We start from the raw sequence: 69211 nt of genomic DNA, 5'->3' as shown, positions 1-69211 counted from the left end.
TTTCTGCCTCAACAAAAACCAGCTTAACCAGACAGATTTTGCCTACTCCCTCCCTCCCTCCTCTCTCTCTCTCTCTCTCTCTCTCTCTCTCTCTCTCTCTCTCTCTCTATAGAACTCCTCTGAATTCATTCAGTTCTCTAACAAAGTCTGAAATTTTGAGGTCCAAAATTTGTTGAAAAAAACTTGATGTCTAGGCCACTGGAGCTTGATTACATAGGCCTAACAGAGACTTCATCTTCTCCAATGGAAAGAGGCTCTGAGAAGATTTCATCTTCCACTTCCTCTACCCTCTCCTCCACAACAGCTGAGGAAGAGAGGACCTCCTCCTCTGCCATCAACCTCAGGGAGACTGAGCTCAGGCTTGGCCTTCCTGGGTCCCACTCCCCTGACAGAAAAAAACTGTCAGGGCTCTCAATTTTTGGGAAAGATTTGGAGGACAACAAGAAGCCAAATGGGTTTTCTCCAAATCCTCCAAAGAACCCTGTGTCAGGGGCAAAAAGGGGATTCTCCGACGCCATTGATGGGTGTGAGAAATGGGTTTTCTCCATGGGTAATGGATCTGAGGTTGATGTGGGTAAAGCAGCAGTCTTGGGTTCTCCATTAGCCAAGAAAGAGGTTTCTTCTGTTCCTCTGCCACCAAAGCCATCAGCTCAGTTGGAGAAGAAGAAGCCTCAGGCCTCTGAGCATGCTGCTGCTCCTGCTGCCAAGTAAGCATTTTTTTTTTATTTTACCTTTTTACTCATTAATTGTTTCCGTTTTATTGGTTAATTTTGATTTCTGAGAAATTTGATTCAACAATTATAAGAAGAAAAAGAAAAATTAATAAATGTTTAATAGCTATTTCGTTTTTAATTTTTTTGTTTTCATTTTTTTGCGCTTGAGATACGAGGAAACAATGAATAATTAATGGTGATCGAGGGAGGGGAAGAAATAAAGAATTGTCTTCCAACTATATGAACTCATTTGGTCATTCCCTTGAATTTTTTTTTTTTTTTGGTTTTTTCCCCTGAACTAGTTGTGGTTTTTTTTTTTTTTTTTTGGGTGAGATTCCAGGAATTCATCTTAGCCGTTTATCTTAGTTTTTTTTAAGTACTGGTTTTGTTCAATTTTAAATAAAAATTTCAAAATGATTTCTGACCGCATGATAATTGATGAACGGATATAATGAACTGATCCTAGGATCCTTACAAAGAGGATCCGGATAGGATCCTATTCCTAATCTTTCATTTGAAAAATTTGTCTTCAAATATATGGAAATTGTCTCCCTTAATTTCTAGAAAATGTTAATTTATCTGCTAATCTTCTACCTCTGCAATAACTTGTAAGCTTAGCAGTGAATTCTTACATTTGTGGTATTTTTGCAACAGGGCACAGGTGGTAGGATGGCCCCCAATTCGATCGTTTCGGAAGAACTCCATGGCCTCTAATTTGGCGAAGAACAACGACGATGCTGAGGGCAAACAAGGGTCCGGGTGCCTGTATGTGAAGGTTGGCATGGATGGTGCTCCGTACCTACGAAAGGTTGACCTTAAAACGTACAACAACTACACTGAACTTTCCATGGCTCTGGAGAAGATGTTTAGCTGCTTCACCATTGGTACTCCTCTCTCTCTCTCTCTCTCTCTCTCTCTCTCTCATGTGCAGACTGAGTTATACGGCAACTTAGTTTGGTGTAAAACGCCCGTTCGGTAGGGTATGATCCAGAGAATAACTTAAGGTTGGTGTTGTAATAGGCTGGTACCAGAACGAAACTAGCTGCCGGAGTAGTGAGACTGCATTAGGGTGTATTAAGTGTTTTTAGGTGTTTTTAAGGGTGTTTAAAGCAATTCTGCTAAACATTGCGATTATCTGTGATTCAGGGCAGTGCAGTTGTAATGGACTTCCGGAGCGAGATGGTCTGAGTGCGAGTCGTCTGATGGATCTTCTCAACGGTTCTGAATTTGTTCTGACTTATGAGGACAGGGATGATGACTGGATGCTTGTTGGTGATGTTCCTTGGCAGTAAGTTTTTAACTGTTCTGTTCTCTATGAACACTCTGTTATGGCTATTTAAACTTAATCGCGGCATGATTAGTGATTAGAAATTGAAATTATCTATAGCTGATTGAATTGCAATTACCTTCCATTCAATATGCAACGCGATTTTACCTTCTAATTGATCGGATCTCAATTTTGACAGTCGGTCTTTATGTTTTCATCTGATCATCAAGTGTGTGTACATGACAGGATGTTCACCGAGACCTGTAGGAGGCTGAGGATCATGAAAGGTTCCGAAGCAATTGGGCTAGGTATGTTCACTTCTACGTTCTGTCTATAACGAATTTGATGGTATTTTCTCTTCTGTCGATGTTCTAATCCCGGGATTGTTACAAGTCCGATTGTAAAGTAATTAACCCGATCACTGTTCTTGTTTGCAGCTCCAAGGGCCGTGGAGAAATGCAAGAACCGGAACTAACACGAACCGCACCAGCTGGGAAAAGCATTCTCCAGGCATTGAAACGGACTCGAGTCGGGTGCTTGTTGCAGAGTCCTAAATATGTTTGATAGTATCCTAGTTTTCGTATCTTCTAAGTTAGAAAGTTTTCGCTGGAGACGTATGTGTTTGATGCTGCTGTTTTTGCCTCTTATGTGTACCACATATTCTAGTTACTGTGTAAAATGTCTTTGCTGCTTGCAAATCTCTCCTTCCTTCTCTTAAATACAGCTGTATAAGTTCCTCCAATGAATTTTGAAACTGAGTTTCCTGTAACCGAAAGTCAAGAACCGATCTGGGTTTGTTTGCAAACGATAAGACAGCAGTTCAACATCATCTTCTTATAGTTTAGATTACATTAGAATATCGCTCGAATAAAAATAAATAACAAACTAAAAAAAAGTTAATTGAAATTTGAAATAAGGATTAAGGAAAACGCTACTGAAACAGAGAACTTTTAATTAATTGAATTTATAAGTATTACAACAGACAAGTTAACTGAATCAGTTAAACCGATAAACTGGACAGCTGAAAACGAGCCGAGTCGGTTCAGCTATGGCATGATACTGGTACAGAACAATCGTCGCTCAGATAAAACTTCAAAGGAAACTTCAAAGGAAATACACGAGCCGGAAAGCTACGAGAAAACTGCATGCATGTTGCATAATATGAACAAACTACTGGAAGCTAAACAATGTATCTGAATCTAGACAGCTCAAAAATTACTGGTTTGATATCTGAACGTAAACCATCTGGGTATATCCATTAAATACGGAAGGGTCGAGTCTGGTTAAACCAAGCCGATTGAATAAGCCATACCGGCCATCTTCAACAATAGGAGTTACGGCACGAGCAGGATCATATCTAGTTTGATGAGTGAGGGATGGACCTGCCACTGGTGGCACCTCCCAGTAAACATCAAGAATCGATTCCACAAACCGACTATTCTGAAAATGTTCTGAATAGGAAATCTTCTTACTACTTTTAGTAAAGTTATCATGCATGTATCCTCTAACACCCCACCATGCTTCACCAGGCCCACAAAGTTCTTCAATATCCACCGCTTTCTCCCAGAACTTCTTCCTTTTTGACCTAATCCTAGCTTCATCGCTGTCTTTATAGCAGCTGTGACCACCTCCTAAAGCACCCCAAAAGAAACTACCAGGATTACTTGTTGAAGCAATAAACCATGACAACAGATCATAAATGAATTCTATGAGGAAACAAACCAGAGACTCCTAAAAGGATTAACCGAAGAACAACACACATTTTGATCAAATGAGTTAAAGATTTGGCCGCATGCTGGGTCTTTCAGCAATTACTCACTTACTCCATGGTTTTACTACAATGGTTTTTTATTTGACAAAACTATCCACCAGTAATTCAATCCATACTACGTTAACTAAAGTTACTTTGGGCATCAGTAAGAAAAGAAAGAGAGCAAAGGTAAGAATGCATGTCAACAACATAAAGCATATGGCGAACAAATAGACTTGAAAAATGAAGGATAACAGGAGAGAGCATGCACCTCTTATATAGGATTGATCACATATCTGCCGTAAGGAATAATGATCTCCTGTTCCAGTATCATAATTATCCTCGAAAATTATGTGCTGAAAACCAGCTTTCAGGGCCTGTGTTACTCTGCTTACCAGAACATAAAAAACGATAAGTCAGCATTGAGCAAGCGATAATTCCAGTGGCCGTGCATAATGAGAGGAAGGAGCAAGATTATATTGAGATATTGCTAAGTACCTTTTCAGTTCATTCTGATGATCATCGAAAAAAATAAGAACACGGCTGAGATCAGTAATCCCATGTTTCTTCATCACTTTTCCCCAATTAACATTTCCAAAATCCAAAAAATCTTTTCCGGTAAAGTAAGTGCAGTTTCCATCAACATATGCAGGGCCCTTCTTTAGAAACTTCCCAGGATGCTTGGGTGTGAGGGTAATAATTGGAGTGTCTGGCATCGCTTGTCGCAAAACCCAAGTGGAATGACCCTTGAAAGCGCCACTCTCAATCATTAGATCCGGCTTCAGCCACTGGGCAATGAACCAGAGCCCAAAACTGTGGTCAAAACCCATCCCATACATGTTGTTTTTTATCGGTCGGGTTTCGTATATAGGTATAAACACTTCCAAGCCCTTGATTAAATCCTTTGTTGTCCACTCAACTGTTTTTCCATGTTTCGATCTGCCTTTTGCCAAGGATAACATAATAAGAATCAAACAAGGGCAAGAACCCAGGGATCTCACAGGCACAATAAGGTATTTAAACCAAATAAAAGAACTCAAAAATCCCAACATTGACTTCGTAACGAATCAATCATGGTCCACATGCTACCGAATTCCAAACATTGAGCAATTGGGACTAACATAGGCATTGGCCACCAAATTTAATGCATAGAACTCGAAATTTAATCAGATTTCTGTTCTGTAGTCTAGCAGAAAAACCATAACATCAATTCGATCATGAACAAATGCTACACATGACTAAAACATATAGAAATGGTCGTAGTATCCGTGTATCTGATACTGGCAAGAATCGAAAGGCGAAATATAAACATTTCAATTCCTTTGAATCATAAACTTACTGAAACTACTATGAATTTTACTGTGCACAAGTAAACTTAAATAAACTAAATTTTCCAACTTTTTCTTAGAAACCCAAAGGTCAAAGATTTGAAATTCATTCCAAGCTCCCTAATTTACTCAGCTATCAGAATTCTACATTTTTCATTTAATTTTAATTGAACAGGGCAAAAATTATAGCAAAAACCCTCGATCTGATATTTAAATCAAACAGCTATATTAACTCAGATCCTTCAATTCATCACAAAGAATGGTAGTTTTAGAGAAAGGAGATCCGACCCTGGTATACTTACACCAAGGCACGCCGAGTGATCCGATATCCGATTCGAGGCCATCGAACCCGAAGAAGCCGGTGCGAGAGACCGGGTCGTAAGACGAGACGCAGACGAATCTCCGGGAGTTGAAGATGAGGAGGAGGACGAGTGCAAGGACGAGGAGGCAGGGCCAGACGGGTCCGGTTCGGGTCAAGTAGTTGGTGATTCTGGTGGTGAAGAAGGAGAAGGGGAGGTGCTTCTTGGTCTTGGACTCATCGGCGACGACGTCGTTTTCCACGGCGGAGTCGTCTGCGTACGGCGCGTATCGGCGCGAGGAGAGGACGCGATCGAGCATTTTGGTGGGGGATCTTTGGGTGGAGCTCGACGGAGAGAGTAGCATTGCTGTGGAGCGTTGAGCTGAGCTTTTCCAGGCCTTGAGGAAGAGTGAGCGAGGTGGGACCTACTTTTCTTGATTGTGATTTACAAAGTGTGGCAAGGGTAATATTGGGAAGAAAGTCGGATAATGGATTTGGTCGCTAGGAAAGAAATCGGGAAATACCTCAAAATGAAATAATTTCTTTATCTTGGGACAATAGTAGTACAAATCAGTCCTACATAAGTTATCCACATCATGGACAAAACCGAAATTACTAAAATACTCACATATAAATGGGTTATGTCCTTCCATTTTCTAATTTCTCTCTCTACTCTCTCTGTCCCTTCCTCTCTTGTTTCTCTCACTGACTCGCTCATGCACTCTCTCTCCCCTTCTCACTGTGAACACACGGTGCACTATCATCTCAATCAACACCGTCCAAATCGAAGGCACCATCAATTTTATCTCGTCCTCACGATTCCAAAACACCTAGCCTTATCACAAATCTTATCCCCGATTGTTGGGATCGAAAGCAACCGCGAGTTTTGCGGCCATTTTCTAGCAACACGGCAAACAATCGAGTCTCTAGACCACCACCATTGAACTCACATCGACAATAGGAACAAAGCCCAATCATTAAATGTTGATGTTTTGTTGGAAGAATTTTTCAGGATTTGCTCACTGTATGTATACGACATGCACATAATATGCTCATAAATTTGAGCCAACCCAAAATCTTAGAAGTTAAATTAGGGTTTGTGTTTCATGTTGGGGCCTAGAGAGGTTTTGGAATAAATTTCAAGTTTTGACGTGCTACAAAACTGAGATGGAACAATTTTTGGTTCAAGTGTCCAATTGCAAAAATTTGTGAATTTTTTTCCGTAATGTGCATACAGTGTGCGTATAGTATGCATGGCTACATCTTAATATAAGAAGCGGGGTTGCGGTTTGGTATGCTGACGAATAAGATATTAATTTGATATGTACTTCTGATAATTAACCATGAAAAACTATGTTATCGCCAATATTATAGTTTAGCAGTAAAAATAGACTTCCTATAATGTATTTGTTGAGCTATCAAGTTATCAGATTCTTATAAACGTATTGTCAAACCAAAATTGCGAATACGTATATCAAATTCCGATTCATTGACAGGTCTATCACTCCACATTTACAAGGAAGTTTTTACTGTATTGGAACAGGTACACCTGTGTTAATATATAAGTGGTAGAAAGTTTTATTTTTTAAGTTGTTAATTTGTTAACACAAGTATCTCATCACTTGTATAGTAACACGTAGTGTATCATCCGGTGTTTCGAACACACTAAAAAATCTCTCCACATTTACCCGACCCATAGTAAAATTTGTGCCAAATAAACCCTTTGCAGTAAAGTTACCATGGCAAAAAAATGAAAAAGAAAAAAGAGGAGCATTCTCTCCCCTCTTAACCTCTCTTCATTTTTCTCCTCTTCTATTTAAACGGTTACGATTGAGTCACGTCAACATCATATTGATTTTTTTTTTTATAGACAAAAAAGACAAAAAACTATGTGTGAGAGAAGGGTAAGGAACATGAAAGTTGTGCCACCGCATAGGGCCCTCAAATTGGAAGAGTCTCAATTTTTCAATTTTACATGCCTATACATATGTGTGTGTGTCTGTGTGTGTCTGTGTGTGTCTGTGTGTGTGTTAGGATTTGGGTCCCATCTGGATTCAAATTGTGGGAATCCTAGGAATCCTCATATCCTAGTTGTTCATCGTACATCGTGAGGTCATAAATTATATTGAATTTTTTATTTAAAATTAAACAAAATAGTACCTTATGAAAAATGATTGCACGATATATGATGAATGGTTAAGATGTGAAGATCCATAGATCCCCACAAACAGAATTCGTAGGATCCTCACAAAAAGGATCCGGAGATGATCCTCATCCTACATATCAAGATGTGTAGAAATTAAAAAAATCAACTGTTAGCACATGAGGTTTTTTTGCTTCTCTATATCCGCCTAGGAATGGGTTCGAAGCTCACAATCATAATTTGTACTTTATTAAAAGCATAAAATTCCACAAAAATAATATAAAAATTCCTAAAAAATAACATAAATATTCGAACTTTGGACCTCTAAAACCTACTCAAACTCAAATTTTAGGTTTTAATCTTATCCTAACTTACTTCAACCCTTAGACTAAACCCAACCCTGGGCTAAATGCTATTTTTTAGATTTTATTCCCCTCCTCCCCAAACTCAACCCAACCTATGTTAAATGTATGGGCTAAAAAGTTAAAAATCAAACAAAAACCAAATTCCCCCTAAGATTTAGCCCAGAAAATGGTGTGGGCACCACTAGACCCCACTCACATGGACATGTTTTCCAGGATTTATTGAATTCAACGGCTGAGATTGAATATAATCAAATCTAATGGTAAAAAAAAGATCTAATAGCCCAAATTTAAATCCAATGGCTAAAATAATTACAAAAAATATTTAACTCAAAATTCATCCAAATTTAGTGAATTTTCAATAGTTATTGGAATTTAAATATTTTCAGGTTAAAATGTTCATAAAATTAAATTATGATAGTGTACATAATTTTTTTTAAAACATTACTTTAAAAAAAAAGCCTAAATTTATTCTTTAATAGCTAAAAAATTTAGGCTAGAAGGGTTGAAGCAGAAAAACTGTTTCTAGGTTAAAACCTAAATTTTATGGGTTAAAATTTTAGGTAAAACCCAAGAATTGGAGATGGTCTTAGGAAAAATATGAGTTTTAATCTAAAACTCATTTCTAAGGCAAATTTAGCCCAGGATTCTCCCTGGGTTAGTGGAGTTGGCGCATCATATATATGTACTTTTTTTAGTTTTATATTTATAAATTCATTGAATCCAACGACTAAGATCTAATACGATTAAATCCAACTGTAAAAAAAAAAAAAAAAAAAAAATATCTAATGTCACATCCCAGCCTTCCCTCGCAGTGATATTGTCCGCTTTGGCATTCCTCCTTTGGACTAGGTCGCAGCAGAGGGCTACCGCACGGTTTTGTTTTTGCAAGCCGCAGCTCCAAAAGGCCTCACTAAAAGGTACATGCTGGCAATGGATATATAAGGCCCAAAGTCCACGCTCTCACGGGCGATGTGGGATACTACAATCCACCCCCCTTAGGGAGCCCGACGTCCTCGTCGGCACACCACGACCGTGAGTCTGGCTCTGATACCAAATTGTCACATCCCAGCCTTCCCTCGCAGTGATATTGTTCGCTTTGGCATTCCCCCTCTGGACTAGGTCGCAGCAGAGGGCTACCGCACGGTTTTGTTTTTGCAAGCTGCAGCTCCAAAAGGCCTCACTAAAAGGTACATGCTGGCAATGGATATATAAGGCCCAAAGACCACGCCCTCATGGGCGATGTGGGATACTACAATCCACCTCCCTTAGGGAGCCCGACGTCCTCGTCGGCACACCACGACCGTGAGTCTGGCTCTGATACCAAATTGTCACATCCCAACCTTCCCTCGCAGTGATATTGTCCGCTTTGGCATTCCCCCTCTGGACTAGGTCGCAGCAGAGGGCTACCGCACGGTTTTGTTTTTGCAAGCCGCAGCTCCAAAAGGCCTCACTGAAAGGTACATGCTGGCAATGGATATATAAGGCCCAAAGACCACGCCCTCACGGGCGATGTGGGATACTACAATCCACCCCCCTTAGGGAGCCCGACGTCCTCGTCGGCACACCACGACCGTGAGTCTGGCTCTGATACCAAATTGTCACATCCCAGCCTTCCCTCGCAGTGATATTGTCCGCTTTGGCATTCCCCCTCTGGACTAGGTCGCAGCAGAGGGCTACCGCACAATTTTGTTTTTGCAAGCCGCAGCTCCAAAAGGCCTCACTAAAAGGTACATGCTGGCAATGGATATATAAGGCCCAAAGACCACGCCCTCACGGGCGATGTGGGATACTACAATCCACCGCCCTCTGCTGCGACCTAGTCCAGAGGGGGAATGCCAAAGCGGACAATATCACTGCGAGGGAAGGCTGGGATGTGACAATTTGGTATCAGAGCCAGACTCACGGTCGTGGTGTGCCGACGAGGACGTCGGGCTCCCTAAGGGGGGTGGATTGTAGTATCCCACATCGCCCGTGAGGGCGTGGTCTTTGGGCCTTATATATCCATTGCCAGCATGTACCTTTTAGTGAGGCCTTTTGGAGCTGCGGCTTGCAAAAACAAAACCGTGCGGTAGCCCTCTGCTGCGACCTAGTCCAGAGGGGGAATGCCAAAGCGGACAATATCACTGCGAGGGAAGGCTGGGATGTGACATCTAACGGTCCAAATTTAAGTCCAACGGCTAAAGTAATTAAAAAAAAATTACTGTATGTGTTTTATATTATTTCATAGTGTTTCACGAGTTTCATAGTGTCGGTTTAGAGATTTTTCAATATTTATAGGAATTTAAATATTTTTAGGTTAAAATGTTCATAAAATTTAATTAGGATAGTCTAAATTTTTATTTTTATTTTTAAAGTTACTTTAAGAATTATCCTAAATTCATTATTTAATACTCTCGGGCTAAAAATTTAACCCAAAATGGTTAGAGGAGAAAAAATGTTTTTGGGTTAAAAATTTTAGGCTTTAACCCAAAGATTGAAGATGGTCTAAACAATTAAATGCATAAACTTTCACAAAAATAATATAAAAATTCCACAAAAATAACATATATATTCGAACCCTAGACCTCTAAATAATTAAGTTTATTAAATGCATAAACTTCCACAAAAATAATCTAAAATTTCCACAAAAATAACATAAATATTCGAACCCTAGACAAAAAACAATAATCCACCATTCCATCAGTTGATTTGTTAAAGGTTTTTGTGCTATTACAATTTAATCTAAAATTCCAGGCCCGGTTCTGATGGGAAGGTGATGAGAATAAGAAAGTAGAGAATCTTATTTAAAAAAAAAAAAGAAAAAGAAAAAAAAAAAAAAAAAACCCCTGCCTAACGCACAAAGGATACGTGTCATCAGATTAAGAGCTGAAACTTGCAATCCACCTCCGTCTGGACCGTCTCGGCCCATCACCTCCTGTCTCCTCCTTCCTTCATCTTTTGAAGACATAACCGCTAATGTTAGCTTCTTCCAGGTCCCTCTTCAGGTAACTTCTAACACTCTGTTTGCCTCCTGCCCTTAATTCATTCACCTATCTACAAAAACCGCTCAACTTTTCAGTTGCTGAGTTCTCCGGCGCCAAACTGCGCCTGATTAATTTATCAAAATAAACAACTTTTATTTTTTTTAGCAGAATAATTCATATTTATTAAACTATTCGTTCTGAGGAGAGTTAAAGAGATGACATTTTGATGTTATTTTTGCAGAGTGGATCGGTTTCTGAAATTTACAACTGCATATGATGCACTGAAGCCAGTGAATTGCTTCCTAGTTAGTTTTCCTTTCTTAATTGTCAATTAATTAGGTTTAACATTTATTCTGCATATAAAATTGTGTATTTTGGTATTTAATTATGCCCTAATGTTGCATTATGGCCATGGTAATATATATATATATAGACACACACACACACACACTCATTTTTTGCATACTGCATAGTGATCCTTACTGTACTTGTGGATTTTCACAAAAGGATTTCCTTCGGCTGCTCGACGGATAAGCGATTATTTCATTGAAAAGAGAAACTAATGGAGTAATTTTGGATTTTTTTTTCCTCCCAAAAATTGTAGCCTCTGAAAATTGATTAATGGAAAACTATGCTATGTTAGTATGCGTTTTTCGCCCACCTCACCGAGGAGGGAAAAAACGAATTGATTTCGTGTGAAACTGAGTTTGCAATTGAGTTCAGAGTGTAGGTGACGGTGGTTGTTAATTCAGTTGTGATGCTTTCTGGATTTCCCATTAGATTGAATTTTGTGACTCAAACTTGTTGACAGGGACACTGTGATTATCGCAGTTTGAGTTACAATATCGAAATGAGTGGTAGAAAAGACAAGCAAACTGTTGGGGACCGTAACAAAAAGCTCAGAACAACTAATGCTGTGTGGAGACCAGTCAGTACTCAAGCTAGTTCCAATGAAGGTGGGTTACGTTTTATTAATTATCATCCAGCGGCCCAGACTATAAGAAACCAATTACTTTTCGCATTGATTTTAATTCTTTCAACTTTAGATACTGATTGCAGTATAATTTTCATTAGTCTTTTTATTAATATTGAGACATACAGAAACATGCAGTTATATTTACCGTTTTGTATAATGATCTAGAAATTGTTGGTAGGCCATTCTGAACTTTGATTGGGTTGGAAAAGAAAAAACTATTTCTGTGAAAAGAGGTTATCGGCATGGTGATTGGTTGCCATCCAGATTTCTTACAGATTGTTGATGTGGATTTGCAGAATGCTCTGTAAAGGAGGTCACAGAAAAGCTGGAATCTGGAACTCAAGTGCAAGAAGTGCACGAATGCACTTCTATGAGAATTTCAAGTTTGGAGAATGTCATAGAGGTGGCTGCAACTAACCTCGCTGCTTGTTCCAGTGCATCACAAGATAATGGAGAAGATAAAGTCTTTGGAGGAGAGCAAGTGGTTTCTACTGAAAAGCATTCAATTTCAGTTGAGGCATGATTTTTTTAAAATCCTTTATTTTTGGTTTGGGCTTAATTCTACCATATAAAAGATTTAAGATCTTTCTTGCTTGCACCTTTCATGCTACTATGATATATATTTCCTTTCCCTTTTTCCCTTGTTCTTGGGATACGAGGGGTTATGGGAAGAGTTTTGGGACCAAAGAAGTTGAGTGACTGCGGAATAGAAACAAAATAACATGGACTATCATCTTATGGTTGGAATTTTGTAGGATTGTTGCAGACCTAGTGGCAGTATTGTTAACTGCATATTGTACTTCAAAGGCATTTCTCATAATGCTTTACATGCCCTTCTGTTCCTTTTAAGTTCCTACATTTCACCTTTTTATTGCTTTGGTGACACTTATTCTGTTTATTTTGCACTCACACTCTTCTTTGATATGCAGGTTGGTGCTTCTTTGTTTCGCTTTGTTAGAGGAAAAGGGTACACAATTCAACATAAATATTTTTAAAAGTATGCAGGATTACTTTCTTGTGTGTTGTAACTATTATTATGTTTTTGGTGCGTCAGGGGATTGACACAGAAACAGATTGAGGACGAGATGGGAGTTAAGATTAGAATCCCTTTGTCAAAGGAGGAGGATTCACTAAGTAAGTTACTAAGTTTTCACCCTTTAAGGTTAATAAAATTGAGTTTATGTTAAAATAAAAATAAAAAATTGCTCAGGTCTCTAGGTCAAGTTTTACATAATTGTGGCAGGAGGAAATTTCAACCAAGTTTATATAATATAATGTTCCTATATGAGAATTTCAGGCAGTCTGGGAACTGTGAAGTTGGTTTAACTGTTGTTACCTGGTTATCTGTCACAGCAATTGAAGGCGACTCAGTTGAAAGTATATCTAGAGCTTCTGAGAAGATAAAATCTATAGTTGACCAGGTCAGTTTGCCTATCAATATGGTTTTGCAGAAGATAGGGTGGCTGTTATCTTATATTGTTACTTTATCAGTAATTTTGTTTGGGTCCATTATTTAAGGGCTTAACCAGACACTCTACTTGAAACTTATTCCCGTTCATCTATATGCACTATTTATTTCTCATCATTACTCTTCCTTTTGCTGCTGAGAGCATACTGTTAAGCATATAACTAACTTTTTTCTTTCCTGCTGAAACACACAGGCAGTTAAAAGCTCAAATCTCGATTACTCTCACTTCATTTCACTTCCATTGGCAATACATCCTGAATTAGTTGATAAGCTCGTCAACTTTCAGAACTCAATCCTGGGAATTAGTGATTCTGGTGTAGATGATAATCTGGATGGTAATTCAAATGAAGAGAACTCTGAGAGTGAAGGTGAAGACCAAAATTTAGAGAAAAGACCCGATGTCGCAGTTGAACTTAAAGTTGAAGGTGACCATCAACATGTTAAAGTGAATCTAACCAACATACCTCTTGTCAGTTATGCGCTTAAATCATCAAAGGCGGCTACCCTACCTGGTATGAAAGTCATTATGAATGGAAAATTTCAAAATAATCATGATTTACAAGACTTTAGGAGTTAAAACGGTTTTGAATAAAATGATAGTGAAATTAACCGGTTTCCATTTTCTTTTAATGAAGCTGATGATTGGGTCATTGTTAATTGTTAGTGGATTGCTCTATTTTCTTTCATGTGTGTTTTCCTTTTTTTGTTCTCGTTTAAACTTACTGAAAATGATGTCCTTGTAGTTCGTAAACAAGTTATCTATTTTCCTCTTTTTAGTCTGTCAAAAATCTTATTGAGTTATGTCCACTTGACAGACTTGGGGATTGAAAAGTCAATATTCATTAAACCAAAAACTTTTCACTTAACTGTGCTTATGCTGAAGTTGTGGAACAAGGACCGAGTTCATGCTGCTGCTGAGGTTTTGCAGGTAAGTGTATCCGAATCAAATAATAATAGGCTGATTGAAGGCTACTTGACATGAGTTGTTTTATTTTTTTTCATCCAGAGAATCTCTTCAAAAGTGATTGAAGCCTTAGATAATCGCCCTGTCTCCATAAGACTGAAGGGACTGGTATAATTTTTTCTTCAGAATCTTTACTAAACCCAATAGCGTGTTAGCTAATGGTGTGGAACAAGGACCCCATGTGGTTAAGTTGTTAAATCAGACATGTTTTGGTGAGGTTTAAATTATATTCTTGTTAGTTTATACCTCTGTCTACTATTAAAAGAATGTAAGCAAGCAATCTTTGCGCTGTCTCAGATGTTTTCATTTTCTATGTTACTGACTAAAACTAGATTCATCTTGAGTAGTACCTTTACCAAAAGTAGCAGTTTCCGCAGAATGAATATTATTGATCTTTGCAAGAAAATACAAACATGTCGGGGATAAAATTCCTGGTTTGAGGCGTGTTTTTTTTTTTTTTTTTTTTTGTTAAAGAAAAAGTCTCTTTGATCCCTTTTATTTTATTGTCTGAAAGTGTAATGGGATCCATCATGCACCAGTTTTTTTTTTGGGTTTTATCTTTTTTCGTTCTTTTTGCTTGTGTGACCTTTGGATCTTATATTTTATTGTTAAAAATTGTCTCAATTCTGATTTCTGTGCTATTTAAGACTCGAGGTGCATGAATGAGACTGAATACTTCTTGTCCTTTCAGAATTGTATGAGAGGTTCTTTGGCCAAAGCTGGTGTTGTCTATGCTCCAGTTGAAGAAATTGGCACTGAGGGACGACTTCTGCGTGCCTGTCGTATCCTAGTTTTCTGAGCATTCATTATATTTTATTTTAGTGCTTGGTATACCTGGAATCAATAAAGAAAAAGAAAAAAAAAAATTCTGGTCTACGTTTTAGTTGTTTATATGAATTTGATGCCCATTTTAAGTTTCTTTAGCTTTTCATAGAAGTCATCATCGATGCATATATTGAAGCCGGGCTTGTTTTGGAGAAAGATGCTAATCAGAAATTGAAGGTATTGTTTACGATCTTTAACTATATTTGCACTCTTTTGATGTTTTACTTATATCTCACTCTAAGAGTCACTTTGGGATTCTTGTTTTTATGATTGCAGTTGCATGCAACCGTGATGAATACAAGGCACAGGAAAAGGTTAAAAGTTTCTTTGACTATGGTGCTTATTAGGTCTTCCCGGTGTTGGGGATTCTGAAGTGTTTGTTCGTTAAAGTTTCTTTTACCTGTGGCTGATATATGAGATTGTAATATGCAGGAAGAAAGGAACGAGAAAGGTTAATTCCTTTGATGCGCGTGGTATTTTCAAGCAATATGGATCGGAGGAATGGGGAGAGTATCTTATCCGCGAAGCTCATCTTTCACAGAGGTTTGTGTTTGATGACAAAGGATATTACCGTTGTTGTGCTTCTATACCTTTTCCTGAAATATGCAAGTAGACCGCTTCACTGACACTCAAAATGTTTGTTATCTTCTCTCTCGAGTAGGAAACAATCTGTAACATAGGAATTACGTTTCAGAATAAATTCGATCTTGATTTACTAGGTTTTCGACTGCAGCTGCATCATACTTCACCAACACAAGTAGGTTAGTTCTTTTGGAAGCAGAAATTTGGTCTTTAAATGTCGATGGGGACCTCTAGGAGGAATGTAAGCTCAACATTAACACATGCCACCTGATGGAATGATTACTTCAAACCTGAACCATTCATTCCGATTCAACCAGACAGCTGTATATGTTTAAACCTACTCCTCGTACGTACCGGATTTTGCAGTCATAGTTCGACCCTCGTCTTTCCCCTCTGAACCGAAAAACAAAAGAGAAGAAAAACAGCACCGGACATCACGTTGTAGCGCCTGAACAGAAAACCCCTAGTATCCTTAAATATTGACAACCAAGGCTGCAACCTGGACTAATTTTCCACACATCATACGGTTTACTTTGCATATGCTCACAATTACGCTCGCAAGGCGTACCCCCCTGTCTTTTTCTTTGAATAAAAATCCATGTAAATCAGTCAAAATTCATATAGAGTTGCAAAGTTTATTAAATTTTTTTGAAATCTTTCACTTGAAGAAAATCTATTAAAATCTTGTGAAATCCAACTGATTACACCAACCAATAGCGATGGTTCCAGATTGGTTTTTGTTGGGGGGCTAACGTGTTTAAACGTGATTATGAGCTGGTAGCCATAATTCAACAAATATGCAGGTGTGGTGTGGTTCAAGAAACAGCTGACTGGAAAGGTGATTTCAGTACTATATTTTTGACTAGAAAGGGGACCTATGACAAGAATATTTCTTTTAGTGGGACGATAGATCTGAAAAGACGGATTTCTTTTTTTATCTTTTTTATTAATTTCGGGCCAAATACGATTGTGAGGGCTAATCAAATCCCTAAGTTGAGTTGCATTTGTCACAAAAATGGGGTTTCTTTAGAAGAAAAATAACTTGTAATCTATGATGCACAGATACTTCACTTAGGTCGCACATCTCATACTTTTCTGATATGATACTTGTAAGATATTCTCGGATGCTTGTTAGATACGTATCATGATCAACGGATAAACTTTGACTCAATAGACACACATATCATGCTTTTAGGATACTTTTGCACTTTCAAATAAGAAAATAAAAGAAAACAATTACTAAGAGACGGAACTTAAATTGATATCTGATAAATATGAAGAGCTAACCACTTCTACATATATTATAGAGAATTAGATTTCCAACTTTTCTTCTCCAACAAATCAAATGAACTTGAATTTGGATGATGAAATCGAATTCTTGTGTTATCAAAATATGTTCTAAATGTTGCAGTCATATTTAGAATAGGAATGTGATTGTGTATATCCTAGTGTATCTAGGGATATCTTTGAATATTCCTTTTAGTAGTTAATATCCTATTAGAGTTGTAATCCTAGAGGGGTAAGGATTTAACCTATCCTACTACTATAAATAAAGGCACAATGGAGTGATATAACACACACCTCACAATTAAATCTCTTTCTTCTCTCTCTCACGACTGCCGGCCTCCCTCTCTCTATTCCCTTAAAATAGCTCAGTTAAATAGTCCTACAACACATTATCAACATACTCTTGCCAGAAGCTAAGGAATTAAAGGATCGTAAAAGGATGCTCTCTTCCACAAAATTCAAAGGCTTCTATTTGTTTTCTACCAATCAAGTACGCTTAAAATAAAGGAAGATATTTGAAACGTCCACAAAGCATGAAAACATTCCCCATGATGCATGAACCCCCTATGTTTATATTTTCCTTCCGATATATATATATATATATATATATATTGTATATGTTTCATATATTTGTCAATATATATATATGTTTCATGCATTACGCAATTATATTGCTATGTGGAATTTATGAGTCAAAACATATAAATAAATTAGAAGCATGTTACGGTTTTTCAAACCCTAGAAAAGTCGAAAAAAAACTCTGGAAACCGTGTGGCACTGCCGTTGCACCACCATCGTGGCTCCGTCGAACCATTGTCGCTGGCCTGAAGCTCAGCCGGGAGCATATCATGGAACGGTGTTGTTTTGACACCTTCGACCTCACGGCAGTAGTCCTTTGGGCTTTACTGCATTGACTTGGACACCCCAGGCCTTCTACATAATAAGCTTCATAAGCCTGAAGTCCCTTAGCCCAACCAAGAAAGCCTGTAGCCTTCTTGGGCCGGTTATCCTGCGAGTCCCTAGCCCAACTCCAGCAATCCAGTATTGCTGGGATTACTTTTGCCCTATGACTTGGTCTGCCCGTAGTAACCCATAGTTAACTGGGTTTTGCCCCAGCATTCAGCCCGTTTGCCTCCAGCTTTTGCTACTGGGCTTAAATTGCCTCGACCCAAAAACATGAAACCACCCAGCTTCGGCTGGGCTTCCTCGGACCAACACAGGGCCAACTTTCGCTAGGCCTGCACCCGTATCTAATTTTTTGCCCAAAACTTGCAGCCGAACTGCAGGGCCCACTTTTTTTTTTTTTTTTTTTGACCTGGATGTCATTATTTTGCTTCAACGATTGATCTCATTTGGTCCTAATCTATTGAATTAATTAAAAGTGACCTATAGTCCATTAATCTAATAATTAATCCAAAATTATTGACATGAAGATCACTTTTGGATATTAACGATTTAATAATTTATTTTTATACTTTGAACCGTTGACATCCTTTCGTAGTCCTGAAGCTCTCACACTTGAGTTCCCACTTAAATCAGCATATTACATTCTGTGTTCTTGCAAAAACCTCTCCTTTATGAACTAATCGTTCATAAAACTAAATTGAATTTGTAGTTTCATATTTAGTGCCCTTGAAACCCGAAGTTTTCATTCAAAACTTACCATATGAAACCCATGGTTTTCATGCATAAATTAAACCAATACATGTCTATAGAACTCGAATGTTCTACTATATATGTATATGGATCACTATATGATAACCACGTTTTTGTTGTACCCTTCGTTTGTCTTTCTCTTCCTCCTCACTCTCGCTCGGCATATTTTCTGAATCCTCAATTCTCAACAAAATCTCATAAAACTCCTGATAGGTGTCACAAGGGGTAGTGGTCGCCATTGAACGCCACTACTTCTTAGTGCCTAAATTGAAATGACGAAGCATCTCCACCAAATTGCAAGCAACATCGGGATGATAGTGAGACAAATCAGTAAACCTCCGATAGTACTCATTTGTTGTCAGCTTCCCCTGTCTCAACTCAATGAATTCCTGCCTTTTGTGGTCAATATACTCAGGAGACACAAACCTTCTCCTGAACAACTCTTTGAATACATCCCAATCAGTCTTCTCTGCTGGAGATAAACGACGAAGTTCCTGCTCCCACCAGGACGCAGAATCCTTACCCAAAAACCACGATGTCATCTCTACCCACTTCTCGACAGGGAGATTCCCCTGGTTATGCAAAACACGAAAGGTCTTCTCAATATGTTCTAGCCACCGCTCCGCACCCTCAAAACCCTCGTTGCCTTCGAACTTATCCAACTTCAGATTATACATAGTCTCCAGAGGAGTCCTCTGGGGAGGGCGGAGCGCTGAATGAATAACTATAGTGATAGCTTCCCCCAACTGAGCTACATAGGTGAAACTAGGCTCAGCAAAGCGACGTGGTTCCCGACGAGGCGGCATAATTCTGACAAAAGACACCAAAACCATTAGAATACTCACAAAAGTACAGGACTGCGAAACCTAGGCTCTAATACCAAACTGACACACCCTGATCGAGATCAGGGCATGCTGGCCGTCACGTGGAAGTGACGTAACCATGTGCACAGTGCGGAAGCTAATAAAATAATAATAAAAGTACGAATAAATAAAAACCAGCTTTACACAAAGTAAGAACATACATGTGCAAGCGTAAGTGTGAAAAACAAAGTTCAGAGCTCGAAGACCTAATGCAGTCCGGGAGAAATAACACTACAAAAACACACCCAAAGGTGATCCTATACTGGTGATAATCTGTCAGATATGCCGGGGAAATCCTCTGGGGAGCCACCAAAAGTGCTAGCCAACTAGGACCTGGAGGGGCACAAAACAAAAAATGTGAGTGGGCAAAAACAAAGCTTTTCAAAAACCATTTCCTAAACAAAAGTCTAACCCCTTGCCGTAAAACCTGTATACTTCCCAGAAAAATAGAATATACATATATATAAGTCATGCTCAGAAATATGCCATGCCAAAAGCCTCGAAATACAATGCAAGTGCTCAGGTAATGTCAAATCAATGCCAAGTAATCTGTCAGCCGGAGTCACCTAACGTGACCTGTACGGCTGAATCTAGAGCTCAGATCTCCATCTCACTAATTGTACCTGCACACGAGTCGGAACCACCTAGAGTGGTCTGTACGACAGGACTGGGTGTATAATAAGTGCGCTCAAGTGCTACGATCACGTGAAGGCTGAGCGACTAATCGCGGGTCACCTACGAGTCGAAACCACCTAAAGTGGTCTGTACAACAGGATTGTGCACCTAACTTGGATCCAAGATGAGCGTGTGGTGCGGGAGGTGAACATCACGTGAAGGACTGTACCCAACTTTGGGCGGGAACACTAACACCGGGAGTGCAGGTTATGAGCTCTCTATGCATCTCAAATCATTACTGAACATAAACGTAAATCATAACTTACCTGGCACTTACCTGTGCGTCCGCAGCACTAAACATATATATACATATGTGACTAATAATGCGTAAATAAATGTCAAACAATAAGCATGGCATATAAATATATAAATGTTTCATTTCACTTTCTGGGAAAAGCATAAGTATATACGTATATACGGAAAACCAAAAGCCCACTCACTGGTATGTAGAAGGGTCGTAACCCCTTTGCCTCGAGTGATCGCGCTCGTCCTCGGGATAGGTCTGACCTATATGCGAAACAAGTATAAAAACATTAATTTTAAAGCACATAACCAACATCATGAAATAACTTCTCATACAATGCTCAAATGGGGTGTATGAATACACCAACGTGATCTACTCAACCTTAGGAACATCCCCATATTTTTAGAAAAATTTTCTGACGTCGCACACGCCCCCACGCGCCGACCAAGGCACGGCCACACGCACTACCCACGTGCAGGCACGTGCCTGGCACACTGACGACGTCAGTTAACGCCGTCAGGAATATTCTGTTAAATCTAACGGATTCCGTTAACGCCGTTAGGAATATTCCGTCCAACTGACGGAATATTCCGTCGTCTTCTCCTGCCAAACTTCAGTGCCGGCGACGACGCCGGAAAACCGAGAAAACTTCAAAACCTTGTATCTTCTTCGTTTTTTAACCAAATTTGACAAAATTGGTACCAAAATGAAGCTTACAACAAGATGAACAAATCCATACCACTTTCAAGCACTAAAACCCACGGAATCTTGCCGGGAAAACACCACCAACTCCGGCCAAGCTTGAAACTTACGATCCCAATGTCCAAAACCTTCAAACGAACCACCCCGAGCCTCCTAAGGACCTCACCAAGCTTCCTACAAGCTTGAAATTCCCAAAAACACAAGAATTAACGTGTGCATAAACAGTGACCAAATCAGGGTATCCCAAGTTCGACGTGAAAACGAAGGTATCCTTACCTGAAATGGGTATGGTTGAACTCCCAAGGACCTCAGGAGCACGAATATGTAATTTGTTTCCTCGATCTGTGAAGGTTTCAATGGTTTTGGTTGTCGTCCGTACAAAGAGAATAGGAAAGGGAGAAAGAGAGGGCTTGGGACAGGGCAGGGAGAGAGTGAGTGAGTGTGGTCCAAAACCAACCAAGCAGCACCCAAAAACAACCACACAACGAAACAACCATAATAGGGGCAAAATTGTCATTTCACCCCTACGATTCGAAAATCCGGAACGGGCTCTCACAGTAAAGCCAACAAGTCTCTTTTACACTTGAATGGCAGAGGCAAATAGAACTTTTGCACATTTTCGTTAATCCATGAACAAGATCTATATAGACACATAGACCCATGGATCCATACATCTCGATCGGAAAAGAATCAATAGAAAAGAAAGAATCGGAATTGATCGATTTGATGATTTGATGATTTGATGATTTTAATTTTTTAAACTACTAGAAGAAGAAAAAAAAATTGCTATAAAATACAATAGCCATAGTGTATATGTATATATTGTATATTAAATATGTATTATTGTATTCTTATTCTATGTAAATCTATAAATTTAAGTTTTATTTATTTATTTATTTTTATACAAATAGTGCAGGCAAAGACTGAGATTAAATAAATTATAAAACACATTAAAAATAAAAATATCAAGTAATTTCAAAATACCAAACACATTTGAATAGTTTACAATGTTTGATTTTTTATTTTTAGTTTATGCAGAAGAGAGTGCTAATGCAGAAAGCTTTAACTGAAAACATCTTCAATATAACTCTTGAAAACAATATATCAATAGTCAATATAACTCTTGAAGACAAAATATCAAGCCAAAGTTCCAATACTATTTCCCTTAGTGATTGGTAAAAATTGAAGATTTTTGTTGTCAAAACAAGGTTCCTAACCCTAAAACACAACTTCCTTTGTTTTGCATATCCATGAACATTTGATATTTTGTAGTAATGTACTAAGATTTTTTTTTATTAGACATTTATTTTGAGGTATGTAATACTTGAAAGACAAATGTTGTTTCTTATGTTTTAGAGTAATATTTATGTGACAACGTGGTATGCATATAATAATTTAATATTATCTTTTCCTTTTTGAATTTTTTGGTCAAATTATGTTTTTCATTTTCGTTATTTATTCATTTAAAATATATTTTCTTTACTGAATAACGGGCTAGATCATATTTTCTGATAATATTAATGAGTCAATTTTGGATCAGGATCATATTATCCGTTTACTTTAACAGGTATTACACAACACGACATATTAAGATATTAAATATGTCACAAAAACGATGCAAACATGAAAAATACGACATGAATGTTAAATCTAATCACAAGGCACAAAATCTTTAGCTTTTTGTTTGAATCTTCTTATTTGACCGTTCACTGCAATTATGATAAAAGAACAAATGAGATTCGTTTTCGTATATAAGCATCTTTATGCGTCACTGTACAGTAACCTGGTACAAAAGAGAACTATTGCAGATATTTTTCGCGCCTGGATGTTATTCTATGCCATCAGGTTATCCGTGTATGTAATAGATTCAAAATTTTGGAGCATAAAAATGTAATTTACTCGAAAATTTTGGTATAAATCCTCAGACTTAAGTTCAAATATTCATTGACTACCAACTAGCACTCTTCGATCTCATATATATATATATATATATATATATATATATATATATTATTCATGACTTAAAGTCAATGGCTACCTTTTTTATTTGAAAGAAACTAGATTTTTGACAATGACGATGGAAAAACCAAAGCAACGTCTACGATTGCATTATTGTATCTTACTTCTGTTGTGCAAACGTAGTTACCCATGTAATATCACCATACTAAATTGAGATTAAAAATATTAAAAACATATACAACCGTTGATATCAAATCAAACAGTGAGTGATCAAGAATTCGTTGTTCGCCAAAAGTAACCAAGAGAACATTTCTGTATAAAACTCAAATATATATATATATATATATCAAAAGATATTTAAGTTCGAATGTTCATCGATTAGCACTGGTGGAGGCAGTAAAAAAAACAGGTAGCCCTTTACCACAATAGTGTAAAGGAATTGAGTTCTTACATGAGGATGTAGATTCACATTTCGATGTTGACTAAGTTAACATCTAATCTAACAAATCTATCGTTTGACCAAAAAAAAAAGAAAAAAAAAAAAGACATGCAATGAAATAATTTTTTTGAAAAGAAAAAAAACTTTTTATCTCCAAAACTAAAGCAGTGAATAGTAGTAGGTAGGACAGACACATTGAGATTCCTCTCTATCCTCCAATCAGGAGGCCAATTATTCACAATAATTAAAACCTAGAATACAAGTTATAGATGATCCCAATACCTCCGTAGCATATTCCTCTCCTCTCATTTTCAAACGTGAGAAACCCTGATTGCCTAGTTTTGGAGCATGGTCGGTGCTGTTGGTGGCCCAAAGTTTGTCCTGCCGTCCATCACTTCCTCTTTTATCATTATTTTCTTGACCCACCAAACTCACCAACTATGTATTTTATATGAGTTTCACACCCTTTTTAATTAAATCCCTTTCATTTTTCTTATCTTTTCTTCTATTCCTTTCACAATTTTACTGTACTTTCCTCTTTCTAAAAAAATAAATATAAATTATTAACATGACTTAATTTTAATCGTTCAAAAAAGAAAAAAAAATATAAGTTAAAAAAAATACTATTAAAGTTTTTAATACATAAGTTAATAAATAAAATAAAATAATTAGATTAAAATGTAGAAGGGCCAAACGAAATATGTCTTTATCACTTTTTATTCTCCATTAAGCAAAAGAATTGTTGGTCACATGGTAGAATCATTGATGAGCTTCCAGACACATCTATTAAGGCATGTTAGTGACAGCTAAGACTGCACAAAAGTGACATGTTTGGCTCCACTCTTTCATATATATTCTTTTTGGATGATGTTACAAAGATTATCTATTTGAATTATAGATTATATCAGTTGATTGTTAACATTGAATTTTTTGTTTTGATAAAAAAAAAAGTATCCAACATCAAACGACATATCATATAATTTACAAAATATGATCTAAAAATACAATCACCCATCATTTTCCGTTTGAAAGTTTTAACAAAACATTTCTGGTATTGTTTACCTTAACGAAAAATAACATTTTTACTCTAATAAGTCACTCTTGATACTATTCACTGATAACATTCATCCAGATATGTAGAGATGAATGTATGTATGCAAAACATTCAACAGCAAAGCCTAAAGAAATAGAGAGATGAGAGCGAGAGAAAGTGTAAGAAGAATGAAAGCTTTGGTTATTTCTCAACTGATTCAATACAATTCTCACACACACAAAGTACATGTTTATATAGCTTGCAGATATGCCTTATCAGCTACACTATTACTCTAACTACCTGATAACAGACTAACTCCAATAGCTGATGTGGTAATCTGTGATGATGTGTCAAATGATGTGGTAGTCAACTGATGATGTGGCAATAGCCATATACCTTCAACATTCACTTACAACACATTTTTGTCATTTTAATTAAAACTCAAAATTTTCAAAACATTTTCATTAGTTTTCCTTTTATTGTATCTAAACACATAAATATTTGCTGTGCAGCTCATGAACTCATATAATTTAATAAACCTTAAATATTTAGGTTTTACTCGTTGTCGCTATATATATGTGACCTAGGCCACCCTTCTTTCTACAACCTTATCTTCTTCTCCTCCGTATTCTTCAATAGTAGTAAGTGTTCCAATTTCCAAAAGATGGCCGGAATAGCATTTGGGAGATTTGATGATTCTTTCAGTTTGGGGTCCTTGAAGGCCTACCTTGCTGAGTTCATCTCCACTTTGCTCTTTGTTTTTGCAGGAGTTGGTTCAGCCATAGCTTACAGTACTAATTTGTTTCCCCTAATAGCTCTTTTTTTTATCTTATTTATTCTTTTTATCAACTGCATCATCAGCTAGTTAGCTTACAATAACATTTATTATTTCCTTTAAACTATCAAAATGATACGATAAATTCACGACTGAGTTGAGTTAAGATCAAAATAGGTCATGAGTTGATTCGTTAAGCATGGCTGAAAAATAGATCCGTTCTATAAAATCAGGGAAGTGATTTATGCAAACAACTCTTCTCCACTTGCATACCATCCCTACTTATTTTTAGCTTTTGAATTGAACAAACTTAAAAAATAAATTAAAAGACTGAAATAAACAAAATCTGTAAAAACAGAAAAAAGTATGCGAAAATCATTTCCGTATACCCTAGCAGTTGATTTGTTGATTTTTCTATTTTAAGAATTTGGGATTTTATTTTTGTGTGTACAGACAAGTTGACATCCGATGCTGCACTTGATCCTGCTGGGCTAGTGGCCGTTGCCATTGCCCATGGCTTTGCTCTCTTTGTTGCAGTCTCAATTGGGGCCAACATCTCTGGAGGCCATGTAAACCCAGCCGTCACTTTCGGATTGGCTCTTGGTGGCCAAATCACCATCCTCACTGGCATCTTCTACTGGATTGCCCAGCTTGTTGGCGCCATTGCTGCAGCCTTTATCCTCAAGTTCGTCACTGGAGGCTTGGTGAGATATTTTTCAACGTACCCAATGCAATGACAGTTTTGTGTATCTTAAACTAAGACTTCATGCACAAAACAAGGGCCAATTATGATATTTTGGTGTGATTATTTTAGAATAGTGATATTCATATACTCATTTTTACCTTTCACACATCCTTATTAATTTTTTACCATTGATCTTTTTCAATTTATTCGATCCAATGGGATATATGAGAAGTAAAAGTAGGTACGTGTGAATATTACTACTCTTATTTTAAGATTGCAAGTATTATGTGACGCCAAGGCTTAATTTGGTTGTGTTGACATTTGTGCTAGATGACTTACTTAGTACCGCAATCAGAGTTTAACTCTCACCTTATTCATCTCTAGATGTAAAAAAACAGATTTATTACGATTTATTAGAATTTTCTCCTACAAAATAGAGATTCGTCGATAACTTTTTAGTTCACGTAATGAATACTGATAGGAACACTAAAGTTAAACAAACTAATTAATGTTGTTTGGTTCAAATTTGAGTGCACAATAATTTATAACAAGTACAAGATATTGACACATCATTTGGTGAATAAATTTGATGAATCTAGCATCATCATTACTGTTGATGTTTAACTAGAATTACAAAATATTTTGACAGTTTACATATTAAAGTTGCATTGAATTTTGTAAATTTTGTGAAATTTTTGCAACTAACTATGAAATTTATTTTTTATTTCAGACAATCCCCATCCACAGTCTAGCTGCTGGAGTTGGAGCCATTGAAGGAGTAGTCTTTGAGATCATCATCACCTTTGCTTTGGTTTACACTGTCTATGCAACAGCAGCTGACCCCAAGAAGGGCTCGTTGGGCACCATTGCCCCCATCGCCATCGGTTTCATTGTCGGGGCTAACATCTTGGCTGCCGGACCATTCTCCGGTGGGTCAATGAACCCGGCCCGGTCTTTCGGTCCTGCCGTTGCTAGCGGCGACTTCCACGACAACTGGATCTACTGGGTTGGACCCCTCATTGGTGGTGGACTTGCTGGCCTTATCTATGGAAACGTATTTATACACTCAGAACATGCACCCTTAGTCAGCGAGTACTGATAACTTGGTTGAGACTTAATTTGTTTCAAATGTGTTCCAGTGTATCATTTGTAATAAAAGGAGGAAGAGCAATTTTCTTTTGTTCTTTACTTCTTTTTGTCTTCAAGTTTTCAGTTATTTATTCTCACTTTCCCAGCTTGGAACCTCCATTTTCTTGTGCTGTTTGTAAAGCCCTTTTTGTAGGTCACTTTTTCCTTGTGAATAATGAATGAAGTCGGTGATTTCCAACAATGCAACTGATGAGCTTTTGTGGACATATGCATATTGAGTTTATAGAAATGTATTGTTCGACAAACGTGAGGAACAAACGTTCTCTCAATATGGCTCGAGAATATTAACAGATGCATGTTCATTCTTTGCAATAGGCTCTTGAATTGTACAATGCTGTCATACCATATAAAATTTAGAGAATTGGATATCAGAGCTGGCTACGATATTTATATGTATTTAAAACAATAACTATTCAACAGTTAGATATTATTCACGTGAATATGTATTTAATACAATCACTATGCTCTCATACCATATAAAATTTAGAGAATTGGATATTAGGGATGGCTACAATATTTATATGTATTTAATACAATCACTATTCGACGGTCAGATATTATTCACTTTAATATGTATTTAATACAATTACCATCTAATTGTCGAAATGGTGATTGTATTAAACAGATTTAAGTATTGTAGTCAAATTCCTGTTTTATATACATGTTATGCAAGGGGTAATGCTAGGGGAGACCATCTATTTAAACTATAGTTTGTAAACTATATGACACGATTGTTGATGTTTGGATTATTACTGAAGTATTAATTAATGTGCTTATTTCGTATTGGTGATACAGTATACAACTTTTGTCTAAAAAAATGGTTTACCTAGCATTATCCTTACACAAGTGGTGACTTAGAGTACAACTAAAGAACATGATTTACAAGAATACAAAGACAATGGAAAGATGTAATGTTAACCTAATCAATGCATAATATAAATTGAGATACATATCTAATACATATATATATATATATATATATATATATTATACATGATCCAAGTTATTAAATATCTCAAATAACATTATCTTTCTTTTGTAAATTGTGTATATATTTTTCAAATGAACAGATATAATTAAGTAGTGAACATGTTCCCGTAGCAAATTAAAGCATTATTTATTGGGGACTAGTGGACAGCAACTATACTAAAGGAATAATTTTATTTTGTAATAGCTAATTACACTGATGATGCATTTCCATTTAAATTAATTCTCTATAAATTTAAACTGGATTAATTATATATTTTTTTGTTTTTCAAATTGACAATGGTAGGCAAAAACGTCTTATGAAGACTGGGAAGGGTCTACCAGGACTTCTTCATATTTCCATTCATGGGCTTTCCATTCTGGTAGCTGTTGGACAACAACCTGAAATTAATCCAATGAGAAAACAATCACTAAAACATTTTGTCTTGTAATTTATTAAAACATGTTTTATACACGAGCGACAATCTAAACTACTTTAAGATATAGAAAGGAGGATCAGATTCCGAACTCAGTCCAAGGGGACGGACAAATTGTCTTGGCCTAACTCATATTTGCAACTTTTTCAAAACATACCAGCCCTCTAGAGTCAGGTTTCCCAACTGTGGTTTGGCAAGCAAGTCTCCAATTTTTTGGTTTCTGCAAGAGTCCATTAATTAACGGGAATGTCAGCCTTCATTACAATTTTTTGTTAAATCACCACCTCTCAAGATCACATCGTCTTAACTTTAATTAATTAGTGATTTAATTGATCCACTTAAGTAAAATCAGTTTTCGTACGCAGATGATACCTTTTTAAGGTGTTCCTTCTCTTTGTCTGTGCGAGGGGTTAACAGCTCTTTTCCTTGAACAATCTAGCAGCAAAATACAACAAAATTGAAAAATTAAAATTAAAATTCTGTATTAAATAATAATAAGAAATTAAAGAAATTGTAAAATCATTACCTCCACCATGCATGTCCCGCAGGTTCCTCCTCCAGCACAATTCAGCAGAACTCTACTCTGAACATTTACATATAACATATATATAAACCTCTTTTTTTTTGAAAAAAAAATTATAAGAATATTAAGAGCTAAGTGGGAGGCATACTTACGTATGGTCCATACAAATCGATATTTGAATCCAACATTATATTCCTAAGTTTCTGCCCTCCACAGGCTTGACGAAGATGCACATCTGGTGTTTGGTCAGGAAGTAAAACTGACTGAAAACAGTGAATCAATATACAACACACAATTAAACCAATATACCCCAAAAACAAAGTTTAAGTGACGGGGACGGGTACGGGGACGTCATGCACAGAGAATTTCCATTAACATTTGTATGCAACGTACACTAACAAATGCGAAATCCACGGAAGGGAGTTGCTCGGGTTGAATGGCTTCAGATTGGCTCTCTTGGGATGCGCTAACTGCTCTAATTTTTGCTCTGGAGAAACTGATGAGGGGCTTGGAAGGTCTGAGAGTTGAATGGGAGTTGGTAATGTTGGAGTTGATCAAGTTAAATGGGAGGGAGCAAAAAGATGAACAACAAGAGCTCAGGTTGGAGAGCAACCATTTTTTAGATATTTGAACTGAAATGAACTGGATGGATGATTTGCATGGGGTTTTGGTTTGTTTGCAGCATCGTGTGTGGTGGATCTTGCTACTTACCTTATCTCATCGATCTGAAGTTTTTTTTTTTTTTTTATAGATAGATTTTAAATTGTTAAAAAGCGCTAGAAGGAGGGTTTGAACCTCCGACCTTGTGGTTAACAGCCACACGCTCTAACCAGCTGAGCTATTCCAGCTTGTTGACATCAAGTATAAAAAAGCCATTTGAAATTTAGATTCCTTCCTCTCCACAACGATCTCACCGTCTCTTCTCGACAGTGCTCACCTGCTCTCAGTTCAAAGGTAGATTAATAGGGATCAAAGCTCGACATCGCTTCTCCGTTCTTAGGATTTGCAACTCCATCTGATTCTATGCAATTCCAGCAGATATTGTCATCGTTTTTAATTAAGATTTCTGGAATTTTATGTTTGGTATTTGGCACTCGGGATTCAATGATTTCCGGAATGTTTTTGTTAATTTACCATTGTATTTTGCACTCAGGATGCAATTTCTATGTGCCAATCGGGTTCTCATTAGCATGACTGCTTTTTCTGTATATTATTGCAAGTTCTACAATCACTTTATTGATGTACAAATGTTAATAGTAGTGATTTTCCTGTGTGTTGAACAGTTCACTTTGCGTCCATATACTCGTCTTGGATTAGATAGGTCCGTTATTCCAAGTCAGTTGTGGCACCAGTCCACATGATCAAACCAAGAGATAATGCAGTTTTGGTTGAAGAGCCATGGTATAATGAGAATACGCTTCCTAGCTTTTTGGAAAATGTAAGGAGAGATGACTTGGAGAGGATTCTTTGAGGGACTGGATCATTTCAGACATCTAAATATCGCAATGTCACTTCTATCCGTATCAATCTTTTATCCAAAGGAGGTTTACTTTTAGATTGCGGTGAAGGAACCCTGGGACATCTAAAAAGAAGGTATCGTCGTCTGAATTTTTTCAAATACATTTACTAGTACTGAAATCCATTCCCCAGTTTAAGATGTAACCTTTTTATGTACATCAACAACGGATATGGTGTAGAGGGTGCTAATAGTGCTGTGAGAGATTCTAGCTGTGTTTGGATTACTCATATTCATGCTGATCACCATATCGGGTTGGCAAGAATACTTACTCCACAACGTGATTTGTTGAAGGGAGTGCCACACGAGCCATTACTTGTTGTTGGACCGATAAAGCTTAAGTTCTTTTTTGATGCATACTTGAGACTCGAATATTTAGATATGCAGTTCCTTGATTGTAAGCACACCATAGAAGCGTCTTTACTTGCTTTTGGGTGTTACTGAAGCCAATAGGGATTACTCTTCTCCCATAAGTCCAACTCGTTTCAAGGACATGAGCATTAAAAATACAGGTAGGTAATTAGCGGAGAGAGTTGATTCCAATTTATTTGCTAAAAGATCCCGTATGCAGAGCTATTGGAAAAGGCCGGGTAGTCCTATTGACAACAATGCAGTTCCAACTGTAAAGAGCTTGCAAAAAGTGCTTAATGAAGCTGGTTTGGAAGCCTTGATTAGTTTTCTTGTCATCCACTGTCCGCAGGCATTTGGCATTGTCTTGAAGGATTTAGAGAGATTGAATAGTGTTGGAAAAAGTGATTCCGGTTTGGAAGGCTGTGTTCTCAGGTGATACTAGGCCCTGCCCGGAACTTATAGAAGCATCTCACGGTGCAACAGTTCTAATACATGAGGCAAGTTACGATATTTATTGTGTGTTTTTGTTTTATTTGTCAGATAATAAAATTGTGCAATTTAGCAAGAAACTATAGAACTGTGAAAAAAAGGAAGATTGTAGTTGATCAATTTCACTATTTTGAGTCTTGCAGACAACTTTTGAGGATGGCATGGCGGACGAGGCGGTAGCAAGAAACCATAGCACAACGCAGGAAGCCATAGAAGTTGGAAACTCTACGGGAGTTTATCGTATCATCCTCACCCACTTCAGCCAGCGATATCCGAAAATCCCAGTGTTTGATGATACGCGCATGCATAAGACATGCAATAGATTTGACATGATGAATATTAACATTGCTAATTTGCCTGTGGCCGCAAAGGTACTTCCATATTTGAAGCTGCTTTTTAGAGACGAGATGATTGTTGACGAGGAAGATGAGTTGATAAAGACTGCAAGTGTGGCTTCTTGATACGAAATTACGTTGTCGTCTGTTGTAATTTCCATATTCTTTCAGTACTTGTGAAGGGAATCATTAACAATGTTGGTGAAATAGATCATTTGTCACAAGCTTCTGAATATTGTGCATTATTGTTATGTAAATGTGAATCTTAGTTCAATAATTTTTAAGATTCATAGAAATTTCAAGGGATAAGTAGCCTAACAAATTTTGATAGAAAATGGAATTGACTCAATGCAAGGGGAAAAATCATTTAACCTGTAGAAGCATTCATGACATGTCATTTACTTTTGATTCTTTTCTGATTTCTTCGATGATTCTAGACATCCCAAAGATGGGGAATGATACTAGTAATTATAAACAGAGTAACCACTAACAATTGAGGTAGACATCGGTTTGGGCCTAAAATAACAGGTTGAGCCGAGAATAGGCTAACACAAGTTGGAAAGCCATACTCTTTGGCCTAGTAATGATCTCTCATACTAGTGGGTTTTCAGCCTAGGAAATGATTGATTCAACCGAGTCCTCATGAAAGTGGGATTGTGAAAGGATTAAGTTCAAATGTGGCTTGGTCAAGTCCTTAGTGAACTAAAGTTGTCAAGGATCAGAATGAAATGTGTTTAGATGCGAATTATTCTAAATATCAGGATTCATTCTTGATCATATATGAATGTAGGGGTCACATAAAGGGACTAGGTTCAAATTTAAGGTGAGTTTCAACTAAGGAAAGGATTAAAATGGATAAAGATGAATATTTAGGTAAATGTTAAGTGACATTGGCCCATCAAGACTCTACCTTGGCAGATTGATTTATCACAATGTCAATCCCTATAAATATAAGAGGTTCTGCAACATGGGAAACCCATCAACTCAACAAACAACTCAAAACGCTCTACGCGAGTCGTAGAATCAAGCGATAGAGGAGCCACTTCAGTTTGGATTAACATCACTATGTATGTTTTGGCTGGATATATATCCAAGCCTTGCCAGCGAAGAATTCTTAATTATTTTGCCCAAAGAGTGCACTTCATTAGCTCCCAGTGAAGAGAAGTGTTCTATGATTGGTTACTTTAAGGTGCATTTTGCAGTTTGGCATTCAGATAACCAAACCACATTCACTATAAAAATGCCTATCTCCTTTGAGTACATGTACCCTTACATATGGATACCGATTTGGCACACCTATATACTAAAGAATATAGTTGAGGCGGTCGAACTTAGTACAAGAGATCTTGAACTTTACATTGAATTAGGCAAACTTGTCTTCAGGTTCCAGAACCCAAGGCCGAGACATGTCCCTTCCTCAATGTTAGTCGTTTAAGGTCAGAAGTCAGCAACGCATTTGACACCACTATCGCGTCTATTTTATTCGCGTGACCGAGCTTGGTTGTGAGTTGGCACACTTGCATTCACAAGAAAGATGTAGTTAACTCATAGTGATTCAGCCTACATGCCATGTGGTCTTTGTAATTTTTAAGATCAATAACATCATTACCTTTATATTTACTTGCTTGCAATAGCTCACACACTACTATTTTATACTTCATGTTTAGTTCTTTTAATATCTCATATTTCCGTTTTTGTTTTTTTTTTTTTGTTGAAATGCGTCGATATATATTTCATTAGGGGCCGAAGGGGAAGCCTCCAAAAACCAGACAAAACAAAAGTATTGAGGATTACGACATTTAGACCCCGAAAAAGTACAACCAATTACATATGATCCTAAAAAATAAGGTCAGTGATGAATGACGGAGGGTATACAAGCCATTCACATTGATCCACATTGTTCAAGCTATAACGAGCCATACGGTGTTAGCTTGGCGGCATAAATGGGTACATAAATCTTCAATGATTGACAGAAGCCAGAATTTGGAATGTTCTATAATGTTGCCAATAGTAGGCAAATTACAAGAAGGATCGAGATGGCCCATACAATCTGAAGAGAATCACTTTTAATAATCAAGCTTTGGAAACCCCTTGACACTGCTCAAGCCACACCATCTCTAAAAGCCAAAGCTTCCACTTGGAGATGAGAGAAAACATTACTAAAGTTCTTGCAAAAACCAGCAACAAAAGTATCGCTATCATTTCTGATCACAACACCCACCCTTCTGCTCACCCCCCACGTCTTTCATTCTCATCCTAAGCACCATCAAAATTCATCTTCAGACGATTGCTAGGAGATAGTGACCATTTGATGATGTTAAGAGCAGAAGTATGGGGAAAATGAGGGTCAGAGTTTACCCTAATGAATTCCTACCACCACGAAATAACCCAAGTCACAGCCAAGTCAAGTGGATCACATTTATCATTCCAAAGTCTAGCATTTTGACAATTCCAAATTGTCCACACAACCATCATCGCAATATCGAAACTATGTCATGGAAAATTGGAAGCTAACTCAGAAAACTAGTCCATCATAGAATGAGAATCAAGCTGCCCAGTAAATGAACTGAGTGGGGAATAGGTCCAAGCACAGCGGGCAAAATGACATCTTTTGAAAAGATGAACTGAAGACTTCGCATTTGAGTTACAGAAAACACATAATACATCTGCGTTTCTTCACCAAATTCACCCTAGTGAAGATAAGATCTCTACAAAGCCGCCAAGTGAAAATGAGCACTTTGGGGGAACCTTTGCATTCCATATCTTTGACCATGTCCTAGAGGTGGAAGGTAATCCAACAAAGGACGAGGCACTATTTCGGTGGAGGAGAATCCAAGCCCAAGCGACGTGGTAAGCGAATTTGACGGAGAAGACACCCATGTGCTTATGATGCTAGATCAAAACGTCTTCCTTACCTGTGACACTCAGAGGAATGGATAGAATTAGCTCTGTTTCAGTGTTTGAGAAAATCGATTCAATCAAATTCACCCTCCATCTTATGGAAGCATGGTCAACAAGATTATGGACATTCTCCAAAGTACATCCATTAAGTTTAGAGGATAAGATACGAAAGTTGGAGGGAAGTGGGATCCAAGGATCTCTCCAAATGTTAATAGAGGCATCGTTTCCAATCATCCAGCTGAGCCCACGCTTAATAACTTCTCAAGCAGCGCATAGGCTCCTCCAGTTAAATGAGCAGTTAAGTCTCACCACTGCATCGAGGAAGGAAGTAGTTGGAAAATATTTAACCTTTAGTACACGGGTCAACAATGAATCCGGGTTTTTTATGATCCTCCAAGCATGTTTAGCTAGCATAGCAAGATTAAAGGCATAGATATTCCGGAAACCCAATCCCCCTTCAGACTTAGGTGAGAAGAGTTGTCCCAAGCCAACCACTGTATTTTTTTTCCCCTCTTAACTCTATTGCACCATAAATTAGATTGGGATTGATTAAGCCATAACCTTCACAATGAGTTTTTTTCAGGCTGCACTAAGAAGCTTACCTTTCCAACACTGGAGATGTTTTCAAAGTCACTCCTTTATAAAGCTAAAGCACTGACTGTGGTTGAGTCCAACAATGGTAGGGAGGCCCAAATACCTTTCTTGTATGTTGACCCAATTAACCCTCAAGACAGAAGCAAGTCTCACCCTCTCTGGCCTCTTAATATTTTTTGCCAAAGTAGACTTCACTTTTATGGAGGTTGACATTTTGACCCGAGGCCTTTTTATAGACATAAAGAATATCCGCAATTTGGGTGTAATCCGATAATTTTGCATGGATGAAAAGAAAAATGTCATCAACAAATAGTGAATGTGAGATCGATGAGGCTCTAGAACAAATAGTCAAGCCTTGAAACAGACCGAGCTCCCTCCTTCTAGCTATGAGTATCGAAAGACCTTCCGTACACAACATAAACATGTATGGCGAAAGCGGATCGCCTTGGCGAAGACCTCTTGAATGATGAATATACCCCTATGGGCTCCCATTAAGATAAAAGAGTAAGTGACAAAAGAAACCGATGTTATGACCAGGTTGATCCACCGAGAAGGGAACCCCAACTTCGTAAATACATGGCGAAGATAGGACTACTCAATTCGATCATATGCCTTGCTCATGTCAAGCTTTAAAGAAATAAAACCATTTTTACCCATCCTCATGTTATATAGCGCAGTAGCAACCTCAAATGCCATAATTGAATGGTCATAAATTTGGCGCACCGGGACAAAAGCTGTCTAATGAGGAAAGATAACCGACGTCAAAGACTTTTGAAGTAATTTTAGTGAGGACATTATAAAGGCTAATTGGCCGAAGATGGGACATCTCTGTTGGTTTTTTTTGTTTAGGGATAAGGCAAACATGGGTAAAAATTTAACTGTTTCAGGAACTTTCAAGATGAGAGGAAAAACTTAATACCACTGACCACATCGCTGCCAATGATATTCCAATACTTCTAAAAGAACATAGGGGTCATGCTATCTGGTCCAGGAGCCTTAGATGGTTACATCTGGAAAAGTGTGTTTTTAATCTCGTCGACAGTGAAATCCTTATCAAGTTGGTTTGCCATATAGCAGAAACTCGAGATTCCAATGAGTCAAGGACTTCCTCCCCACTAGTCAACTGAGAAGATGTAAACATCTCTTGGAAATAATTAAGAACAATATTTTGTACCCCTTGATCAGATTCAGTCTGAACACCAATTTTTATCCATAAGACCCAAAATTGTGTTATTGGACTTACGGTTGCTAGCTCATTGATAGAAAAATCTAGTGTTGTGGTCTCTATCCTTCATTCAATGTACCTTCGATCTTGAGCGCCAAAAGGTTTCCCCATCCCCAAAAAAGGTGTCCAACCACTGCATCAATAAAGATCACTTACATATAGAGGCATCGGTAAAGGGTTAGGCCAAAATAAACTCCAACTTAGCTCAAATATGTGACATCTCCACTTTTCTAGACTAGAATTTAGAGTGTTGCCATCTGAGCAGTGCTACCAGTGTGGCCTTAATCTTATGTACTAGCTAAAACAAAGGAAACTCCAAGGTTGGCTGACTTCACGCTTCCTTAATCACAGGTGTGCACCCTTTATGCGTAGTCCAAATTTCTACAAACTGAAAGGACCTTATTCGACTACGACTGAGCGAAGCAATGCCGGTCACAACATAATAAAATTGGAGAGTGATCAGATTTTCTTGGTTGTAGGTGAGTGACCACATGATTCGAGAACTGAGCATTCCAATTAGAAGCAACCACCACACGATCAAGCATTTCTTTAATGCCCTTATGAGAAGTGGTGATCTAGGTAAACGAGATTCCAACAAAACCTAAGTACATGAGGTAACAATCATAGAGAGCCTCTTGAAAATCCAGGATTTACCTGATGGGTCTTATGGGTCCTCTATGCTTTTCATGGATGTGAAGTAATTCATTAAAATTCCCCTCCCTCCCCCCCCCCCCAACGATCGAAGGAATAGAGGATCTCAAGGATAAATGGCGAAGGGAATTCCAAGACAGGTATCTTTTGCTAGTAGCAGGGTGACCATAAAAGCCCGTGAGTCTCCTACATCCCTAACCTCAGCATTAATAAAACAACTGGATGAATCTAGGATTAAGAGATTCTTGTCGCCTATTTGAACTTACACTGAAGGCACAATCAAACCCCAAATGAACTTTAACTAAATTTATAACTAAATGGTGGCACTTAGTTTTAAATAAGAATATCATCATGGGATCTTGCTGCTTAACAATTTCTAGCAGTGCTTGAACTTTCCATGGGTTCCCAAGCCCACGACAGTTCTAGAATAAGGTTTTCATGGTTCTCGGCAAAGTTGGCAGCTACCAACTTTCGTCAACTGAAGATATGCCCTCTTTCTCTTTATGACTAGCCAACCATGTCTCTCACCATCTTCCAAGTCCTTAGATGGACTAATCTCCACCTCATAAAGCCCATCCTCCAAAGCATATAAAGTGGCAAAGCGAGTAGTAGCCCTTTGGAATTTTCCCTTTTTTCCTTTATTGGTCGCAGCCTTAGGTTGGGTGGATCGAGTGTTGTATTTGGGAAGATGGAGAGGATGACCCATGTTGGGATTAAAGGAGATCTTTGTTTTTTTTTTTTTTAGGGTGGAGGGGTAAAGGTGACCTGGTAGTAGGAGATTGGGCATATATGTTAGCCGTAATGGTAGTGTGGGTGGCACAATATGTTAATTGAGGAGAAGCACAAATTAATCCAAGATAGTAAATTTTGTTGAGCTTGTCTGAAGCTCATTCGAGGCCCGAAGAAATCCATCAGCATTTTCAAGGGCCCACCGTGGAACCCTATATGGGTCACACCATACCCGTGATAGAGAGAGCCCAATAACACTAATGGAGATAATGCCGTTAGAAAATTGAGTCCCGAAACTACTGAGATGCCATACATAGCCATGGTCAGGAAACTTAGGGCGGTTAGTCACATCACGGTCCATTGTATTGGTCAAGGGTAGACAATCTGCCAGTGCTGAGATAGCCTTAGGCGACAGATCAGACGAATCAGGTTTTGCCACATCAGAAAGTTTGTCAGTAGTAGCAGATGGCGATGGTAGCAACGTTCTAGCTATGATGACAGTACAGCAGCACAGAGCTCATCCTTCCGTTTGTGTGCTAAGAACTCGTTTGCCGAAATCTTCCAGTCTTCTCCTGGTAAGTTGTAAAAACCCCATTCCCCGATCCATTTCCTCTTCTAATGACACTCATATGCACCGGAGACCGGGTTAGACTTCTTAATTGATGGAAAGTGCAGGGAAGAGGCTCTGATAACATGTGATTACACAAGTCAGCATTATAGTGACTACCCTCTGACTATGGTGCCAAGAAAGTGTCACCGCGTGCATAGCCCAAGCACCTACACCGGTAGCAAAAGATTTTGAGGCCTTCATACTTCAAACGTATCAGCCTAGATCCAAAGTTTTGACAAGGGATTTGGAAATAGGTGACCAAAGGTTTGCAGACATCAAAGTCAACATGAAGTCGTGTGAAACCCTGAAAACCAGTCACTAGAAGGTCTTCAACCTCTAGCACTGCCCCAATCCTTTGACCCATGGCCCTAGCATTCTTCATGGTGCAATACTAATGAGGAAACCCATAGGCTTGAACCTAGAAAATTGCCCTATTAGTGGTGATATCGTTAAGTGAATGGTAAGATGACCAGAGCTTAACTGAGAACACATAGTCCTTTATGAACCAAGGATTCCCTTCCAGCAAACGCCCAATCACCGCTTCTTCTCATACCGTGATGGCGAAAACATTTGGTTTAGCTCTAAGAACCTTAACCACACCCATTTTGTTCCAGGCATTCCACAACATCTCTTTAACCACGTGTTTAGACAATTCATTGTCCGCAATAAGGCGACCAACAAGATGGATATTATCCTTGAATCTCTCCTCCATATCCAAGCTATCTTCAACAATGAAACTGAGACAATCCATCATTTCCTCATCTCTAGCCATGCTGAGAGAGTATAGAAAACAACCCAGTGTTCTAGAAAGAAAACACAGGTACTAAACAACTCCAATCACATTAAGATTGAGAGTACTAGCCACCCAAACTCATTCTCTTTCTCAGTTGAAAGACAAACGTATGGCAAAGAAATGGGTAATTCCCATCTCTCGTGGTCCACTATTTTCTATATTTCGGTTTAAGTGCAAGTAATCATGTTTGAATCTAGAACGCATGCCAATCCACTATTTGTCTCACATTTTTAATTCATGTATAAATAAGTTGCAATGGAATGAGTAACGTTTTATAAATTGGAATGGATTACATATTTAGTGTTTTTTTTGGTTTTGTTTTGTTTTGTTTTTTTTTTTTTTCCTGACAAGGTTTCTAATGCATGATGATATCATGTTACTTTACTTTAATTGTTATACAGCACTTTTAGCATTTAAAAGGTGTAAAGCCTATAAAAATTAAACTTTTATAATGGGCCAGAATGATGTGCCGTATTGGGAATGATGAAAAAAAAAATAGATAATCAATCATAAAAGAGAAAAATAAAAAGCAAAAGTAGACGGGTACCACATTTAATATATTATACTTATCCTTAGCAATAGTGTAATACAAATTAAACTTACTGTGCATGATTCTTGTATGTCGACATCACACTCATCTAAATTACCGTGAAAACCATAAATCATCAATGAATAAAAATGATTTTTATCACAAATAGTCTTTGAACCTAACCTATTCCATCAATTCGGTCCTTTAATTCGAATATCGATGAATGTCCTCTCACATTTAGCAACTGCATGTAAATAGTCTTTCTCGTCAAAATTCGTTAAACTTTTTGTAAGTTTGATGATGTGACATGGAGTTTATGTAGCCAAATTTGGAGCTTAATCTATGTAGCCAAAATAATAATAATAATAATAATAATTGAAAAAAAAAAATAATTCAACCTAATACTTTTCAGCAAAAGCAGCGATGACCGATGAAGCCGAGCGAGAGCATTTGTGTTTGTGCGTGCCAAGTTTAGGCGCCTAGCGATAGCGCGCATCAAATTCGCTCAACGTAACTGTTTTCTTCTTCTCCTTCCTCCTCCATTTTCCTTATCACCTTCCAATAGCTCTCTCTCTCTCTCTCTCTCTCTCTCTCTCTAAAACCCTAATTCTGGACAAATCAAATCCAATTCTTCGATTTCTCAACGCCAAGCTAAACAATCCATCACTCTACCGATTCAATCAAATCTAATTCATGCGCATCTGAACCGAAATTTCGGTTTTCTCCGCGGCTCCGATCCAATTTCGAGTGTAACGTCGATCCAAGGACGCACCCTACTGGGATTTGATTGGGATTCTATTGGATCGGATCTTTTCGATCGGGTGCTTTGGGAATCAAATTCCTCGTTTTTTGATTGGGAAAGTTAGGTTTTTGCATAATTGGGAATCATGGATTCGAGTCGAAGAGCTGTGGAGTCGTACTGGAGGTCCCGGATGATCGATGCGGTGACTTCCGACGAAGACAAGGTTGCACCCGTTTACAAATTGGAAGAGATTTGCCAGCTTCTGCGATCCTCGCATGTCAGTATTGTCAAGGAGATGTCTGAGTTTGTATTTAAGCGTTTGGACCATAAAAGTCCAATTGTTAAGCAGAAGGTATGCAATAAATCTTGTTATATAGTAAAATTTTGTTGGGAAAGTATGGTTTTTGTATTTGTTAAACGCTTGTATGAACTTGATTAATTGGTTGCTTTGATTTTATTCTATAGTATAATTGTATGGGGTGTTCGGTTTGAGCTGAATGTATATTCCTTCGTGCATGCTATTGCTAATAGTTTGTTATCAATGCGAATTGAAGATTAAGATGGTGATTTTTTATATGATAACTTTGATTTTCATAATGGCTTCCGTTCATCAATGGCATGATAGACTCGGAGAATCGAATTCTATGTAAATCACTGTGGTTTGAATTTCAATGAAATGATATAGTGTGTTTATAACTTTGCTTTAAATAATGACTTCTTCTCATCAGCGACCTCTTTATGAGAGATAGGCTTGGCATATTAAATTCTATGTAGATTGCAGTGGTTTGGTTTCCATAACAGAGGGGCATGTAGAAGTGAGACTTGATGAATGTTGGGATATTTTTCGAGAATTTACTTAGAATTATGATTACTACAGATTTTGATGCTATTATGCCCAAATGTTCTGCAGGCTCTTAGATTAATAAAGTATGCAGTGGGAAAGTCTGGTGTGGAGTTCAGGAGGGAAATGCAAAGAAATTCAGTGGCAGTGCGCCAACTATTTCACTATAAGGGACACCCAGATCCTTTGAAAGGAGATGCACTTAATAAGGCTGTGCGGGATACTGCTCATGAGGCTATTTCTGCTATCTTTCAAGAGGAAAGTAATGCAGCACCTGCAGATGATCTTAACAGAAGAATACAAGGTTTTGGGAATACGAACATCGAGATGTCATCAGATGAAAAAAAGTCTTTCATTAGTGAGGTTGTTGGTCTTGGAAGTGCATCTATCAAGCAGGGACTTACTAATTTTACCCATAGTCCCTCTTTTAAAAAGAAAGACGATGGAAATTACAAAAGTCCAAATCTTCATAGATCGTTGACCATAGAAAGTGAGCAGGCTGATAGATATGAACCTGCTCAATATCGCAATGAGGCTCAAAATAGTTTTGGGTCATCAAAAAATGTGGCTAGTGGACCATGGAATGAGGATTCTAGGGTAACCAAAACTGAAATAACCAATGGAGATTCCAGTTCAAATTACAGAGAGAGTAAAACCCGTGAGGAGAGGTTGTTGGAGACCATTGTGACGTCGGGTGGTGTACGTTTACAACCCACTCGAGATGCCATTCTGATTTTCCTTACTGAGGCGAAGAAGTTGGATGCTGTAGCTTTGAGTCATGCCCTGGATTTAAAACTACAATCTCCATTGTGGCAGGCAAGCTCTTTATACCCAAGTGTTGGCGATAATTCTTCCACATTGCTTATTAATTGTTCAATCAGTATTTATTAAGGAGTAAGGGTTAGGTGGAATTTTTGTTGTATTATAGATCTATTTCTCCGTCTAACTTTCTTTTATGCGATTTTTGTCTGTCAGGTACGCATGAAAGCTATTTGTGTTCTTGAATCAATTTTGAGGAGAAAGGATGATGAGCATTTTGCAATCATAGAATCGTATTTTATTGACAACAAAGATCTTGTAGTGAGATGCTCCGACTCTCCCCAGTCATCTTTGAGGGAAAAGGCTAACAAGGTATTCCTTTATTTCCTTATAAATATGAATATGTGTGAGATTCGTCCATTTCCTTGTTTCTCAAAATACACATATTGATGATGAACAATTGGTTTTATGTATTATCTGGTTGTATCACTTGAACTCTTCTACATCATATCCAGGCGGCCCTTGCTGCTTGAGTCTAGGATTGATTGTAACTTGGGAGCACCACAGTCTTTCACATAGTAGGATCAAAGGATTTTTATTTTCTTGTGGTGATAAAAATAAAAAAAATGTTATATATTTGTAAAGGTTGAGCTGCCTTGGCTATTTCATATTGAACAAAGAATTAAAAGAGCTTTAAAAGAGGACAAAAAAAAGTAATTGGTACATTGTTACATAATTTGTCATGAAAGGATTCCCATCTGTTACTTATAATGGTTAAGTGTTAACATGTGCTGTTTAATAATATAATGATTTTCTTGTTTCTGCAATGTCACTTCATTGTTTATGTAGAAAAGAATCTGTACTTGCTCCTTGTGACTTTTCTAGATTTGATTCTTCTTATTCTTATAGATAATTTGAATGTATATTTCTAGATGAATTCATGCTTGATGATGTGAGGAACATGTAATTTTTTCGAGAGGTTAAATTCAATTTTACAGTTTGGATGTGTGTGCGCGCGTGCACGCCCTTATTTTTCTTTGAAAAGATACAGTAGGTCATGCAGTTGAATGGACATTGTTCTTAATGAGCAGGTTTTGAGCCTCTTGGGTGGAGAACAGACAGACAATGTGGCAAGTAATTCAGAACAGCCTATGAAGGCTCAGACTGCTACCTTTGTTCAGATGCCTGACCTTATAGACACCGGTGATCTAGATGATTACCACGTGACCAATGCTGCAATTGAGAACCCAAGTGATCAAGTCATCACAAACTTAACAGCACCATCACCAGCACCCCAACTAATTGATGATTTATTTGGAGATGGCCCAGGGAATGTCGTAAGCACCAGTGAACTGAAAAATGACGATGACCCTTTTGCAGATGTATCGTTCCACAATAATGACAGTAAAGAACAAGCAGACGATCTCTTCTCTGGGCTTACCGTTGATAATAAACGAGATCCTCTCGAGAACTCCATAGCAGAAAAGAAAAGTGGACCTGAAATGTTTGATATTTTTGGGCTTGAATCTGAACTTCCGCAGGAGCAGGATCATAAAAATGATTTAAACAATTTAATGGGTGGCTTATCCATTGATAAACATGTCTCAAAGATGGAGCAGAAAAGAACCCCTCCTGGACAACTTTCTGAACTTCTATCGGATTCAGCTAGTCATCCCAGCCACCAGGCCTCCGGCGATGCTTGGAGTGGCATTCTTAATTCTCAAACAGCATTACTGAATGGAAATGCAGTGTTTCCTTCTGGTGCTATGCCTTACAATATACCTCCTGGAATTATGTTCAATCCAGCCTTTCCTTCTCAGCCAATAAATTATGGTGCCAGTGGGAAGTCTCCTTGCTCAGCCGCAATTCCTAGCAACAATGTCTAGCTTTCAACACTTCGGGAACTTCAATTCGCAAAATATGAATTTAAGTAACGTTGCTGGAACAAATGGAGGATATGCGTCAGCACTTCCTGATATTTTCCATGCAAATCAACCAAATCCAGCTCCTAGTTCAGTGGTGAACAGTTCAAAGAAAGAGGATACTAAAGCATTTGATTTTATCTCGGTAAGTTTGATTTTCAAAACCTATTAATGTTTCCTTCATTAGGATTTTGCGTGGTTATATCAACTGTTCACCTGTATTTAACGTATGGATGCTGTTACCTACATTTTCGAAGCCGATGGTACCTGAACCTGTATAGATCAGATATCTACAAAGCAAAGCAAGAAAATTTTCCTCGGCTTGTTTTTTGGTTGTATTAAGTTGTTGAATCGTTTATCTTACTGATTGTTATGTAGGACCATATTGCTGCAGCTCGTGATCCAAAGAGGGTAGTTTAAGCCTTTCTTAAGACTAAGGACCACTGGTGTACTCCGATGGTGATTACAAAGCAGGTTCATCTCTTAGAACTAATATTTTGTTGTGAAAAGAGTGAAATTTGCATATATTGCTGAGATGTTTCCATGATGAAATACAATTGCAAGGGATAATGACCAAATCAACTCAGAATCGGAATGAAAAGAGTAAATGAACATATTCGTGCTCGTTTTTGGTGTTGGAGATTGAAGAGAGTGAATGTTGTGTAGTTAGCTTTGCTAGTTTTACAATTATGTAATGTAATGCAGGCGAAGATTTACCCAGCCCGCCCTCTTGTAATGAATTTGTAGAGTACCTTTTTGCCCCCCTTTTTTTCTCTCGTTTTTTGTTTTATTTTTTTCTCTTAGAAAATAAATTGTGGTACATGCATTTGATTTGATTATAGAAACGAATAATAAAACAGTCCGACAGATTATCTTTATCGATCTTACACTCCCACGAACTATTGTCAATTCGAGTTTTTACAACTCAAGTCTTTGGTCAAAGCAATTTGCTAAGCTAATTGCGATTCCTTGTAGCTAACCGTACTTTCAAAGTTATCGTTGCAACATAGGATCTCTTGTTCATATCTTATGCGTTCAGTTGGTGATTCATTATATATAATTCCCTCCATTCTGCAGTCGTACAAATTTCATAATTAGGACAGTTCAATTTTTTAATCTTCATTTATAGATTACTCCTACGAAAAGTTGTTTGAATCGTGTATCGCTTAATCATGCATAGAAACCAAATAATATTGGGCTAGGCTTAGAGCGCGTGAAACTCATCACTATCTTGTAAGGGCGTTGAGACCATAGCATGTAACAAGAAGTGCCGCCACGTTCTCTGGAGTGTTGCTCCTGCCCACCTAGAAGAGCCACTTACTTTGTAGTGTTGTCACACAAGATAAGCACTCCGCCCGCCTGTTGGCCGGACAAATTGAATTTATCTTCCGATCAACTGTCCACCCAATCAAGTGCAAACAACACAGTAGAATCACGCAACGCTGTTGGTGTGCTTCATGCCCGCAAGGAAAGAAAGAAGAGCAATGTTTAGTTATGATTTGACTGTTCGCAGCATGGGAGTGGATTACCCAAAAAGTCCCCACGTAGAATCACGCAACGCTGTTGGTGTGCTTCCTGCCCGCAAGGAAAGAAAGAAGAGCGAGGTTTAGTTCTGATTTGACTGTTCGCAGGAAGATATTTCGGTAATGAACATTGTAGGGGGCTGTATTGGCGAGATCCAACGGCGAACAGTTGCCCAAAGAAAATCTGCCTGGAAGTTCGAGGACCTTTAGTACCGTATCCTAACCCAAACCAATAGCCTTCGCGCCAAGCAAGGGATAAAAGAAAATACAGAACTATATTCCCTATAAAAATTATCTTCAAAGGTAAAAAATGGAGTTTTAACGAAACACTCCCGTATGGTTCACTTTTAATGAAAAACCATATTTTCACCTTTTCCTGGTACTATTCACTACACCTTTATTTGTTATTTTTTATTAAAACTAAAGGTTTTTTGAACTTTTCATTATTTTTTTTAAAAGTCAATGGTATTTAACATCCCACCTCACGTTTTAGTTGTGTGAGAAAAACGTGTGTGGCAAGGCAAAATAATCAAATAAATTGATGCTTGAGGGCAAGCTAGGGCTTCCTTGGGGGATTGCGTAGGCATGCATACATTTTTACATATTAGCATGGAGAAGAAATGAGCTATGGATGCCCTAACCCTAATTGGGCATGCCCTAGGGAAGAGAAGAAAGAAGACGAAGAACAATGGACTCCTCGTCTTCTTCTCCGTCTGAAAAATATGACGACAACGAGAAGATGATCCTGTGTCATATGTACCTTTGAGTTCAAGCATATGAGTAGCCCTATGTATCTCATCCACAGCATCAAATTCAAGTATTTGGTAGAGTGCTCCTGCAAAACTCGTAATGGTTAACCCAAGAAATCCTCTGCTGAACGGGAAATTCTATGCTCTCTGGAACCAGAGCCCTAGGTTCGCTTACGAGCCCTTGTCTTTTGAAGTAATCGACCCTAATTCATGGAACATAACGGTCACCTCTTCCTGTACCTCCCCTAACTTGTCGTGATCCCTTTGCTTACGCATTTCTAGGGACCAAGATCTTTGCCTCCACCTGAGATGAAGTGCTTTGCTTTGACCTCGCCTCCTCACTTTTGTGCCCCGTTCGAATACAAGTTTGTCCATCTAGGAGGTTGGAAAGTCTACCTTTTGTGCACTAGATTCTTGTCCTAAGCCAAGAACGATTTTTTTTCCTGCCTGGTTGGAGATGTGTTTATGTGCCTCACATGGAGTGCTTGTTCTTGTCACGACATTTGACTTTGATCCTCCTAAACCTAAATCGTCATCATCTCGTTCCTTGAAATCAGAAAGGAAAGGCCTAACGGATGAGTTTTCTCTCCGTTTCCTGTCTAACTCACGTCTTTCACTACCCTACCAATATCGACCCTAAAGAAACCTACGACTACAACCCCAAACCCTTACCAATTCCCTATCCCTCTATGAACCATCTCCTCCCTCCCCTTTTCACTCAACTCCTTGGTGCCTTTGCTCTGTAACACATGCCTAAGCTACTAAGCAAATTGTAGTAAAAGGTTCGTTTTGAAACTATGTACTGCAATTCAAATGTTATTTATGTTTGCAAACCATATCGAGGCGTGCAATTATGGGTCAACAGGCACGACTACGTCACAATAATTCGTGATATTTATTCGTTTTTGACTATTCACAAACACTAATTTCATATTATAAACCAGTTTATTCCAACTCAGGTAAAGCGAGCAGCACCACAAAGCAATAACTTACGTTATTCTAGAAGATGGATCTTCAAGGTTGTTCCATGTCCTAATTACTTCCATCTTCTTGGTTCTCTTTAGTTGTTTCACCACATCCAGCCGCTCCGAAGAATATGGAGATGGAATCTACGTGCAGTAAAAATTACGATTATGAATTACAAAATTGATTTTTCTTCAAAAGAAAGATACAAAAATGGCAAAGATAAATTTACGTTACCAGGCCTGGTATGTACTTGTTGATTGCTGCTAGCATGGCAGCATGACCTACAGCTGATACCTTGTCACAGAAAAGGAAGAGAAATAGTTAACTTCTGTATAATTCGCTTATTAACCGCTCGGGATAAAATCTGACTTGTGTACAAATATAATAGAGTACAGTCACAAGCATTTTAACATATCATAGAGAACAGCATGAGCTAGCACGAAATGCAACTGCGGTGAATGCAACCAATAGTTTTAGTCGCAGCTGTTCAATCGATGTCTTTTTCTTTTTGTAAATCTATATAATGCTAAAAGGTAACTAGCTACGTTGTGCAAGTAAATGAAAACACCAGGCAAATCTTAGGAAAGAAAAAAGGTCAAATTAGTGCTTACAGGAAGTAACATGAGAATTGTAATTGGTATAAGTGAAGTAATGTCATTTAGCGTTCTTTTCAACTTTTTTCGTTCCAGCCTTGTAACCTTGTGGCCACGCAATTGTTTGAGGAGTAGCTCTGCGGAAGTCGTTATGTCTATGATAAGCAACTGAGTACCCATCCATATATCCTTACAAAAAATTTAAAAAAAAAAAAAATGTTAGAGTATTAGCATCAAATACAACATGTAATTTAGTTCAACAAGACATAGATATAAACTCATCCTTAAGAAGCAAAGGATTATTAGACTTACGGAGCTTGTAGATACCAACATGTTGCTATACTTCCTAACTAAACTTCGCTGATGATATTTTGATTTCGTGGCACTTCCCTCCTCCATAGAGCTTATAGTTTCCGTCCCGGAGAGGGGGAATCCTTCCATTGAAGGAAATAAATGTTCACAACCATGTAACAAAACTATTAGATAATATGCAGCAGTAGAAACCAAGTAGAGAGTGTAGAGACCATGCAACGCTTTTGCTCAGTTAATTAACTTAATATATTTCTCTGAGACTGATAATGTAGCCTCTGGTAAACAAACTATCTTTATATATGAAGCTCTTTTATTCTTAATTAATTAATTTATTTCATTTGATTATTTTTTTACAGCAGTAGTTGTTTTTTTGAAAGTAAATACCTTTCTCAGGTTAAGCCTGCGTTGAGGATTATAATTTTGACAATCTTCTGACGTTGTCAAGGTACTTGGCTCTTGTTGCGCCTCCATTGTTACAGATAACTTGGATGCAACTATGGATCCAACAAATGATGCGCGACGAGCACCAGGTTCTGTAATCTTTAACAACTCACTGCTTTGAAAAGAAACATAAGAACAAAAAACAAGCACATTTATCTCCTTCCTCCAGTGGTAGTGCTCATTTAGTACTCGAAAATAAAATGTAACAAACCCACCAGAGAAATAATACCATGATTTATCATAAGCAGCCCAGTAGTCTTCCAAACAAACAGTTAGCAAGCTCTGGCTGAGAAATCAATGTTGAAAACCTCATTGGCCACTTTAACAAATAATATAAACTTACAGAAGCAAACCTCAACGAAAAAAATGGGAATGTTTTACCTGTGGAGCAAGAAGTCTAGCAAATGAGTGTCTAAGGACTGTTGAGTTGAACGACTGAAGTGAGCAAACCCGGAGAAAACATCATAGCATACAGTAAAAACAGCAGACAGAGCAATCTCTTTCTCTGCCTGGATGGCATGCAGTTTGCCTTTTCGCCTCTCTTGACTTCTTTTCGGAGGACATGCAGCATAGAAATCAAGCCATCCAATTTCATCAGTCACCACCTATAAAGGTAAACTTTAAAGATTAGTATGATTTGTATTTTTCACCTGCATCAAAATTACTAAGGTTAGAAACGGACCTCCATGAATTGTTGATAAACTGCTATGGAAGAAAGCTCTGGGTGAATGAAAAGGCTACCACACTCCAAGTAGCTGCAGGCAGACAATTCAACCTCTTATGTTTTTGGTACTTTTGAATTAAACATTTAAGCGTGAAGCCGTTTACCTAAGGAAGTCCTTAACTAGCTCATCAAGATCCTTTATACCCATCCTTGACAAGAATAATCTAGTCCTTCTCCCAAGATATGCAAAAAGTCCTAAGGTAGCCAAAGTATCTCCTTGAACCTGTCAGAACTTGATAAATAAGAACAATAATTAAACGCTCAAGACATGAGCTGAAGGATCTATATTTATAAATAAAATAAAATAAAAATAAAAGAAGGGCCAAGTTAGCAATTGATTAATGCATCTGAGACCCCAGAGTCTGAAGATAATATCATGAAATATAAATTTGACCTTGTGATGAAAATTCTGCTTGCCTAGGATCATACTTTCTTTGTTGAATGCCATTGATAGTTTTTTATAAGCCAACCCAATCCAAAATTCTACCTCTTCACTTTTGTTGCTCAGCAGAACCTTTCTACCAAAATGGGACAGGAAATCCAATTCAAATCCTGCCTCGGTAGCTAAGTTATGTAGTCTTTCCACTGACACAAGACTGTGTGAGTGATCCATGAGCTCTACAATTACGTCATCAAGTGAAAATGCAAAATAAGGGCACTTAACACGACCGTAACCCAATTTAGCCACTGCAGCACAGCAGCTTATAGCCACAACCATCCCTGCAACACCACTGAAGATTTCTTTGTTTAGGGCTATATGCTTAATTTCAGATGGACAGGTTAATGTCACTGCATCTGCATAAAATAGTGCACAGGAATCCGTCGTATATTGAAAACATAAATGTACTGATTGTTGTGGCAAATGATAACACAAGGCTTTTCATATATTAGGCTAAGTGCACAAATTATTCGAGCAAACCTTCCTGCATATTCCATAGACCACTTCCTCAACAAGGGAGAGAAAAATCCTGCAATAAGCGGCTGTTCCACCACTCTAAACCATTCTGCTAATTCTGAGTGCCTCATGTTCAGTTGACTCTCAATGTATTCGCCTATTAAATCAATCTTTGGGATCAAGCTGAAACAGATAAAATACCGAATTAAGAAAAGCTTAGACATTCAATATTTGCATCCAAAATGGAAAAGGAATGGTAATGCTCAGCTAAGAAGAGCGTATTAAGCAAAGTTTAAACATTCAGTCTGACACATTTTCTTTAGAAAATGATTACTAAGTCAAACATTTTTCAGTTAAGGAACTAAGACAACCAAATTCAATTTGCCACATTAAGGCTTTAACAGAGAAAACTTACATATCTCTAACTGGAAAAGCGCTGCAATGACGTTCACTGGAAAGCAAGATTTCTACTTGGATTGCTGTTTTCAACAAAGAGTAAACTGCAACCTGCACAGCTATGGTAGTCCATTATAAAATTCATTTGTACTAACGAGTAACGTAACAAGGATTTCTTCTCACTTAAGAAAGTTTACATCTTGCTCAATTCAGTGACCCAAACAAATAAAAGAGATGCAGAAAATGCTGCAAAACCACCTTTCAAATATTGACGCTAATCATGCTAACACAATTCAACAGCCAAAAGAATTTGTTCTATAGGCATTATAAAATGTTTGTAACATGCTTTGAGGAAAGCAAAACATATGTTATACCTGATAAGAAATCCGCTTATGCCATTGATGGACATCCTTCCCAGACCATGCCATTGCAAGCTCTGGACCACTTCCTGGCAATTCAAGTGACTCAACTGCAATGGAGAAGCTCCTAGCTGATTCATGTAAGACCCATTCGAGGCAATTAACCCGATTAAATTCGTTTTCATGATTATGAGTTCTAGCCACTGAGGCACCATTCTCACAAGTTGTTCGACGAGAATAAGCTGTACAAGCTGTAGATGATGAGGTCCAAGATGAAGACCACCTCGACGAATTGTAACACCTAACCAATAAACCAAGCACATGATTTTTAGTCGAAAAGCCATAGATTCCTTGTTCATTTGTGCTGCACCTTGAAGGCTTATGCACATTGGCAATTGTCTTTTGTCGGTTTTCTGATCTTACATATCTTCTTCTGTCCCAAAAAGAGAAGTTGCTATCAGAATTTATGATTGAAGGAGTTTTCACAATAAACTACAAGTTTACTTAGAATGGGGTAAGTTATCAAGCAAGGGATAGAAGGAATGGAAAATGGGATCAACCCGTCCCAAATTGTTGTGATTCTTGATTTTCAGCTATTGGATTACGGATTTTAAGAGAAACCCAACGATTCCATATATTTTAATAAATATAGGCAAAGTTAGAAATTGTAAATACTCCAATACCCATGTTTTAGTAAACGCAGGAAAGTTAAGAATCAAAATGATTCCAATTCTTATTCCATGTAAGTGAACATGACAATCTACCGCTAGATATTTTATGACATTTAGTCTTCTTCTTTGGTTTCTGTTTGTATTGTCTATATACAACCATAAGTTACAGAACTGAATTGAATCAAAGTTATCGACTTAACAGAATTTGGACCAATACTGCATATTAAGCTCTTTTTTTGTTGGACCCAAATGTTAATTTAATTAAAAGCAATTTGAAGTAATTTAAAAAGAAAACCTCAAAAGCCCGTTTGAATACAGAATCTGGATATCAATTCAACCAACAGAAGCAGATTCCTATGAGCCATGAACAATCCACATAACCAAATTTCCAATTAGACCCAGATACCAGAATTTTAAAGGCAATAATAATAATAATAAATTATTAAGAAGGTCTAAAATTTACAGTATCTGTGGGAGGAGGAGAGAGAGAGAGAGAGAGAGAGAGAGAGAGCTTACGAGTGGTTAAAGAGGTGAGGTTTGATGGGAGACAAATGGAGAGCCATGGAAATCCGAGACAGAGAAAAGGGAAGCAAAATGGATCCATGTAAGTCATAAAAAAAAGGAGGCTTTCAGCAGCGTGGCCGTCGAGGTAGAGAGAGAGAGAGAGAGAGAGAGACAGAGAGGAGAGAGAGTGTGTGCAGAAACTCCCAAGAAATATTTTATATTTTCTCTGTCATAGAGTTTTTCTCCCGCCAGCCGTTCTGTTTTCTTTCAGGTTTTGGACTCTTTGTTTCGGCAAGACTGTTGTTCTCAAGAACAAAGAACAAAGAACAAAATGTAATGCTATGTGACTAAATTTGTAAACTAAATAATATATTATTAATACGTATGTTAATTAACGCTTTAACAATAATTCAATCATCAACTTCTATTTTATTTCGTTTACAGAATTAGTATACAAATTTAATCTCTCTAGCACTACCCAAAAACAAATTATATAGTTAAAAGTTAAAACAATTAACACCAAAATTACTGCTAACGATATTTTAAATTAATTACGCACTAAATGAATACATAAAACTCGTTATAAAATATAAGGCCTTGTCCGATTGACTTGAAATGACATTACCGGCTGAAGTTTTTGCCTTTTGACATTTTTCTGGAACCTGATCGCAAGGCTCCCTATCATATCTTATTTGAGTCTTATTTGGGTCCTTCGCCATTTAAAATGTCAAATTTAAATTTGATTAACCTATCAAAAATTAGCTTCATTGCCTTCTCTACAAGTCTACGAAAATAAACCATTAACATCTTTTGAAAAAACCAAAACACTAATGTTCTTGGATCCTTTACAAGTAGTTCTTCCATGATCAAGATTCAATGTTCAGTAAAACTCTCCCAACTACTGTCCTCTTCTAAGTTATCATCCGATCTAGTTAGCAATCCGCTCGGAAACCTTCTCTCCAGAAGCGTCCGAGTTACTTTCCCTAACGAATCCAAGTTCCGACATGTCTTGTTTTGCCATCAAGTTCCTGCCAGATGCATATAAACGGTCTATGAAATCAAAAGTTCATAACAAATCTGTATGTGAAAAAGAAAGAGACAATACAAGGAATGAGGGCTCAAATAGCTATGAATTGACCATTTCCTAATATTTCGGCCAATTTTGAATTACCATTAAATTGTTTTCCTCAGTTTTTGGTTCAAGATCTTCATCATATTTAGATACGCCAAAAAGTTTCATCCACGAAATAGGATAGCTAAATCTGCCAAATTCAAATTATGGCTCCTCAAAATACAAATGATTTCATTTTTACATTCACGAACAAACCTATAACGTAATTTGACACAAACCTAATGCCAGAAGTGCTTTTTGATACAAACCTACCACCAGAAGGTGAGGGAAAGACACGAATGTAGGGAAGTTAGTACTTTATGCTATTTTCGCCCAACATACACCACTGAAACTTCAAAACCTATACTTCAAGCTTTTGAGTGCCATGCAGTTGGTAGTTGTTTTGGTTTTGAATAATATGCAGAAGAATGTCGCAGAACGAATTCCAGATCAAAGCATTACAATTTGTTTTACACAAAACCAAAAAAACTCACTTTTCCATTCGGCATTCCAGGTACTTTTTTGAGAAGAGTCTACATTTTTCTGATTGGTGGCCCGAAGTTTTGAGACAACTGAGGTATTCCTTTTTCTCCTAAAACAAAGCCAAGAAGCTAAGAACTTCAAACAAGACAAAGAAATATAATCAAAACTTTCACATTTATCAACCATACTGAACCCACTCCAACAAAAAACCAGCTTTTGACAAACTTGCTTCTACAGAGAAAACAAATGTGAAAAAGAATGTTCATCAATCGAATAAGCGACATTACCAGGTCACACAAATGCATATGATCCAAAGGAAAGACACCTTTCTCCGGAGGAACTGGGCTCAGTCCCCTATTACCACCAAAGGCACCACCTACAAGAAATGATCACACTTTTAAGCAAAAATGAGATACATGTATATTACTGCAAGAATGGTGATATCTATTTCGTGATTAGGCCTGAGTCCCTGACCAAGATTTTCATCTCTCTTTAATACAAATAACACTGACATCATGCAGGCCAAGGCCAATTCTAACATAGCAGGAGAACTGTCTGCACAAGTGCATCAAGTACAATACTACGATCTTATTCACATGGCGTATACGGTTCATTATAATGCGTTCCGCAAAGCACAACAACTACAAAACAACTAGTGGCAATATTTTGAGTTTTAATGTTTATACTCATCCACCACTAAATTCACTGTACCTCAAGTTCTAGAGGATCCTATAAGTTTATAGTTATACTCAAGTAGAAGGGAACTAATTATTATGATGAGATTGAAGAGAAATCAATCAAGCCCAAAATTCGAAGGCCTACCAGAATATAGAAGCAACAATTAATTCTAGCAAACACATTAGTACATTAGATTACATATAGTGTCATAGGCAGCCAAACCCATCCTCAGAGACTTGGAGTTGGAGCGGCTGGTGACTCTTGAACCTCCTCCCGAACCCCAATTACTTTTCTTTTCCTGGAATTTGTGCAGATACGACAGAGCAAGGGAATGAAACAGTTCTGCTGATCGGAAAATGATATTGAACAGAATTGTTGTAGTTGTAGATAGTGTAGATATTGGTTATATCAGCAAGAGGCTTTTCCTCCTCAACCTCATCTTGCCATTGCATAATTTCTTCTTCTTGGAAGATGACGACGGCGACATGGAATTTCCAAAATTCCAAAGAAGTAACAACATTTGAGTTGGGAAATATGTATTTTTTCAGTTTTGGGCAATAAGAAGCTAATTTTATGTTAGAAGTCCCGATACCAGTTTATGGCGAGAGAAGAGCCTACTTAAAATACAATCACCAAGTATAAATCAAAACCCATCATACCCAAATTTCACAACTTTATAATACCGAAAACTTGAAAAGCCATCGGTTTGAATCTCTAAAATTTGCCAAAACTTTTCCCTGGGAAGAGCTACTTTCACCAGCATCCTTGAACTCAAATAAGCAAGCAAGACATGGCACTAATGTGTTTATTTCCCCAAAGGGCAATCAGAAAACACAAACAATCTCCAAATAAATAATTAAAGAGACCCTTTCTCTGCATTCATACAAGTTTCGACATATTTCTATTGTAAAATCATCAATTCCAGCCAAAATTATGCAATCAAAATCAAATCTTCCACCTGGGTTTTCCATTATCTTTCACTAATCTAAGAATTCCCCAACATATCAATTTTAGAGAGAGAGAGGACCTGCACTCATGGTGAAAGCTGGAGGGTGAAAAATCGAATCTTGGTGGTAGCGTCACGGTGGGATGTTACGCAACCTGAGATCGGTTTTGAATCATACTTCGGACGAACTCAATCAACTACTCTCTCTTTGGTCTCTCTCTCTCTCTCTCTGTGAGATGATAGATGAGTTGGTAATGGGGAGGGGTGCCGAAGAAGAAAAACAGAGAGCAGGGTCGAGAGAGTCTCGTGTGTGTGAGTGCGGTGACGTCCTGGGTGAAACGGTTGAGATTTAATCTCAACCAAATCCAACTAGGAGTGGGCAAATGAGTAGAGAAACCGCGGGTCGGGGTGAGTAGACAAGGTTTGGGTAGGGTATGGGGGAGGTCCAAATTTTTTAGAGGTCAAATGTGGCAGGATGGGGCAGGGCGTTGATATTTTAGGGGTGGGCCGGGTCCAATTGTTTTTAGAGGTTAACGGCTTATAGTTATTAAATACTAATATATGCCCATACACAAAGTGTGTGAATTTTTTTTTTTTTTATTTTTAGAGAAAATTATAGTAGCAATGGTCTGTTAACTTTAATCTAATTAGAGCAATACTCCATCAACTAAAAATTCATGACCATTGGTCCTTAACTCATCAAAATGTACAGTTATTATCCTTTTCGTTAATTTCATCAGAATTCCGTCAAAATGACTCATGTTGGAATGATCATTGCTACAATTGAGTTAAAATTGAGGGACCAAGGTTGAGGGACCATTTCTCTAATTGGGTTAAAGTTGAGAGACCATTGCTACATTTTTTTTTTTCATTTGGTTTTCTATATTTACCCCTTGATTTAGCCCCACGTGTGTGGCATATAACTCATTTTCACGGAAGTTTTAACGAAGTTGACGAAAAGACCATAACAACATGTTTTAATAAGTTAAGGGACCAATGATCATGGATTTTTAGTTGAGTGATCATTCCTTCAATTGAGTTAAAGTTGAACTACCATTACTACAATTTCCTCTTGTTTTTAAAATTGAGATTAAGGAGAAAGTGACAGAGGTTTATTTTTTATTTTCTCACCTATAGGTGATGCTTAAACAAAAAAAAAGTAAAATTTTGTTTTGTTTACGTTACTGCCCTTATCTTTTTTTGTTGTGATAGAAGACTAAATAGTATTTTCAACCTCTTTTGGTCGACAAAAAGGGTTCTATTAATATGTAGTTTAGATATATATGCTCACCTAAGGGCATCTCTAATGGTTGTCCTTAAAGCTTATAAATAAGGAATAAGGCTCTCCAATACACCAAAAATTGAGTCCCAAAAGCATCTCCACTCCCACCACCCTGTTTAAGGACTTATTTAGAAACTTAAAAGAATATTATCTCCAATGAGAAAGTCCTTATAGTATGTATCCTAAATTTGAAGTTTATATAATAAAAATTTCAAATCATTTTTGGACCATTGATTTGTAATAGAAAAAAAAAAAAAAAGGCATGTGTGTGCGGGACCCACATTGCAGCTACGTCAGCAGTTGTATGATGATGACTAATGGAGTAATCGTGTGTGTGGAGGAAATAGCTCAACAGCTACATGTAAGCTTTCATGTGGGTTTCCTCATTTCCCACTCAAAATCTCAATAGGCTCCGCCATTGGTTGTCCTTATACAAGCCTTAATCGTGGTGAAATATTTGAGGTCTCTGGGCAGTCCTTATACAATAGGAACTAAAGCTCCACCTAATCGGAAGTCACCAAGTCTTTAAATTTAAGGAAATACGATGGTCGAACTATTTTAAAGGCACCATTGAAAATGCTCTAAAGTATAGGGACTCACCAAATCCATAAGGCAAGTCCTCACATGTAGGGACAATATAGGGACCAAAGTGGTGGAGCCTAGTGGACATTTTGAATGAAAAAACTTGGCCCACCCATGTGCATCTATTCCTTGCTGCATCATGCATGGGTCCTACTATTTTTTTTTTTTTTCTGTTTATTGAGAAATCAACAGTCCTAATAGCTTTTTGATTTTTTTAGTTTTTTACTGTTTAGATCAACAGAGAACAGGGTTGAGAAAGAGTTGTGTGTGAGTGCAGTGAGGTCTTGGGTGAGAGAGAGTTTAAACGGTGGGTATTTACAAACAGTTAAGATTAAATATCAACTAAATCCAACAATGTATAGTTAAGTATAGTTATTAAATATATGCTCACCTAAGAGCATGTCTAATGTTAGTCCTTAAAGCCTTCCTCACCACCATAAGGACTTAAGAATATTTCCCATCCTAGTCCTTAAAGCTTATAAATGAGGGATAAGGCTCTCCAATGAGCATCTCCACTCCCACCACCACATTTGAAAACTTATTTAGAGACTTAAAAGAATTTTTGTGTCCTTAAAAAAAATTATCTCCAATGAGAAAGCCCTATAGTATTTACTCTAAATTTCAAGTTTATATAATAAAAAACCCCAGATCAAATTTGAACCATTGATTAGCAAAAAAAAAAAAAAAAAAAAGCAAGTCCCCACATATAGGGACAGGACAGGGACCAAAATGGTGGAGCCTAGTGGACATTTTTTGTGAAAAACTTGGCCCACCCATGTGCAGTTATTCCTTGATGGACATGAGGAGATACTAAGATTTAATTTCAATTGAGTATGATGCGAGGAGATACTAAGACTAACACTTAATTAGTGGAAATTAAGTACTCGAAAAATCTCTCATGGATTACTATAGAGGAATATCTTGAGCACTAAATATACTTAAGATACTATTAATTATGTTTATAGTATAACGATGCTTGTGGTAAATATTATACGTGCTAATATCATATTTTGGAGATATATATCTTAGATAGATATGCAAGTTCATTTTGGATTGGATCATGAGTTGATAGCCTTTGGAAAAGATATTTATTGAGGCTTAACAACCTTTTTGTTACATCCCATTTTATATAGATGAGACTCTATATTTGGTTTGAGATATCCCACTATTGTGGAAGAGACTATTTGGTTCATCGTATGTGATATCATAGCTATGAGAACTTAAGCCAAATGACTTATGCATATATATATTTGATATAATTATTTTGAGGTCAGGATTGGATCTAGCATATCTTCTGACAAATCCACTAAGCTAAATGCTAGTGATGATTATTACATTGAGGGGGATGTGATTTATTCTTATAACATTGACCAAGAGTGATGGTAACCCAACCAATGTGAATAGAGATCCCAAGGAGTAGGTTCATATGGGTAAAAACAAGTCACTTGTTGATCGGGCGTGTACTATCAAATTTATAATATTGAAAGTTATCCCTATGGTGTAGATAATGCAACTACTGCAGTGTCTAAGGTTAAACTTATGTTCTTAACCTTGGATTTCTCCAATTTCGTAGGTTGCATAGCAGGTATCACAACACTTTAGGACTTGGTGTAGGTTGTTTCACGCTTGGCAGAGGTGAAGCTTATCGACTACGTAGCATGTTGGCAATGGATAAAGCTTCGTATATGCACACTAGCTTGTTTAACCTTTCATAAGAATGTGTGGTTGTACAAGTCTAGCACGGCTTTACTGCACGAAAGGCAAGTCGTAGGCAGTCTTCCGAAAACTGTAGGCTACCTTATTGCACTCGGTAGCAGATTTAGGGTTCCAGGGCAACCATCTGTACGGAGTATTGCATAATGTGTCCCCCCCTCATCTCTGGGGCCTGGCTTTTCATGGATTAGGCCAAGAGAACCAAAATCCTTCAGCTAGCTAAGCTTTGAAAAAGGCCATTATGGCTACTTCTAGGGATCCCGGCGTAAGCCATCGTGCACCTAGTTATACCAGGGTAACCCGGCTCATCCACGTTTAGATATTCGGAGTGTAAGTTTATCCTCCCACCTTGGAGAGCAAACCCATGTGGGTGTCAGAGAATTGGTTTACCCTCTCTCATTGGAGAGCAATTACTTTATCTTCTCGCACTAGAGAGCAAACTCATGTGGGTGTTGAGGAATTGGTTTACCCTCTCGCACTAGAGATCATGGTTGGTCCCTTGGGGGGCGCAATTCCTGCGATGAGTCCCTACGAAGGGCGTGGTTTTCTTTGAAGTGCATGAGTGATCAGTTGTTGTAAGCATGTAGCTGAGCCAAGTTGTAAATTAGTTCTGAATTCCTTATTGAAAAATGAGTAAAACGAACAAGAACTTAGCTATATGGTAGGAACTGCATAACAATTAGATAGTCATTGGCTTGTAAAATGGTGCAGTCGAGCTGCTTGAGTCATCGGGCTTTGATGTAGTGGGAGGTCACGTGTGGTACTTGCTCATATTGTAGGCGTTCCACTGTTTTTCGATCTCTTTGTCGTTCATGGTAGCAGAGGTGTAGCTACTCTTGCCGCCTACTTTGTTAATCATGTACATACCTTTCCATATGGGATCCATTTTTTTCAAGCCTTCTCCGCGGGCAGTGATTTCTTAAGACTAGATCTCTAGGCTGGAACTGCCGAATCTTGGCCCTTTTGTTGTAGCTAAACAGGAGCTGCTGCTGGTAGGTTGTGATGCGGGTGATGGTCTGCTCGTGCTACTTATCTGTCAGATCTAAGTTTATGGTCATCTTCTTATTGTTTTGCTCAATGTTTGGCAGTAGAGTGCTGACACCTAGCTTGATGACATTAGGATGAATGATTACTTCTGAGCCAAATGCCAAAGAGAAAAGAGTTTCACCATTTGCTCGTCTTTTGGTGGTGAGACATGCCTATAGATATCTGAGGAGTTCGTCTGGCCATTTTCCCTTCTTGTTGGTGAAGGATTTCTTGAGGCAGTCGAGGATCGTCTTGTTAGATGCTTCGGCCTACCTATTACCTTGAAGATACCTCGACTGCTGCTTGATGTCATATTATTGAAATAACTTTGCCAAATCTTTGCCCACAAATTGCGGGCTGTTGTCGGTGACGGTGGATTAAGGGATGCTAAATCGGCAAATGATATTCCTCCATATGAAGTGCTATATTCCATCTGAGTCGTGGTTATCATAGGCTCTGCTTCAACTCATTTGGTGAAGTAATCAGTTGCCATGATCATCATGCCTCTGCCTCCAGCAGCGGTCGACATTGGCTCTACCAGGTTGATTACCCACTGCATAAATCGCCAATGACTCATTTGTGGATGTAGCTCATTGGCAAGCAGTGTTGGTACCGGTTTGTAACATTAGCAGTGGTCATACTTTTACATTAACTCCTTAGCGTCCTAATGCATGGTAGGCCAGTAGTAGCCTTCGTCAAGAGCCCTCTGCACTAAGGATCCAGTGTAAGATCTTCGAACGAGAATGCCGTTCCATATGTAGTAGCATGCTGCCTTTATTTGGAGATTTCTAGGCTCAAATCTTTCCATAAGGAGTCTGCTATTGACCAGGTAATCTATAATGGAATCTTGCCAGTTTGGAGTTGTACTAACCTATGACACCTCGGCTGTTGACTCTACCTCTATGCTTAGCTTGTCTAAATACTTCACCGGAATAGAGCGTTTGAGTTGGTGGTCGAAGGCGAAGCCTAGGCCGGTTAGTACATCCGTGTGAGCGTTGTCTACCCATGGAACTTGACTGAGGGTGTAAGTCTGAAACGCCTCAAGTAGTCTGGCTAGTGATTAGCTGGGAATCATAATGAATTGTGAGCAAATTCACCGCCAAGTCTTTTGCCATTCGGATGCTTGCTAGTAGTTCTTTGTACTCTGCTTCGTTGTTAGACACTTTGAAGCCTAGAGTGATCGCATGCTCGGGCATCGAACCATCTGGGGTGGCAAGGACCACGTCTGCTTTCGAACCTTTGTAGTTAAATGCGTCATCGACATGCAAATGCCAGAAGTTACCCTCGGGTGGAGCAGGCACGGCTAGGGCGTGCTCGATTACCTCCAGGGCGTTGTTGGGCCGCTCTGCTGCATCGCCTAAGCTTGGCATCAAGGCGCAATAAGAATCTGTGGAGTCGTCGTTGAGGTTGCCTTGTTATGTTGTGAAGGCATGGTAGGGAGCCATAGAGCTAGGGTCATGTTACACGCAATAGAATATGCTCAACCACCAGTATTGGGGCACTCTGGAGTTGAATTATGAAGCAATGGTTAGCTGGGGCCATGTGACACGTAACAGGAAGTGGTGTTCAACTGTTGGTACATATTGCTCTTATGTAAAATCTTTTGGGGCAATGAGGACAAAACTTGCTTCCAAGTATGTCCTTCTAGTGTTCGTCTGCCCTTGGCGCCTTTTGGGCCAAGTTGTTGCATTTGTTAGAAAACTTTACATCTGCCAATGTCTATGCCTTTATCGTCGCGCATCTGGATTGGGCAGAATAGTGCATTATGAGGATGTTTGCTTACGTTTGAAGGTAAAACTTAAGATTCCGGGTTGCAACAACTATCGCCAAAGTTAACTTTTGAATTTCTAGTAGCATCGATGAGAGCTTTTGAACCGTGGAATACAGGTAGTCGGGCCCCAGCCCTTCTCGTATGATGGTAGAGCTTATTTCTGCTTCAGATACCATCAAACATATGAATAAGTCTTCCGTTACTTCTGGTTTGGATAGTTAGGAGGTGATATCGAGTACTTATTCAATTCCTTAAATGTGCATCGACGAGCCTCGTCCCAAAGTGCATGTTTCTTTGCCAGAGCAAAAGAGTCTGCCAGAGTTAGATCTTCTTTCATGATCAATTTTTTGAATAACAAGTGGTCTACTAGAAGTTCTTTTTGGAAGGCTGCCCTAGCTATTGAGTCATTGCATCCGACTATCATTTTCTTCTCTACTTTGAACCCCTTCACATAGTCGCAAAACGACTCATTTGGGTTCTTCATGACATTGAACAAGTGGTAGGACTTTTTCTTGATCGAGCGATACGATGAATATTCTTTGGTGAAAACCAAAGAAAATTCTTTGAAAATCCAAATGGATTGTGATGGCAGAATGTAGAACTAATCGTACACTGCGCCTTGTAGAGTGGTGGTGAATATCTTGCACATGAGATCGTCGTTGTTTTGATAGAGGATCATTGCACTTCGGTAGTGTTTAAGTGTTTCTCTGGGTTTCCATCTCATTTGAAGGATGTGAAATGTGGTATGCTAAACTTGCGTAGAGGCTCTGCCTGCTCGATCCTCTCCATGAAAGGTGACCTACTTATGTTGGTCATGTCCCGTCATAGTGTCTCATCGGTGACCTCATTGCATTGGAAATCACTTATGTTGGTCAAGAGTCTATTTACTTCTTCCTAAATTTGACTTTGTTGGGGTAGCGAAGCTATCGGCTGCCCCCAGTCATGATTTGCTGGTCTAGGCTGCTCTTCCATGTGTTTGGCTCGTCTATGCCGTAGATGCAGTGCATGTGGTGTGTTCCTAGTAAGCGAGCGAGTTCTTCACAACCTGTCAGTTGAACTTGAGCAGGATTGAGTGACTGCTTGTCTCCGTCCGTCGTGCTACCTACTTCGATGTGTGATAGGAGCATATTTAGGCGACTTACTTAGCTTGTTTTCGTGCATCTATGTTGTTAATTCATAGTTATTTTAGTCCTTTATGCTTCTTTTGTGTGTTTTCAGGTTCTAAGGGCTTAGGGAGCAAGAAAGTGCATTTTGAGGCTATTTGGAGCATTTTTGGGCATGGATTGGATAGCTTATCCATGGATCCAAAAGGATGGACGAAATTGAAGGCCATTGATGCACTTTAGGACATACAACAAAGGGCCTAGCCTATTCTCTCTTATTCTCTCCCTTATAGCCATGCAAAGAACCATCCATTCCATCAAAAACAACCCTATTTTAAGCCCATTCTAAGACCTTGCCATGCATCACATGCATTCCTTCAATTCAGCCACCATTCATTCTTTATTCCACATGCAATCATCATCACACACCCTAGCTACCATTCATATGCATTCACATGTATCACAACCCCAAAACCATCAAGAAATCTTCCCCTTGCCGTGCACATTCACTCACCACAAACAAGCCACATGCATTACACCCCACATGTCCCTTTAATCCTTCAAACATGCACCCTTTATTCTTTCATTAATTAAACCACAAATCAGCCACACATTCACCCACATGCACCCTTTAATCATTCAACCACAAAGCCACATGCACATTCACCCCTTTCTCCACACCAAAACCGTGCATACACACTTCATTCCATTCATTCATCATTCCATCTCATGCATCACCATTTATTCCACCCTAGAGCCTCATTATTCAATCCATCATTTAGCCATCTTCCACCTCCTTTAACCATTTAACCCACAAACATTCACACACACTTCACATGCAAAACAACAACCATTCACACACAAAACATCACCATTCACCCTTGTGCCGTGTATCCCAATCCCCTTCCAGCTTTCCCTTTCATTTCCACCACTCATTATTCATCATTGCAGCCACCTACATGCATTACTCATTAACCTTTCATCATGTAGACAGAAAATAACACAAATTCCACTCCTTTGCCGTGGCACACATTGACATTCCAACACCTTCACATGCAATTCCAGCTTGCATATGCTTTCTTAGCTGTTTGTTCATCATTAATTAGCCACTTGCATGCTTAAACAAACAACCATTTACACCTTCATTCTCCTATAAAAGCCCTTGCATTCTCATCATTCAAGGCATTCCTCATTTCATACACAACACACCACAAACACACCATTTCCCAAACCTTTGCCGTGCATATCCTTCCATTTCTGTGCAGTTTTTCTCCTCCATTGCAGCCACTATCCAACCACTTCCCATCCCTCCAAAACACTTCACACCATCACACAACCTATCCTTAGACCTTGTGCTACAACAACGAGGAAGAGAAGAGTGCCTAAACGTTCATACAATACAAGTTTGAGTTGTTGGAATGTTTAGGTGTTTCTTTGATTTCAATGTTTAATTTCAATTCTCTTTGTTTTGTAAGTATGAGGAACTAAACCCCCCTTAGCTAGGGGGTGATTCGAAATATATGTTTATGCTTGCAATATGATTTGATTACTTCTAATTACATTTCATAAGTTGTGAATTCAATTTGTTTAACTATTTGATTGATATCCTATTTATGTATGTTTATTAAGAATGAACGCTTAATTTTCATGCATGAATATGAATCTAGAATATAAGTGAGTTTCACGTAATAGTTATGAACTTATATTCACAAGTAGTGGAGGTTGCTTATAAACAATCGCGTTAAACAAATTCTTGGCATAAGTTTCATGCAATCATAGTAACGAATGCCTCGTCAACACTTATAGTTTTCATGTTGCTTAATGATTCTTGCTTGTATCTCTATTATGCAATTCATGTAGGGAACTTGTGAGGAATGCTTTGGGTTGTCGTATGCAATCATCCAATTCATTAACTTAAGGAAAACTTGACGGTTAATTTAAGCGGACCTAATTAACCCGGGATGTTGAGAATTCATGGTTTATTGAAAAGCAATTAGAAATCGTTTCGTATGCAAGTATAACATGTATAGAGATGAACCCCTTAGCTAGCTTCCCATCCATTCATTTCCGTCAAATCCATAATTACAATTTGTTTTGTTTCCAAGTATCCATTTTAGTTTAAATTCGTCCAAATCCAATTCCCCCCTATTTCGTTGAAGTCTTAGTCTTAATCTTTCTTATTTTTAGTTTTGCTTTCTTCGAGCATTAAATAGTGTTTTATATTGTGTTTTTACGTTTTTAAGTCAAATCCAAGTGATTAACAATCCCTCCTAATCCCCAGTCCAGAACGATCCCTACTTATACACTTCACTACAATTGACAAAAAGAGGGTTTAATTTGTGTGCGCATAAATCTCGCATCAAATTTTGGCGCCGTTGCTGGGGATTAGCAACTTTGCTAATCTCTTGGATTGTTTTATTTTCTTTTGTTTTTATTTTATTCCAAATTCTTAATCTTGTTTTGTTTCTTGTTTTAGGTACTAGTTTATGACTTGGAGTTCTCATCCGATTCGTGAACATATCTCGAGCTTTAACGCCGATTTCGAGCGAGAATTGAGACGAAAAATAAAGAACTCAGAACCTAGCGAATCAAGTGAAAGTTCCGAGTCCATTTCTGAATCTGAAGAAGAACCCAAGATAACAGTGGGTGAAGAAGACATGGCAGCAGACAACCGAACAATCAAGGAGCTTTCTGCTTCGGGATTGGCCAATGCCGCCCCATTATGCATTCAATACCCCGTGGCTGCCCAAGGCAAGACCGATGAATTCGAGTTGAAGTCAAGCTTGTTGCACCACATTCCGAAATACCATGGGCTTTCCATGGAAGATCCCAACAAGCATCTCAAGGAATTCGAAGTTATTTGTTCGAGCATGACCCCCGTCATTGTGGATGGGAGTATATTGAAGATGAAGGCCTTTCCATTTTCACTTATGGACAAGGCCAAAGATTGGCTCTACGAACTAGCCTCGGGAACTGTGACTTCGTGGGAGAGTATGAAGCGTGCTTTCTTGGAGAAATTCTTCCCTACTTCGAGAGTGATTCTCCTACGGAAAAAAATTAGTGGTATTCAACAGAATCATGGTGAGACATTCCCGGCTTATTATGAGCGCTTCAAGGGCCTTGTAGCTTCATGTCCTCAACATCAAATGAAGGAGGAACTTCTCCTTCAATATTTCTATGAGGGCCTCCTTCCTATCGAACGTCAAATGCTTGATGCATCAGCGGGAGGAGCATTGGTGGACAAAACACCAAGGGATGCCAAGATTCTCATAGCCAACCGAGCGCTCAACGCTCAACAATATGAAGGAGTGGGCCAAAGGGAAGCCCCACGGTAACAAAGTTTAAATGAGGTGAGTGTTATTTCTGAAATTCAATCACAACTTGCTAATCTTACTTCTCTTGTTTCTCAGGTTGTGATTGGTCCAAAAGCACAAGAACACCAAGTTTGTGGCGTGTGCTCAATTCAAGGGCATCCATCCGACAAGTGCCCTCAACTAATCGAGAATGGTGGGTGGGAATCTGCCAATGCAATTGATTTCCAAGGACAAAATCAAAACAACCCATACTCGAACACTTACAATGCCGGATGGAGGGACCATCCAAACTTCAAATGGAGGGAGCCACAACAAGCTGCCCAACAAGGAGGATTTAGGCCAAACCCCCCTGGTTTTTATTCCAAGCCGTATGCACCCCAACAACCCCAAAAACATTCGGCATCATCTCATTCAGGTACGTCCTTGGAAAGTGATCAAGCTATGCAATTACTAACCTCTATTTCGCAGGGGTTGCAAAATCAAAACAACCGGATAGCAAATAATGAGAAGGAGATGATGGATATGAAGAAACAAATAGGGCAGATTTCTGAGTTCCTTGGACAGATTAGAGAGCAAGGAAAGCTTCTTAGCTCAACCACAGTCAATCCAAAGGGAGGATTCGAATCCGCCAAGGCCATCACCCTAAGGGGTGGAAAAGAAGTTGGGACCGAGCCAAACAATCCCAAATCTGCCCAGAAAGTAGATGAAGAGACGACACAACTTGAGGAAGTGTCTAGCTAACCCACGGCAAGGGTGAAAAACCCAATGCCGCAGGCCCCCAATCACCCTAACTCGGTCAAATCAGGTAATTTAAGTTCAAATTCATGTACTTCACGTCCTAATCTGCCCAATGTACCTTTTCCTCGCAGGTTCATGCAAGAAAAAAAGGAAGAAAGCGAGAAGGACATTCTTGAAACGTTCCGGAAGGTGCAAGTGAACATACCGCTTCTCGATGCAATCAAACAGGTTCCAAAGTATGCTAAATTCCTCAAGGACCTATGCAATACAAAGAGAAGAAGGGCAAACAAAGAGGTAGTGAAGGTAAGCGAGAATGTGTCCGCTGTTTTGCAACGTAAACTGCCTACCAAGTGCAAAGACCCCGGTAGTTTCACGATTCCTTGTGTGATTGGACATAATCGTTTTGAACATGCCATGCTTGATTTAGGTGCATCCATAAATGTCATGCCTTATTCTATTTATGCATCTATGAATTTGGGTGAATTAAAACAAGATGGTGTAATTATACAATTGGCCGATCGTTCTAACGCGTATCCAAAAGGAGTTTTGGAAGATGTGCTTGTCCAGGTGAACCATTTAATTTTTCCGGCTGATTTCTATGTCCTAGACATGGAGGATTCAGCCCATTCTACATCTTTGCAGATTCTCCTTGGTAGGCCATTCATGAAGACGGCCCGAACGAAGATTGATGTATACAAAGGCACCTTCACAATGGAATTCGATGGGGAAGTGATTGATTTTAATATTTCTGAAACTATGAGACATCCCGTTGATGACCATTCTTGTTTTTCCATTGATGTTATCGATTCTTTGGCACAGGTATACCTTGAAGAATTGAACGAGGACGCCCTGGAAACAACCATCACTAAGGCCATAGAGTGCAAAAATGAAGGATTTGGGCCAATGCAAGGCCACGGCAAGGAGGAGGAATTCTTTGCCATGGGTTCTAGTGAAGAAATAATTGAGGTTGTGGCAGCCCTTGAGTCATTGCCACAACAATATGGTAAGGTTCCACTCTCACTTTCAAATTCAGTTTCCACTAAGATGCTACCTTCTGTTGTTCAGGCACCATCGCTTGAACTTAAGCCATTGCCGGACCATTTGAAGTATGTGTTTTTGGGAGAAGGCGAAACATTGCCCGTCATCATTTCATCAAGTCTCACGGCAATGTAGGAGGAGAAACTTGTAAGGGTGCTGCGAGAACACAAAACGGCCATAGGGTGGACTTTGGCCGACATTAAAGGAATAAGCCCTACCACATGCATGCACCGTATACTTCTTGAGGAGGGGACTAAGCCATCCCGAGAGGCTCAACGCCGTCTCAACCCTCCGATGATGGAAGTGGTGAAGAAGGAAATAATAAAGCTTTTGGATTGCGGAGTGATCTACCCTATCTCCGATAGCCGTTGGGTCTCTCCAGTTCAAGTCGTTCCCAAGAAGTTCGGAGTAACTGTTATCAAGAATGATGAGAATGAGCTCGTGCCTACACGCATTCAGACTGGATGGCGAGTATGTATCGATTACCGGAAGCTAAATGCCATGACTAAGAAAGATCACTTTTCTTTGCCATTCATCGACCAGATGCTCGAAAGGTTAGCCGGTCATGCTTTTTACTGTTTTCTTGATGGATACTCTGGATATAACCAAATTGTGATAGCCCCGGATGATCAAGAGAAGACCACATTCACATGTCCCTTTGGAACATTTGCTTATCGTCGCATGCCATTTGGCTTATGCAACGCACCGGCCACTTTCCAAAGGTGTATGGTAAGTATATTTTCCGATTTTGTTGAAAAGATCATTGAGGTTTTCATGGATGATTTCAGTGTGTTTGGGAGTTCATTTGATAATTGCTTGGATAATCTGACCTTAATTTTGAAACGATGTGTTGAAACTAACCTTGTCTTGAATTGGGAGAAATGTCACTTTATGGTGAAACAAGGTATAGTTTTAGGACATATTGTTTCAGAAAAAGGAATTGAAGTAGATAAATCGAAAATAGACCTTGTACGTCACTTACCCTTTCCTACTTCGGTTAGAGAGGTACGTTCGTTTCTTGGCCATGCAGGGTTCTATAGGCGTTTTATCAAGGACTTCTCCAAGATGTCCAACCCTCTTTGCCGATTGCTTCAAAAAGATGTGCCATTCAAGTTTGATGAAGAGTGTAATTCGGCATTTAACCAACTCAAGGAGAAGCTAGTCTCGGCCCCCATTATTGTACCTCCATATTGGAGCCTTCCGTTCGAGCTCATGTGCGATGCATCCGACTATGCATTAGGAGCTGTTCTAGGACAAAGAAGAGACAAGCG

At 38.4% G+C, this 69211-nt stretch overlaps 8 protein-coding genes, 1 non-coding gene and 1 pseudogene across 18 annotated transcripts; 5 read left to right on the top strand and 5 right to left on the bottom strand.

Annotated features, from left to right (window-relative positions):
* Positions 1 to 41: 41 nt before the first annotated feature.
* Positions 42 to 2749, top strand: LOC103937849 (auxin-responsive protein IAA21-like). Its single transcript, XM_009347819.3, has 5 exons — positions 42 to 707; positions 1368 to 1597; positions 1860 to 2001; positions 2227 to 2288; positions 2418 to 2749. Exons 1-5 carry the CDS (start codon positions 187 to 189, stop codon positions 2453 to 2455), a joined length of 993 nt encoding a protein of 330 aa, XP_009346094.2. The 5' UTR covers positions 42 to 186; the 3' UTR covers positions 2456 to 2749.
* Positions 2750 to 2915: 166 nt separating this feature from the next.
* LOC103937850 lies at positions 2916 to 5961 on the bottom strand. The gene is made up of 4 exons (XM_009347820.3): positions 5361 to 5961; positions 4229 to 4673; positions 4002 to 4117; positions 2916 to 3611 (listed from the first exon to the last, which is right to left on the bottom strand). Exons 1-4 carry the CDS (start codon positions 5719 to 5721, stop codon positions 3196 to 3198), a joined length of 1338 nt encoding a protein of 445 aa, XP_009346095.2. The 5' UTR covers positions 5722 to 5961; the 3' UTR covers positions 2916 to 3195.
* A 4704-nt stretch (positions 5962 to 10665) lies between these two features.
* Positions 10666 to 15778, top strand: LOC103937851. 3 transcript variants are annotated; one of them, XM_048584061.1, is made up of 14 exons: positions 10666 to 10848; positions 11069 to 11132; positions 11639 to 11783; positions 12100 to 12320; positions 12733 to 12770; positions 12858 to 12937; positions 13157 to 13224; positions 13465 to 13696; positions 14087 to 14199; positions 14278 to 14343; positions 14927 to 15017; positions 15170 to 15237; positions 15337 to 15374; positions 15493 to 15778. In XM_048584061.1, the coding sequence occupies exons 1-14, from the start codon at positions 10820 to 10822 to the stop codon at positions 15671 to 15673; spliced, it is 1434 nt and encodes a 477-aa protein (XP_048440018.1). In that variant the 5' UTR covers positions 10666 to 10819; the 3' UTR covers positions 15674 to 15778. The 3 variants fall into 3 exon arrangements, with proteins under 3 accessions (XP_048440018.1, XP_009346096.2, XP_048440019.1); XM_009347821.2 differs by having other exon boundaries at positions 10668 to 10848; positions 13465 to 13783; XM_048584062.1 differs by having other exon boundaries at positions 10683 to 10848; positions 11659 to 11783; positions 13465 to 13783.
* Positions 15779 to 25096: 9318 nt separating this feature from the next.
* Positions 25097 to 27290, top strand: LOC103966432 (aquaporin TIP2-1). Its single transcript, XM_009379603.3, has 3 exons — positions 25097 to 25291; positions 25729 to 25979; positions 26691 to 27290. The coding sequence occupies exons 1-3, from the start codon at positions 25165 to 25167 to the stop codon at positions 27057 to 27059; spliced, it is 747 nt and encodes a 248-aa protein (XP_009377878.2). The 5' UTR covers positions 25097 to 25164; the 3' UTR covers positions 27060 to 27290.
* Positions 27291 to 28251: 961 nt separating this feature from the next.
* Positions 28252 to 30227, bottom strand: LOC103966441 (photosynthetic NDH subunit of subcomplex B 3, chloroplastic). Its single transcript, XM_009379612.3, has 7 exons — positions 30170 to 30227; positions 29429 to 29751; positions 29188 to 29298; positions 29039 to 29095; positions 28885 to 28947; positions 28670 to 28732; positions 28252 to 28477 (listed from the first exon to the last, which is right to left on the bottom strand). The coding sequence occupies exons 1-7, from the start codon at positions 30225 to 30227 to the stop codon at positions 28394 to 28396; spliced, it is 759 nt and encodes a 252-aa protein (XP_009377887.2). The 3' UTR covers positions 28252 to 28393.
* Positions 29733 to 32016, top strand: LOC103966903 (annotated as a pseudogene).
* Positions 29810 to 29883, bottom strand: TRNAN-GUU. The gene has a single exon. It is a non-coding gene; the product is annotated as a tRNA-Asn (tRNA).
* An 8531-nt stretch (positions 32017 to 40547) lies between the features above and the next one.
* LOC103966449 (protein MODIFIED TRANSPORT TO THE VACUOLE 1) lies at positions 40548 to 44900 on the top strand. Its single transcript, XM_009379619.3, is given in 6 exon segments — positions 40548 to 40852; positions 41411 to 42157; positions 42317 to 42472; positions 43192 to 43938; positions 43940 to 44167; positions 44401 to 44900. Coding segments are annotated over 6 exon segments (2127 nt in total). The 5' UTR covers positions 40548 to 40645; the 3' UTR covers positions 44443 to 44900.
* A 3043-nt stretch (positions 44901 to 47943) lies between these two features.
* Positions 47944 to 52467, bottom strand: LOC103966463. 7 transcript variants are annotated; one of them, XM_048584029.1, is made up of 12 exons: positions 52168 to 52467; positions 50996 to 51413; positions 50641 to 50732; positions 50250 to 50408; positions 49818 to 50061; positions 49435 to 49553; positions 49289 to 49361; positions 48988 to 49211; positions 48836 to 48892; positions 48550 to 48721; positions 48166 to 48287; positions 47944 to 48042 (listed from the first exon to the last, which is right to left on the bottom strand). In XM_048584029.1, the coding sequence occupies exons 1-11, from the start codon at positions 52212 to 52214 to the stop codon at positions 48258 to 48260; spliced, it is 1635 nt and encodes a 544-aa protein (XP_048439986.1). In that variant the 5' UTR covers positions 52215 to 52467; the 3' UTR covers positions 47944 to 48042; positions 48166 to 48257. The 7 variants fall into 7 exon arrangements, with proteins under 7 accessions (XP_048439986.1, XP_048439985.1, XP_048439987.1 ...); XM_048584028.1 differs by having other exon boundaries at positions 49725 to 50061; positions 50996 to 51410; positions 52168 to 52466; XM_048584030.1 differs by having other exon boundaries at positions 49725 to 50061; positions 50996 to 51281; positions 52168 to 52466.
* Positions 52468 to 52904: 437 nt separating this feature from the next.
* Positions 52905 to 55729, bottom strand: LOC103966515 (cytochrome c oxidase assembly protein cox19, mitochondrial). 2 transcript variants are annotated; one of them, XM_009379687.3, is made up of 5 exons: positions 55455 to 55729; positions 54037 to 54125; positions 53761 to 53858; positions 53327 to 53417; positions 52905 to 53183 (listed from the first exon to the last, which is right to left on the bottom strand). In XM_009379687.3, the coding sequence occupies exons 1-5, from the start codon at positions 55462 to 55464 to the stop codon at positions 53139 to 53141; spliced, it is 333 nt and encodes a 110-aa protein (XP_009377962.2). In that variant the 5' UTR covers positions 55465 to 55729; the 3' UTR covers positions 52905 to 53138. The 2 variants fall into 2 exon arrangements, with proteins under 2 accessions (XP_009377962.2, XP_009377968.1); XM_009379693.3 differs by lacking the exon at positions 53327 to 53417 and having other exon boundaries at positions 55455 to 55723.
* Positions 55730 to 69211: the final 13482 nt, after the last annotated feature.

The sequence above is a fragment of a genome, unplaced genomic scaffold, assembly GCF_019419815.1.
Source record: "Pyrus x bretschneideri cultivar Hongxiangsu unplaced genomic scaffold, Pyrus_bretschneideri_v1 Contig20, whole genome shotgun sequence".
In the NCBI taxonomy this organism is placed as follows: domain Eukaryota; kingdom Viridiplantae; phylum Streptophyta; class Magnoliopsida; order Rosales; family Rosaceae; genus Pyrus; species Pyrus x bretschneideri.
Note: the sequence above shows the minus strand (reverse complement) of the source record. Positions and strands in the feature narration are given on the sequence as shown.

Excerpts from the sequence above, each read along its gene's own strand:
- LOC103937849 (XM_009347819.3), top strand. The coding sequence starts at position 187 with ATGTCTAGGCCACTGGAGCTTGATTACATAGGCCTAACAGAGACTTCA. Across the intron at positions 708-1,367 it reads GCTGCTGCTCCTGCTGCCAA|GGCACAGGTGGTAGGATGGC; the intron begins GTAAGCATTTTT and ends TTTTTGCAACAG. Across the intron at positions 2,289-2,417 it reads TTCCGAAGCAATTGGGCTAG|CTCCAAGGGCCGTGGAGAAA; the intron begins GTATGTTCACTT and ends TCTTGTTTGCAG.
- LOC103937850 (XM_009347820.3), bottom strand. The coding sequence starts at position 5,721 with ATGCTACTCTCTCCGTCGAGCTCCACCCAAAGATCCCCCACCAAAATG. Across the intron at positions 4,674-5,360 it reads ATCACTCGGCGTGCCTTGGT|GCAGATCGAAACATGGAAAA; the intron begins GTAAGTATACCA and ends CCTTGGCAAAAG. Across the intron at positions 4,118-4,228 it reads CATCAGAATGAACTGAAAAG|AGTAACACAGGCCCTGAAAG; the intron begins GTACTTAGCAAT and ends TCTGGTAAGCAG.
- LOC103937851 (XM_009347821.2), top strand. The coding sequence starts at position 10,820 with ATGTTAGCTTCTTCCAGGTCCCTCTTCAG. Across the intron at positions 10,849-11,068 it reads TCTTCCAGGTCCCTCTTCAG|AGTGGATCGGTTTCTGAAAT; the intron begins GTAACTTCTAAC and ends TTATTTTTGCAG. Across the intron at positions 12,938-13,156 it reads AAAGGAGGAGGATTCACTAA|CAATTGAAGGCGACTCAGTT; the intron begins GTAAGTTACTAA and ends TATCTGTCACAG.
- LOC103966432 (XM_009379603.3), top strand. The coding sequence starts at position 25,165 with ATGGCCGGAATAGCATTTGGGAGATTTGATGATTCTTTCAGTTTGGGG. Across the intron at positions 25,292-25,728 it reads TGGTTCAGCCATAGCTTACA|ACAAGTTGACATCCGATGCT; the intron begins GTACTAATTTGT and ends TTGTGTGTACAG. Across the intron at positions 25,980-26,690 it reads AGTTCGTCACTGGAGGCTTG|ACAATCCCCATCCACAGTCT; the intron begins GTGAGATATTTT and ends TTTTTATTTCAG.
- LOC103966441 (XM_009379612.3), bottom strand. The coding sequence starts at position 30,227 with ATGCTAATGAGAACCCGATTGGCACATAGAAATTGCATCCTGAGTGCA. Across the intron at positions 29,299-29,428 it reads TGGATTTCGCATTTGTTAGT|TCAGTTTTACTTCCTGACCA; the intron begins GTACGTTGCATA and ends CACTGTTTTCAG. Across the intron at positions 28,478-28,669 it reads AACCTGACTCTAGAGGGCTG|GTTGTTGTCCAACAGCTACC; the intron begins GTATGTTTTGAA and ends GATTAATTTCAG.
- LOC103966463 (XM_009379662.3), bottom strand. The coding sequence starts at position 52,214 with ATGGCTCTCCATTTGTCTCCCATCAAACCTCACCTCTTTAACCACTC. Across the intron at positions 50,409-50,640 it reads GCTTTTCCAGTTAGAGATAT|CTTGATCCCAAAGATTGATT; the intron begins GTAAGTTTTCTC and ends TATCTGTTTCAG. Across the intron at positions 48,722-48,835 it reads GCTGCTTATGATAAATCATG|CAGTGAGTTGTTAAAGATTA; the intron begins GTATTATTTCTC and ends TTCTTTTCAAAG.
- LOC103966515 (XM_009379687.3), bottom strand. Across the intron at positions 53,418-53,760 it reads CTGGAATGCCGAATGGAAAA|ATTTAGCTATCCTATTTCGT; the intron begins GTGAGTTTTTTT and ends TGAATTTGGCAG. Across the intron at positions 53,184-53,326 it reads CTGAGGAAAACAATTTAATG|GAACTTGATGGCAAAACAAG; the intron begins GTAATTCAAAAT and ends TGCATCTGGCAG.